This window comes from Pinus tabuliformis, chromosome X (genome assembly GCF_031772625.1).
Source record: "Pinus tabuliformis cultivar Carrire ecotype Pingquan chromosome X, CPIR1, whole genome shotgun sequence".
Taxonomy (NCBI): domain Eukaryota; kingdom Viridiplantae; phylum Streptophyta; class Pinopsida; order Pinales; family Pinaceae; genus Pinus; species Pinus tabuliformis.
The window spans coordinates 1,180,408,495-1,180,480,583 of record NC_142308.1 but is presented as its reverse complement, the minus strand read 5'-3'; the positions used below and the strand labels follow the sequence as shown (position 1 = coordinate 1,180,480,583).

At 35.9% G+C, this 72,089-nt stretch overlaps 1 protein-coding gene across 2 annotated transcripts; it reads left to right on the top strand.

The window, feature by feature from the left end:
• The first annotated feature begins 26,076 nt into the window (after positions 1–26,076).
• On the top strand, positions 26,077–56,872 carry LOC149144159 (U-box domain-containing protein 52-like). 2 transcript variants are annotated; one of them, XM_089446540.1, is made up of 10 exons: positions 26,077–26,461; positions 52,812–52,933; positions 53,039–53,160; positions 53,429–53,616; positions 54,181–54,620; positions 54,803–54,883; positions 54,961–55,014; positions 55,198–55,278; positions 55,358–55,786; positions 55,916–56,872. In XM_089446540.1, exons 1-10 carry the CDS (start codon positions 26,206–26,208, stop codon positions 56,681–56,683), a joined length of 2,541 nt encoding a protein of 846 aa, XP_089302666.1. In that variant the 5' UTR covers positions 26,077–26,205; the 3' UTR covers positions 56,684–56,872. The 2 variants fall into 2 exon arrangements, with proteins under 2 accessions (XP_089302666.1, XP_089302667.1); XM_089446541.1 differs by lacking the exon at positions 26,077–26,461 and adding an exon at positions 40,375–40,573.
• The last annotated feature ends 15,217 nt before the right edge of the window (positions 56,873–72,089 follow it).

The window sequence follows — 72,089 nt, the reverse complement described above, 5'->3', positions numbered from 1 at the left end:
CCAAAAGCGTCCAGTCCGCCACCCGACCAAGCAAAGACCAGCATCCTGCTCCGCAACTCATCAGTCAACCTGCAAATTACACTGGTTCGCCTCCAAAATACAGGTATTTACCCCGTCCCACCTCTCAAACCTGTATTTTCGGTTTTCCTCTATAAATTACACCTATAAGAGCCAAATTCAAGCTGAAGCACTCCACAGTTGCCATACCAAGACACCCAGCACTGCTCTTTTGCCCTTTTTTCCACAGAAACTGAACCTCCAATTTAAAAACATAGAAAACTAAACATGGAAGCCCCTGTGGCCCTCAGTGTAATGCCCCTCAATGCACCTCATAAAGACCAGAATCATCTACCCTTGGCCGACAGAGATTTCCAAATAAACGACCCGTCTGGTTGCCAAAATCATCTTCATACTTTCTACCTAATCAGAAATAGTCATCTAAACAACTTTGATATCTATGGAATATGGGAATCCAATCTCCCCAGGTATTACCTTCCCTCAGTCAATGTGTTCCCAGATATTATTCGCCACTGTTGTGCCAATTATGACCCTGTCAGTAAAGCAGTTATGACTCCATCACAAACTGTTCTCTTTTACATAACTGTTGAATCTATCAATGAGATGCTACACTTTCATCCAGTTCAGCCTCTTGCTCCTCTTTCCATGGGATTTTTGCTTGAACAAGGCTCTCAACTGTCCAGTGCAGAAATAACCCGGATTGCTAAGTTATTCATGAAACCAGATTGCCAGCCCCAAGGCCCACCTCCCTATTTACATGTCTGGTTCAATGAGACTGGAAGAATTATTCTTGACATGATATCAGTGATCTTGGGATTTAGGTCCAATGAATATGTGGATGAGATTGTCCTGGTTCTGTTATCCACCTTTACTCCAGGACAACCCCCTGCTATTAAGTATGACTATGCCTCTTTCATTGCTGACAAAATCCATGCTCAATTTATGAATTTGGAAAGAGAAGGAGTGTTTAAATACACAACTTTCATATACCATCTGTTGTTATATTATCACCGAGACAGTTTTTTATTTCTCATCAGGAAATTGAATTCCAAAGGAGAGAGGAGGTCTGTAATCTTTTGGACCTCAGTCTTCCACAAGGTTGGTGAATCCCCTTATACCTACTGTGAATTCATTGACGGGTTTGTACATCCAGCCTGATAGGAGCTCCTCCTCCTAGGCTCTCTGGTGACATAAAGAAGATTTTATAGCTCTCCAAAAATTACAGAATAGGTGGCTGGTACTTCTACTAGGATCACACTGAAATTAGGATATATGGCTGTGAACTGTGCCTTATAAGCTGCCCAAATATGTGCCTATGAGACTGTTTACACTGGAGTATTTCAGTCAACTTATCAATGAAGATTTAACTCACTTTTGCAATGTAAAGAAAAAGGCTCAGCTGAGAATAAGAAACCAGTTAAGCCCTTTTATCATTAACAAGAGGGAAGCATGGGAAGATGCTGATAAGATATTAGGGGAAGACCTTAAATTGAAGAAAAGCTTCTGGTGGGTGCCATATGACCCAAATAGCTTCATAAGTGACAGAAAAGTAAGAAACCAGCTATCAACTTACATACATCATAGGATCCCTGAAGTAGAACAATATGCTAATCAGGATGAGTGGGTAGAGGGTACATTAATAGAAGAACTTACTCAGCAAGAAAAGATGGAACAAGCTATGAAAGATTTAGAAAAGACCCTTGACCTGGACTCTTTTGGACAAGTATCTTTCAAGTTGCCTCGGCAAATCGGAGTGGGTACATCTTCTGCTAGAACTTCACAGCAACCTATACAAGAAATTAGCACACCAGTTTCAGGCTCTTCTAAGGGCAAGGAAGTAGCAGGCACAAAGCAGCAAGCCATGACTGATCAGCAGGGGCAAATTCCTCCAGTCCAGACCAAAGAAGCAGAGATTCCTGCACTACAGACTCCTCTAAATGAGGAAAAAGGCAAGAAAAGAGACAGAGAAGAGGCCACACCCATCAGTGGACCTGTAGAATAGCCAGGTGCAAAAAGGCAAAGACTGAATCCTCTATCTGAAGAGGAAATCATTGAAGAAACAATAGAAAGTCTAAGAGGTGAGAGGGTAACTAGCCCACACACTTCCCCAGTGATAGACACATCAACCAGCTCACACAGGCAGGAGCTAGAAAGGCAGCATAGTGTGGAAGTTTCATCCACTAGACCACCAAGTAAGCAGACCTCTGATATCAAAAAAACATTCACAGAGATAAAGGCTAGAAATGATCCATTGAGGCTGCAAATTTATAACCAATATCTTAAGATGGCCCCCACAAAACAACAAAGATTGATGTCTGCCTATGACATAAAGGAGGGAAAAATGATCATGAGTTATTTCAAGCCCAAGGTGCAGCAACCACAATCGACAGCTGATTATATCAGGACAAATCTGGAAGTCTTGGCCAAGGACATTCATCCAATAGACCAGATTGAGCTGCACAAACAGACTGGAGAGATGGTGTATTCCACGCTAGCTGATAAAGCAATGTTGGCTCATAAATTGCAAAATTCCTTAAATAATACCTCTGCTCAGTTAGACTTAGAGAAAGCTTCTTCTCTAGCAAAGGACAACAGGATAAAATCCTTGGAAGATATTATCATTGAACTGGGACATGATCCCAAAGATGCCAAAGGCATAAAAGCACTAATGAAGAAAAAGGAAGAGGGCATTGCTACCTCAGAAAACAGCTCAAAATGCCTCCTTCTATGCATCCACAAACAACAGATGTTGTACAGCAGAAGTCTGAAGAGGACATGATGGACCTGCTCATGAGGTTGAACGAGAGATTGAGTGAAACAGAGCAGGCATTGGAGAAAGCACTACAAGAAAAGTAGGGAGAGTCGACCTCCTAGCCACCTGAAGTAGCTCCAACAGTCACAACTGCCCCTTCCACAGTTATAATAGTAGTGCCTCCCACTATCCCGGCATCAACAACAGAAATCATCACAGGAGCAACATCAACAGCACCAAGCAGCAGTACAACTATGACTACAGAGCAATTAATAAAGGCCATGGAGGAATTGAAACTCCAAGTGTCAGAGCTGAAGCAAGTCAAAGAAAAACTGGCAAAAGTAAAGCAAAGCTATGATAAATCCAAGATTAATGTGGCAAAGAAAACAAGGGAGGTCAAAGCATTGGAGAACAAGGTAAGAGCCTTAGAAAATGATCTCTCTCTACATAAGCCTCTGGCAGAAATCAGAGGAATTTTATGGACCAACATCACTCAATCCCTTAGTGATGTATGGAGGTCTATTCAAACCATTTATGAACAGATTGATTTGATAAGAGTGGCCCAAGTAGAAATTCAGAAAACAAGAGCCTTATTGGGACAGATGCCTGAGCAAGCTAACAGGCTAATACATTTTTTGAATACCAAGACCAGTGAAGAACTGGAAGCACTGGATATTAGAGACAGAACAGGTACCATTCTGGACATCAAGAGAGTTCTAACCATGAGAACTCTAATGCAAAACTTGGACAGAAGATGCCAGGACATGCAGGTAGAAATTGATTCTTTCACAGACAAATTTACAGTCCTGCATCAAAAAGGTTTGCCAAGTCCTTTGGGAGATAATGATCGTTTGATGAAGCACAAGGACTATGTACATAAATTAAATACATATGCTGTCAATCAAGCTAATGCATCTTCAAGTACTTCAGGAGAAAAAGCACTTCCATCTGGCCAGTCCCTTTATGACAGCCTGGAAAATCTATTCTACATAGAGCATGAGGTGAAGCATTTGTACACAGAGACTGACGAGACTCTAAGGAAGCTGCAAAGACATAAAATACCAGGACCAGAGTGGTGGTAGAGCATGCTAGAGATCCTGTAAACTTATCTGTGGTCAAAACAAAATTGTGCACCATCTACTATAATGTGGAGAACAAAAATAAATCACAATGCTGCAGGTCAAAGCGTATCACATCAGAGTTAAGGGAAGTCCGGCCAAAGCAGAATAATCAGCACAGAGGATCAGTAGAAGGTAGCTGGGAACCGACTTGTAGCACCTACCTCCAGTACTTCTCATAAAGACAGAACAACCAGCGCAGCATGAATTTATTGCATCTATTTATGGTCTCCTTGTTTTCGAGACTGTCTGTCTCTATCTATGTAAAAGAAGCATTAATTATCACCAAATATTATTTCTATTAGATATTTTGTATAATATCTTGACATTTTTGCATAAATACCCCCAGACGAAGTATTTGGGGTTGGTTGGTGGTCGATGTTCATAGTTTTGACTGAAATACTGAACAATTTTGGAAATAAAAAGTTGTTGGAACCATTTTTGTTGAGCTCACTGGATGAAGAATTGATGCTAAAGACCATGTTACAGAATTCTTGAATCGTTTTTATGGATCAATAAGTCCCTTCTAACTTGTGTCTTACAGTTTCTGTGTTTACTATATCATATATGTTTCATGATCTTAATAATAGAGAAAAAGAATAACTCAGAATTTGCTTGGTTGCACTCTGTCTTCAGTCTTTGTTATTATTAATGTTTTCTTCAGAATTAGCATAAACATTGAATTCTTAATTGCTCCTGTTTCCCCTGATTCTTCCACCTTGAATAGTTGCTAAGGAATTCTTAACTGCTCCTTAACAGTAATCAACCATTTTCCCTTTGTCAACATGATGAAGGATTCTTAATTGCCCTTCATCCATTGACTCCGTTCTGCCTTATTTCAGCCTATGAATTGTTCCATGTTTGATTATCTTGCTCTGTGATACCTCCTCTGTTAAAGAAACCAAACCGAGGAAGCCTTCCCTCTTTGACTCCATCATGCCCAATGGACTGAAATGTTTCAGTTTTACCTCACTGTGCTATTGAGTCCCCATCCTTCCAACAAAAACTCTAAACAAAACCCTTGTACTTCATAACTAGCATAATATATCTCAAAAAAAAGCTAAATCATAAAGAGAGAGCCCTCTCTGGATGCAGATTGGCTAGAATCTGTATCTAAAAGATTGGTCTATGGTTACCTCGGCTGTATTCCCTTTCTTACAACTTTTGGGAACAACCTGAGTGATAACATAAACCATGCTGATGATATTCACCTCTGAGAGTAAAATATCCCCCTCTGCTCATTCCCAGAAGTCCACAACCTCCCAAACATTATCCACTATTGTCAGACTTGCTACATCCCCAACCAGAGAGTTGTAGTAGCCCCCAATCAACATCTGCTCTTCACTATCACTCCAGAATCCATCAATTAGATGTTACAGGTCCAGCCCAGCCCAAATTTAGCTCCTTTGTCCATTGGAGGACTTCTAGAACTGTATAATTCTATTGATGAGGGCAAATCCAAGCAAGTGTTCAAAGATTTCATAGTTGCAAAAGAACATACACCAAGTTTTACTCCTCCATACATAGCCCCCATATTTTCACAAACTGCTAGGCATATTATCACCATGGTATCTTCCATCCTTGGATATAGGACAGATGAACATGTAGATGAAGTCACTTTTGCATTCCTGTCCCTTTTTACCCCTGGTAAACCTCCTGCCATCAAGTTTGATTATGCTCAGTTCATTGCAAACAAAATGCATGAACAACTCATCAAATTTCCCACTGAAAGGGTGTTTAAGTTTTCTACAATATCGTATTATTTGTTTTTGCACTATCAAACCGATAAATTCCCAATGAAGATCATAAAATGTGATAGTAGAGGAAAAGAGAGGTTTGTGCTCTATTGGACACCTATTGTCTAGAGATATTCCACTGTCACTAATTATAAGGACTTCATAGATTCCTTTGCCCACCCAGTGATGAATATGTTGACAGGGACTGTGCAACCTAGGATTAGTCCTCAGATCAAAAAGGTACTTCAACTAGCTAAAAACAGTAAAGTAGGATACTGGTACTTGTACCAGGGTCACACAGAGATCAGAACCTATGGCTGCCATCTGGCTCCATATAAATTACCAAAGTATCTTCCCTTGAGGATTTTTGTTTGGAATATTTCAGGCAAATCATCAACTCCGATGACATTTACTTCGTGGCTACAAGGAAGAAGACCCAATTCAGAGTAAAAAGTGAACTGTGCCCCTTTATTTGCAATAACAGACAAGCTGAGCCAGAGGCAGAAAGTATGCTAGAAGATTTAAAATTTACCAAAAGCTTTATGTGGCAGTATGACCCCCATGGAGTAATAAACAAAATGAGAACCAGGGTCAAACTAGCTCCTTATGCACACTATTCAGTGCCTGAAATTGAAAGATATGCCAACGAAATTGAATGGTTGGAAAACAATTTGGTAGATAAAGATAGCACAATTATTGATGTTGAAAATTCTCTATATGACATTGAGCAACAGATTGACTTCAGTGAGTTCCTGCAGGTCCCAGATCTAGGGCAAAGGATGGATGCTCCCTTTGCATTCAAACACATTTGAATCAAGAAAAAAACCCCAAAAATAGAGAAGAGACTTCTAGTTCCCAAATGGAAATAGTGGACGAGCCAGTAGACCGAAGGAAAAGGAGAAAATTGAATCCTGTATCTAAATAGGAAGAACGGAGTGAGATAGAAGGAACAGAGTCAGAATCACGGCCAGACACAATAGGTCAGAAAGGGAAAGAGGCAGAGGAAACAAATGAACCCACCACCTCTAACACAGTTGATAGAAAGACAGAAGTCAGCAGAGGTTTCTTCCTTTGTTAGACTAGCTGACAAAGAAAAAACCATTAAGGATAGATATAAGGAGATTAAAATGAGAAATGAAAAATTGAAAGGTGAGACATATGCTCAGTATTTCAAACATTCAGCTCCTAACCAGAGTAGACTAATGTCTACATTTGATATTGAGGAGGGAAATATGCAAATGTCATATATGCATCCAACAGTGCCACAATCCAAATCTGTAGCAGATTATAAGAAGGCCACATTTGAAGTATTGGCAAAGGACATCCATCCCGTGGACCAAATAGAATTTCATAAACAAGCTGGAGAAATGATATACTCCACCTTGACTAGTAAGGCCATGGATGCATACAGATTACAGGAGTCCTTAAATAATACTATTGCACAGTTTAAACTCGAAAAGGCCTCCTCCAGTGCTAAAGACACAAGGATCAAATCCTTAGAAGACCTGATCATTGAGCTGGGCCATGACCCAAAGGACATAAAGGCTATTGAGCAGTTGATAAAAAAGAAGAATGAAGACATTGCAGCCCTGAAAAAATAGCTCAAACTGCCTCAGTAATAGCACCCTCAAACAAAACAAGTCCTAGAGAGCCAAACTGCCCAAGAGGAAATGCTTGACTTAGTGTTGCAATTGAACACCCAGCTGAAAGAAATGGACAAGTTGACCAAGTAGGCCAGCCTCCAGGAAGATGTGGCCACGGTCATCCCAACTGTCACCACAGCAGTACCATTTACATTGGTTGAGAAATTGGCTCCTACAACCCCATTAGCCACTGCATTTCCTGCAAAAACACCATCTACTTCAGCAACAGGGTCAACCGTAGCAGACTCTACAGAAGAAGAAGCCAATAGGTTGGCTAAGGAAATGGAGGAGATGTCCCTCAAAGCTGTAGAAATCAGGAAACTAGAAGAGAAAGTAAACAGTCTGGAGACAGACTATAAACTTGCTCAAATTATGAATAAGGAGGAACAACAAAAGGTTACAAGATTAACAGAGAGGATAAAGAAACTAGAGAAAGAAATAACTCTAGGAGAGCCTTTGGGACAGGCAAAAGAAAAACTGTGGGCCAATATCATTGACTTTGTCAATGATATTTGGCCATCCATTCAAGTAATTTTTGAGCAGATTGATCTGGTTAAAGAGGCCATAGAGGCAATTCAAAAGGTCAAAATAGAGCTGGAAGGGATGCCAGAAGAGGCAACCAGGATCATCGAATTTTTGAATTCCAAAAACAAATATGAACTGGAAGAATTGAATATTAGTGACAGGACAGGGACAATCCTAGAAGTAAGAAGAGTCCTTAATAAAAGGAATTTGATGCACAACTTGGAAGAAGAGTGTCAGACTATGCAGCATTCTATCGATAGATTTAAATTCAAATTTGACACTTTGATGCAGAAAGGTTTACCAAGTCCTTTGGTAATTAATGACACAAGAGGACTACAATAGAAAGCTCAGGGAAGTGGCTAAAACTCAAGTCAACAATGCAGCCATCCACAACACAACAAAACAGGGGATGCCCTCTAGTAAAGTCCTTTACCAAGCTTTGGAAAACTTGTTTTACCTCCAGCATGAGGTAAAACACCTGTTTGTAAATAAGCCCACATTTGTTAAATACACAGAGGCTGATGAGGTCTTCAGAAAGTTGAAGAACATTCAGTTACCAACTGAAAAGAGATGGGAAGAGCTCACTGACTTACTTTAATTCAAAGTAAGTCCAGCAATTAACATAGTTAGTAAAAACAGAAGGGTAAAAGTAAAATGGGTAGTTCTCCTAGTCAAAGAGTATCCGAGTAAAAGAGTATCAGTAAAAGAATATAATTCAAAGAGCATCAGATGATAGCTAAAAGATCAATCGTCTAAGATATAATAGTGCCAGAAAGTAATTAGTTAGAAAGGTGGCATTACCTTTTTAGAATTAGATATTTTTCCCTAAAATAAATCCCAAGTTAGTTTGGGATATTTTGTAAATAATTCTGTATAAATACTTCATAATTCGAAGTATGTAGGGTGGATTTTACTAGACATTTCTATAGACTTTTTGATCAGAAGACCCAGAGGGTTATTGTATCATTTGTTGAGCCAGCAAGCTGGATTGATAAATAAAGATCAGATATTTCAAAGGATTCATGTGTTGAGCGAAACTTCAGAGAAGTATTCTCATGTGTTATTGTTATTTTTCTCAAGTTATTCATAACCTTTAATGTGTTTCTAAATCTAAATGTTATAACTAGAATAATACTTTAGAATTTGTTTAATTACACTCTGTCTTAATAGTTATACATTTAAATGTCTTTTGTTGATAGCTAAGTTAAGGAATTCTTAATTTCTCCTTGGTTTAGATTGATTTGTTGAATAGCCAGGTTAAAGGATCCTTAATTGCCCTTTGATCCTGATTACCCCTTCATTCCTCATTCATTATTCGATCTGAGAACCCTTAATTGCTCTCTCACCCCTAGTGAAACCCTTTCACCCCTTTGTCTCAAAAATCTGGAAAACGCTCTGCTATCTTGCCCTTTGAACATTCCCTTTAGTGAGTTAATCCAGTTTTGCTTCCTTATTGTTTGACTCCATAGCCCAATGGTCTAAAAGACATCATTTTATCCATCTGTCTAAGTAATCCCACCACCCAATCTCAAATACAAATCAAAATCCCAAGAACAATCATAACTAGCCTAAAATCAAAACAAACAAAGTTAAATCATACAGAGAGAGCCCTCTCTGAGTCTAGGTTGGCTAGAACCTATGCTCCAAAGTTGGTTAGTGGTTACCTTGGAAATTTCTTTCTTTTGAACAACTTCTAGAGAAAATTACTGAGTGATAACAGGACATTCGTGGCTTTGTTGATGCAGATTGAGCTGGAGATCTGGATTAGATAATATCTACAAGTGGGTATGTGTTTAGTCTATTTGGAGGTGCAGTCAGTTGGATGAGTAAGAGATAGTCTGTAGTGGCACTTTCAACTATAGAGGCAGAATACATGGCAGCCACTCATGCAAGCAATGAAGCAATTTGGTTTCAGAGATTGTGTTCAAGTATGGGGTTAGTACAATGAGCTATAAGGATAGACGTTGACAACTAAACTGCAATTTTCTTGACAAAGAACCCTGCCTATCATTTAAAAACAAAGCACATTAATGTTCAGTATCAATTGTAAGGGATATCATTGGGGACAAAAAGGTGTTGCTGGTAAAGGTGGACACTTTGAAGAATATTGTAGATGCATTGACAAAGTCTATGAGAACTGGGAAGCTCTCTTTGTGTACAGAAACAATGGGCGTTGCAGGGTTGGATCAAAGACTAAGCACTCCTGTGGAAAGAAAACAACAAGTAAGAGAATGTTGGGTGTGTGTTATATTCTTTCCATGACTAGCCCCACGGGCCCCCACTATTCATTGCACTGGGCACAACAAGTGGGCGACATCCCCCATGTTCGTTGTGTCGAGCGCAACAGGGGGGTCAAAGGGCAGGCGATATCCCCCCCTGTTTGTTGCACCGTGCGTAGCAGGGGGGTTTGAGGGGGGCGGTAGCCCCCTCTACGGAGTCTAGCGTAGTGCTACGAGGAATTATTTTTTGGACCCTATATTAGGTGGGTAGACCTACCTATGGTTTTGTGTGTGGTTTTCGCACATGTTTTTGGGCATGATGGTTTTCTGCCGATGGTATTTTGTAGATCCGGTCAAGGGAACTATGGTTATTTTCTAATCCAGGGTTAATGGATTGGGTTTTATGGATGCTTTGGCATGTATATATATGTATTGTAACATTGAAAGGAATATGAGGAAAAATCAATCTGGTAGTCCCAATTTTGGGATCCAGGGGGAAATCTTTGTGTATATCTGTTTTATTTTTTATGCTCTCGCCATTGTTTATTTTATGTTTTTAGAATTCGTATGCAAGTAATTTCTGTACAGGGTTAAAACCTACACTTCCACTAATTGGTTTTTTCACTTTCCTTTTGATTACCTTCATTGGTACTCCCGACCTAGTCCCTTCAAGTGTCTTCACTTCCTCAACTCTAGTTTCAAACACAACTGTTGTTCCAATAGTTTCTTCCCCCAACACTTCCTTTGCAATCGGGCACCCACCTCGGCTTTCCTCTAATGAGTCACTAGACACCACCATAGGTTCTTCTATCTATGTCTCCTTTCCTCATGAGGATGAACTAGGGGTCATTCTAATGGAACTCCGCCTCTTAGGGTTTTGACTAGTCATAGGAGGTGTATCAACCCTACTCCACTTAGAGCCTGTGGTTGTCTTTCTCTTGGAAAATGTAGCAGTTTCAGCAACATGTTTTGTTTCAGTGTTGGGTGCTACTTCAGTACTTGGTGGTATTTCAACACTAGGGACTACTTCAACTCTGGGTGCTGCTTCAACACTCTCTTCATGCTCCTCATTCGCACCAACACAAGGTCTCACTATCAAAGCATGCCACGAGATCCCTTGTCTCTATAATGAATGCGTTATGATTAATTTAATGAGAGCATGGTTAGTGATGCAAGTTTCTAGATCTTTTTCCCCTTTCATAGCCTCTTCCATGTGTTGTAACGACTTTAGCAAGTAGTATGGTAAATTAATCAACCACCCTATCCTCAGGTGTGCCAGTAATTGAAAATAATCCCAAAACAACCCTCAAAGGGAATGAATATTTGGATGAAGAGGGCTACATCTTCCCTAGGGTGAGGAAGAGATGTTCTATCAAAACCATTGTTATTGGGCATTAATTATTCTCCCTCCTATAAGAATATGGCCTTAGCTTCAAGATTGGCCACTTTCCTTGAGAATCATTGTTCTCCTGTCCTAGGCAATCCTGTCACTTTTGCCATAACTTCTTACGTAACAACATTTCTAAAGCCCCTGACCAGAGGGTGTTGTTCAACTAAGGCTTGGGAAACTTCTAAAGCGACCAATTCATTGAAACCCTATAATTTTTCAAAATAACTCAACCATCCAGCCCTTCGAAAAATTTCCAATGCTTCCAGATGTTGTAACAACACATTAATAGAATCAAGTTCGTGTCTGACCGCTACTCCACCCATAGCTACTCACAAGCACACTACCCAACAATGCTAGGAACTATTATAGAGCTACTTTTGTAGAAAGTTCCCACTGTAGATCACCAGATAATGCAATATACTAAAGAAAAATACTTGATCTACTTCTACAAACAAACTTGCGGAAGCTTAATCAATTTTGAGCAAGATCAAATAGAACACATATAATAGAGAATGAGAAATCAATCACACATGAACACATAAGAATACTTTGGGGAAGCCTCAGCTAAAAACCCCGATCTCCGTATTATCATACAAGTGGAAATATCTCTGGATTACACAAAGCTGTAGCTCACAAGCTATCCAGCTCTCAATACAATCCCTCAATGCTGCTCATAGACAGAATATACAACACATATGCCTTCCTTCAGTCCTCCAAGCCTCCCATTTCCTTGCGCAGTTTCTCCTCGGTCCTCCAGCTGCAACCTGTGTGATTCTCACCTCACACACAACACTGACCTCTGAAATAACTGCACAATCCTAAAGGAGATAATTCCTTCTACATGGATGAGTTTCCTTTATAGGAAAATTCCTCCAACTGATAGTACAATGTCCTTGTCTTTAATCTCAACTGTGTCTTTGTCTGAACTGACATGCATGAGTTATTTATGAGAGAATATTCAGTTATATGAAGTACACTAGTTTCATAAATGCATGCATTAACTGACTGAACTCACAATTAGTTCCTCAAACTGTTTGGAACTAATTTAACTGGACTTAACTCAGTTAACTGAGCTAACTAATTACAACTCAAATACAACTCATCCTTATCTCCTTAATTAAGGGATAACTTCCTCAATCAAAGGGATAACTGTTGCATGTCCTCACATAGACTTCATGTTTGATTTTCTCCAACTAATTAACTCAAGATGATTTAATTAATTATTTTTCAAATAGCTAGTGAGACTGAATTCGAATTTTAATTCAGGGACTAATTAAAATTGGAATCTATCCCGAAATGATATTTATAGAAATGCTATCTTTAGCATTTCTATTTTTTGCTATTTCCAACAGAGTTGGAGTATATCCTGAAATGTTATTTATAGCAATGCTTATTTTAGCATTTCTTGTTGCTATTTTCAACACTCCCTCTCAACAAGAAAGGCATTCAACTCGAACCTGATCCTGAACCTTTGGAATGTTTTGCATGCAACACTTCTCTCAAGTGTTGTTGCTCCAGCAACTCTAAAACAAAACATATCCAACCTGAATCAGAATGATGCCTCTGTCATCAAAGTCTCTGATTGTTATTGCCTCTGTCGACTGAAAACTCTACACCCCTATCTCTTCAGTATCTGACTGCTCTAGCCTTGGTCACTTTGATCTCTGACTGCATCAATCACATTGATTCCTCCTGCTGCATCTGTGTTGCTACTGGTCCTATCTCCCAGCACTACATCCTCACTGCACCTCCTCTCATCATGTTGCATCGTGCTGCCCATTACTGCACTACAACTCAGTTACTGAGAAGTAAGTAACTGATCTCCCAACTGACCTCCCTGTTGGGCTAGAAACATCCTCTGATGCTGAAGCTTCCTTTGTCACTCCATCTGAATCTGTCTCTACCCACTTAGCTAGTCCTGCTACTCCTCGTCAAGGCTCCCGTAGCAAGGTCTAATCAAAGAGGTTGGGTACCTCAAGGATCCTACTCTTATTTAGCCTTCTTGGGACTATCACTTCACATCGCCCCACCTCACACCTGGAGGTATGGCTACATGTGATCCCTCTACCCAATTGGATCGAAATTACCCCCTACTAGAGGTCTCTGCATGAGTGGGTGCCTCCACTCGGTCTCCTCTCAGCATCTCCAATTATGGTTGCTCCATAACTTCCTGAAGCTGCTTCACCAATTATGGCTCCTCCACAATTGTCTGAGCCTTCTTCTAGTGTTGCATGTTGAGAGGTAATGTACTCTCCTTCTCAACCACCAAGTCTCCAACATTTGCCTTGCTTCTCAAGGCCTTGCATGCATCTTGTACCTCAAGTGCATACAGGTTCTTGACTTGTGAACCATTCTACTTAACTTGCCTCGTGGTGATGTGTCTAAGGAAAACCTTTCCCTTACTGAAGACTACATCATAGCCTTTATCCTCCAGCATCGCGATCGATACCAAGTTCTTCTTTAGTCTTGGCACATACTTCACATTTGTCAAGGTAATGCGAGCTCCATGCTCCCTCTGAAAAGAAACCGTGTCGACACCTGAAACACTATACTTTTCATCATTACCAATCTCTATGAGTATCTTGAGGTCTTTCTCCTCCAAGGTATTGAATAGACTCTTATCAACAGTCATGTGGAATGAGGCTCCATTGTCAAGAAACCAACCACAACCCATCATCGATGAAACCATGCATGCGATGAGGGTAAAATCCAATTCGAACTGAGACGCCAATGCCTCACCTTTAGATCTTTCCTTGGATCCCTTCTTGGATTTCTTCAATGGACAATTAGTTGCATAATGGCCCACCTCATGACAATTAAAGCATCTCACTTTAGATTTGTCAATCTTCTTCCCTCCATGAGAAGAACTCGATTTGGGATGAGAATCCTTCTCCTTCCCTTTCTTTGCCTTACTCGCTAAGGCGCAATTTTCTTCATCCTCCTTGGATGAAGAACCATCTCTGGTGCTTCTCCTGATCTCCTCTTGCATTAGATCTGACCACGGTTGTTCCCAATCTGGCAGTTTCTCTCTTCCATTCACTGAGTCCTGGTAGCTATGCCAGCTCTTAGGAAGATCGAGGAGAGAAATATTCACCATGTCATCATCGGGTGTCATGATTCCTACACTTCCAAGCTCATCCCTGCAGGTGGTGAGCTCGTTCAGATATGTAGAGATCGTGTCGTCCTTTTCACACTTGATTTTCTAAAGCTTGTCTTTCAGCGTCAACTTCCTCTGATCACTGTTGTTCTGATATAGATCCTTCAATGTTTTCCACATTGAAAACGGTGTCTCCTTCCCATGGAGACTCGAAACAATGTGGTCTCAAACTCCCTCCAAAAGAATCCTCCTCGCTCTAGCCACACATTTCTTCCATTCCGCCAATTCTTTGGCATTAGCTACTGTTGGCTTGGGGACTTCTTGATCAATGAAGTCCTTCAAACCGTTGTCCTCTAATACTACTTCCATACGATCCTTCCAGGCTATATAATTCGAGCTGCCATCTAGGGCATACTCGAGTCTCAAACCGTTGAACGCCATTTGTGAAATTTGAGATGTGATAAGAATTCGATTTCTATAATCAGGAACTTCAAACTTCGAACTTATCCCTTCTTTGTATACTATTCTTCGCTTTGATCACCTTTGCTCGGATACCATGTATAAATTTCTCTATGGATCAGCTAGCTCTGATACCATGTAGAAATTTCCCATCACCAGATAATGCAATATACTAAAGCAAAATAGTTGATCTACTTCTACAAACAAACTTGCGGAAGCTTAATCGATTTTGAGCAAGATCAAATAGAACACATATAACAGAGAATGAGAAATCAATCACACATGAACACAGAAGAATACTTTGGGGAAAGCCTCAGCTAAAAACCTCGATCTCTGTATTATCATACAAGTGGAAATTGCTCTGGATTACACAAAGCTTTAGCTCACAAGCTATCCAACTCTCAATACAATCCCTCAATGCTGCTCATAGTCAGAATAGAAAACACATATACCTTCCTTCAGTCTTCCAAGCCTCCTATTTCCTTGTGCAGTTTCTCTTGGGTCCTCCAGCTGCAACTTGTGTGATTCTCACCTCACACACAACACTGACCTCTGAAATAACTGCCCAATCCTGAAGGAGATAATTCCTTCTGCATGGATGAGTTTCCTTTATAGGAAAATTCCTCCAACTGATAGTACAATGTCCTTATCTTTAATCTCAACTAGGTCTTTGTATAAACTGACATGCATGAGTTATTTATGAGAGAATATTCAGTTATCTGGAGTACACTAGTTTCATGCATGCATGAATTAACTAACTGAACTCTCAATTAGTTCCTCCAACTGTTTGGAACTAATTTAACTGGACTTAACTCAGTTAACTGAGCTAACTAATTTCAACTCAAATACAACTCATCCTTATCTCCTTAATTAAGGGATAACTTCCTCAATCAAAGGGATAACTATTGCATGTCCTCACATAGACTTCATGTTTGATTTTCTCCAACTAATTAACTCAAGATGAATTAATTAATTATTTTTCAAACAACTAGTGAGACTAAATTCGAATTTTAATTCAGGGACTAATTAAAATTGGAATCTATCTCGAAATGCTATTTATATCAATTTTATTTTTAGCATTCCTATTTTTTTCTATTTCCAATAGAGTTGGAGTATATCCTGAAATTCTATTTATAGCAATGTTATTTATAGCATTTCTTGTTGCTATTTTCAACAACTTCAGCACACACAGATGCTTTCTCAAGGGATAATGTCAAGGTGTTGGAATTATAGGTGATTACTCCTCCTTATTACCAATTCAGAACTTTTAAATCAAAAGGAGTTTTTGAATGATTGCACTAATCTCCGGATGTAACAACACGAGTAATTAAGAAAAAAAATAATAATGATGGAGTATTGTTACTAATGGGAGCAGTTACATTAGTTTAATTGTAAAATGTAACGGTGTCAGAACATTCTAATCATGCAATATTATGGCAGGGTGAGGTATGTATTAATTGGACGAATAATTGGATTTCCTAGATCTGGTTTGATTAGGAAAGGTAACGCATGCTTAAGAAATTGTCTATGTAACAACAATAACTCCTGGAACCTTAATTAATCCAAATCAATAAACGAACTGAAATGTAATCCTGTAATAACAAGCTTCGAGAGACCATCCAAACCTGAAACAACCTGGTTGTTAACCATTAAACTACCTAACCCGTAAGCACCAAATCCCTTAGCTCTTGACCGTTAATCCCTTAAACCCTAAATGTTAATCCCTTAACCCTTAATCCATGTACGTTAAGTCCCTAAATGCCATAATCCTCAAGGCCCCTATCCACTTAACCCTCAACACCTCAATTAATTAACTATTTAGGCACATCTGACGCTAATTCTAGGGCTAAAATGGGAGCTAACGAAGGCGGTAATGTAGGTACAAAAAAAGGAGCTAAATCCAATGTTATCACTGACACTATTTCTTGGAAAATTGATGGTGCCATTTCTGGCACTATTTACGATGCTACTTCCAACGCTAATTTTCGACGCCATTTACACTGTTATTTACGATGCTATTATTTCCTACATTAGGGCCTAAATGTATTAGCCGATGAAAGAAACACCAAAAATTGTGCCATCCCAATAAATAGTGCTGACTTTTTTAAAAAAATGGAGAAATTTACACTAAAATAGTCCTTGGAAGAAAAAAAGGGAGCTAATCATAGAGATTTGTTGTAGTGAGAGATTATCATTATTAGCTAGTGTGGCTAATAGTTTTTAGTTTCCTATTCTTGTGACTAGATGAGATCGCATCTCTAACTAGATCTATTATTCTATTTTGGTTGTCACTTTCTAGGAGATTGTTGAGTAATTATTTCCTAATTTGTTGAGGTAGTTCTCACCAATGTAAAGTTATATAAGCATCTGTTTAGTTTAATAAAAAATAGTGAGTTTGTATCATTTCATTGTGTGTACATGAACTTAGCTCTCTTTTGAGGGGAAATCCCACATCATTGGTATCATAACAACTTTCAATCAATGATGGATTTAGGCAAGTGTTCTTTGTTTATTGAATTTAGTCCTTCGATTTAGTAGGTTTGGTTTGTGTTTCAATATACCCATGCTTATTTCTTAGTTCCTTCTACATACTTAGCTTCCACCTTTTTTTATGTGATCTTCATCGCTCTTGTTTCCTCATTCCCTATCATTACTAGTCTTCAGGGATTTCTTTATATGCAATTTTGGAAGCTCAATCATAGGTCATCTAGTCTTAATTCTCTTTACAAAACATTTAGGTTTTCAATGCACGCTTCAAAACTCTCATTTTAGTGTAATCATATTATTTGAATACTTAGGGTAAATTATGCAAATAAACAACCCTTTTAATTATGATGGCAACAATGGTGGCTTTTGTTATGTGTGTCCTTCAATATGTGGTAAAGAATTTGTGACTATTATATTGTTTGATAGTTGTTTCAACTATTAGATTGTATATCAATTGAGAGATTTGTGGAAAGTTACATTTTAAACATTCATAGGTGGAAGGAAATGAAATCAAGTCTAAAGAAAATTGGACAATGGACAACCACTCATGGAATTATTTGGTTTTAATTGGGCCGCAGTTGAATTATTGTTATTATTCACTCTTCTACCACATCAATTGATGTTGGAGGCAATGAGAGGAGGCTCATCATTGTTCTTAAATAGCCTTTATCATAATTTTTTTTGGACCAAATATTTTACATTTGAATCCCAAGAGATTTCTATGATAGTTAGATATTGTGTCCACTGTGCCAATGCTGCTAGAATTAACACCCTCAACCAACGAGTTTTTAGCATTGTAATGGTAAGAAGAAACCATGGTTGTGCCTTGATTTCTCGAATTGATTATCAATGATAATGTTGAAAATGATGCCTCTAAATCATGTTATCATGGATTAAAGCACAATTCCTTAGTAGTCTAACTAAATATCGTTTGAGGAAAAATTAAATCTCTTAATGTTAGGATGAAAATCCTTGATGTTTGTGGTCACTATTATTTTTCATAAGTTATGTTCAATACCAACTTGTTAACCTTTTGGGCTTCTTTGTAGCACGACCTTGCGTAGTGATTTTTTCCACTCCTTTATGCATTTATTTTATAAAAATGCTCTTGTATCCATGACTATGGGAGTTTACATGCCTCTTTTAAGAAGTTGCTCAAGGATTCAAAATCCCCATGCCACATTTTTTGGATTATATTTTGGAGACTTGCCATTACTCTCTTCTACTTCAATAACTTTGTCATTTGAATCACACCACTATGTATGATGTTATAGCTTTTAACAACTTGTTTGATGGGAGAGTTTTAGTTTGTCTTAAACATTCCTTTTATTGATTCATAAAATCCTGTGGATATTCCACTAGACAGTTCGTCACAATAGATCTAATAAATTATACTTAAAAATCAAAGTTATACACTATGAGGGTTTATTTCTCTTTAGATTTCTAAATCTACAAATAATTTTTTATTGGATATGCAAGAAAATTATAATTATGCAGAAAATAGAGAACAATGAAATACAAAATCTTAAACCACAATTTGACACAAGATATAACCTGGGAAACCATTTCAAGAAAAAACCTAGTTGGAAGGTGAGGTTGCCCTCCTCTCTTTCTTTGAATAGAAAATGATTGTGAGTACAAAGAAGTAAGGTCTGTGGCTCGTGGGCTACTAAAATGCAAAAGTCCTCTCTATGTTCTCTCTTCCTATCCCTCTTAGCTAGTCTATTAGTCTATGGAACAAAATTCACTTGAAAAGAATGGAACACCTATTCCTTCTAGTGGCCTAGTTATAACACATGATGATAACTTATTAATGGTTAGGTTTAACTCCTTCAACTCTTAATTAGAGTTACAACATTGACTCTTCTAGAGTCCTTTTCATCATGATCATGTGTTTAACCCCTTTTCCGTGAGTAATGGGGTTAGCATGGGATCCTCTCAAATTTTGGTGGACAAAATAGAAAGGTCAAATTTCAAGTAGCATAAATTTTGCATATGGATTTTGATCGAGCTGATTCTTGCATTGTTGGAAAGGTATCTATGTGTGGAATAGGAAAAATGGTGTGGTACTAAAGTGACAAAGTTTTACCCACAAAAAATACCATTAGATGCCTCAAAATTCTCTCAAAAGGTTTCAAACTCTAATTTGCCATATTGGGTACCACCAGTAAAAATGGTCCTATGAGATGATTCCTTTGCTTTTTCCACTATAAAAGCAACGAGATGGATGAAAATAAATATAATGATCCAATCCAAATCATTTATCCTATATGGATTTGGGTTCCAATGATCTACATCACATAGATAGAGTTCAATTTCTGAAAATTCAATTACAAGTCTTTTTCTCACTAGTTTCATCAACCATATACCACTTGTTACATTATTGCTCACCAAATTTAGCCTTTACATTATTCCCATTTTGCATCGATGACAAAAACACTTCTGCTTCCTCTAGAAAGCATTGGAGGCCAATGCTTCTTTGGTTGGGAGGACTAATAGGGATTCTAATCCCTACAATTTCTATATGTAATTATTATCTCCAACCATTATTTGTATTAGGACATTATCATTATTGGTTTGATTTGATGAACAATTCTTAGTTTCTCATTCTTGTGACTATTTGAGATCATATCTCTAACTAGATCTATTATTTTATTTTAGTTGCTAGTTTTGAGGAGTTTTTTGAGTCATTTTCTCTTACTGAGGTAGTTCTCAGGAATGTAAAGTTATATAAGCATGTGCTTGGTGTAATAAAATTAGTCTAATTTTGTATAATTTCATTGTGTGTGTGTTAACTCAGTGTCTTTAGTGGGATTTCCCACTTCATGGGGAAATCCCACATCAAATTGGAAGATGAATTTTTTCCTTATATTCATTATATATATATGAATGAGTTGTAAGAGGCTACAACTTTATTGTTGTATATTTGTGACCTTCTACATATAATAAATTTAATACACAAACCATGAGTGTCACCTATACATGTGTGATTGTGGACTCTTTATGATTGTTGGATGTTATCACTCTTTGCTTTGCTTGTGTTGGCTAAGCGTTGAAATAATGGTTAATTGTTAAAGTATTGTTGGGATGTTTTAAAGGTTGTGGTTGGATGTTTTCCCTCTATTGAATGAACTTGACTGAGTAGGACTTAATTATGTTTGACATATTATAGATTAAGATGAATTTATGGGAAAAGCTTAAGTGAGGAGGTGTAGTTTGGTTGTAGTAGGCACAAGTTAGCCAAGCCCTTGTAGCCCAGGAAAGGAAGTGCAACAACATCTTAGATGCCAAAATAGACTTGGAAAAACTCAATTTTGCAAAGAAAAAATTAGGTAGACTATAGATTCATGACACTAACTCTCTCAAACAATCCCTCTACTCTATTATAGTTCTCTCATATATATATATATATATATATATATATAACTTGAGAAATTATAGAAGATTTCATAATACAGTAGGGAACTTGTCAATTATAACTTATTCATGCAAATGAGTACAAAAGAGGCAATGTCTCTAGAGACATGTGTAGATGATTGGGGCAAGGTGGGTGCAAAGAATGTATAACTTATTAGATTCCACATACTCAAGTTTCTATGAAATTGCATACTTAGTTTCTATGGTTTCTTGGCTTATGTAGATTCATCTTTTGTTGAACTCTACTTTGCACCAACATTCAACAAAAATTGGGTCAGAAGCACAAGGGCTTCACCTTGTTGAGCAATACCTTACCATATTCATTCATAAAGGGGGATTAAAAATTGTGAATAAGAAATTCAATATATTATAGGTATTTGGTGCAAAGAGGGGGAGGGGGGGGGGGGGGGGTGGTGGTGGGGTGGTGGTGGTGAAGGGTATTGAGGGGTCTAAAAGGGGTATCTAGTAAAAATAAGGTTTCTTATTAGCTTCCACATACTCACGATTCTATAAAATTGCATAATTAGTTTTCTAAAGTTTCTTGGCTTATGTATATCCATCTTTTGTTGAACTCTATTTTGCACTAGCACTTAGTCAAAATTGGGCCACAACCACTGGGGCTTTACCTTGTTGAGCAATAACTTAATGGGGGTTACAAATTGTGAATAGTAAACTTAATACATTGTAAGTATTTGGTAGGTAGGTGGGGATGAAGGATACAAGAGGGTCTAAAAGGGGCATATAGTAAAAATAGAGTTTTTCTTATTAGCTTCTGAAGACTCAAGCTTCTATAAAAGTGCATACTTAGTTTTCTATAGTTTCTTGGCTTATGTAGATTCATCTTTTGTTGGGCTCTACGTTACACCAACACTTAGTCCAAATTGTGCCACTATCATAGGGATTTCACCTTGCTGTGCAATATCTTATCACATTCATTCATAAAGGGGGATTAAAAATTATGAATACTAAAGTCAACATATTGTATGTATTTGGTGGGGGGTGGGGATGAAGTGTATTTTGGGGTCTAAAAGGGTATCTAATAATAATATAGTTTTTTTATTGGAAAGATGTATTTGGGGTGTGGGCGGGCCAACAAAAAGATTCTAGAAGGTATTTATCAATATCTTTTGAAATTTGAGGTATGTTTTACTATGAACGAAGACTTTGTGGCCATAACAAATATCATATAGAATACAACAAGTTGAGAAAACTTAGAAGACATGACAAGAATGTCATTAACACTGTTACTATCATTATGTTATCTGTCTCTCTCTCTTTGTCTATATATATATATATGAAATTGCAAATAAAATTAGAATGAGAAAGAATGCAAATGCATCTTCGCAAAATTATTATTATCAGATTGGAAAAAAAACAAATGTTAAACATCATGCAAAAGCCTCACTTTTAATGATAGATATTTTATCTAGCTATAATTTTTAAAATTATGTATTTTAAGACAAAAAAAAAACAAAGCTATTGAGATATCATAATTTCAACTACCCTAATGTGTGCCTAATGTCTTATTTTATACTAATTTATATATGATGAATAATGTCTACAATGAGAGAATACCAACCTACAAAACTTAAAAAATTACACACAAAATGTTAACTTTTAATAAAATATGCAGAAGTAAGTTAAAATCATAACTAAAAAGATGCCATTGTGTCTTATTAATAATGTCTTCTAGAGATTTTGTCCAAACATCTTAAAGTGATAGAGATTTTGTCCAAAACCTTATAAGCCATGATTCCAAAATCCTTAAATTGTATGGTAAATAATATTCTTCACAAAGATATTGACATGTAACTTAAGAAATTGCACCTAAAAGCCAAAACTTGTGAATCTCACGGCTGTTTGAATAAGATAGAATATTTTTAATTTTTAATTTTTTAATCTCAAATATGTTTAAATAAGATAGGTTTTTTGAATTAAAAAAATTTTAAATTTCAAAGGATAGACATTTTTATTCTAAAAGTTTTTGAGACATGTTTTCTACCATAATCACATCAAAATTCATTTGTTCACACGTACCAACGTGGTTCATATTGTCTTGACGATGAACCACAAGAACCACACTGGTTCTTGTGGTGATGATGAACCACACTGGTTGGTTCAAAAGGCGTCCACAAATGAATTTTGATGTGATTATGGTGTGGTTCATATTGTCCTAACGATGAACCACAAGAACCACACTGGTTCTTGTCATGATGATGAACCACACTCGTTGGTTCAAAAGGTATCCACAAATGAATGGTTCTTGTTGTGACAATGAACCACACTGGTTAAATTTTTATGTGATTATCGCAGAAAACATGTCTAAAAAATTTGATATAGATCACAAAAGCCTAAATTCAATAACGTAAAAACCATTTAAATAGAATAAAACAAAAAAAATAACATAACTTAAACATGCTAGATTTTGATTTTTTAATTAATTTTATTTAAAATAAATTTATATTAATTATGGTTTTAGATATATACATTTTGAAATAATTTTTTAAAAATAGATATGACTTTTAAAATATAATACTAATAAATTGTGATATTATAATAAACTTTATTTACAAATTAAAAAAATTAATAATATTTTATATATATTTATTTTAAATAACAATAATAATTTAAAATAAAATTTTATAATTTTAAAAACATAATATAATATATATATATATATATAATATTTATTAACATTATTTAATTTACATGATTATGCTAATGGTTAAAATTACAATTTCCAATGTGCAATATCCAATAGGAAGTTCCTATTTCCACTTCTATTAGTTCATTAATGCGCCGTGACATGCCCTCTCGATAGCCAGATATAACACATGCGCGGTGATGACTAGAGAAAAAAAAATAACGACGTGTTATATCGGGCTATCGAATAATAGACTAATAGAGATGGAAGTAGAAACTTCCCAATACCCAATACCCATTTTTGAGAGCGCATCCTTTCTTGCATTCAAAAATACAAATCTAGCACCAAAAAATCACAATAAATTTGGTTTAAAGAGTCTAAAACAATGTGAAAGGGTGGTTAAATACTCTTGAAAATTTTACAAATTGCAGAAGGCTCATGTGTCCCCCGTGAGACGATGTGACGCCCGTATTAACTTTGCAATCAGAAAATAACATTACAGTACCGGCCCATATTTCAACGGTAATAAACAGCCGGTTGACCCGTCAAAGTCCTACGACAATAACTGCCTGCTACTTCTGCCAACTCTCCCACCGTCACCAGACGAACGAAAAGTACACGCAGACACGGAAAAGGGATGACGGAACTAAATGCTCTGCAAGGAAACGACAGACGCAGTTACCCTGCTAGTGCTAAACAGTAGAGGCCAATTTGGGAACGTCGTCTACTTTCCGGACTGTTAATTAATACTTGTGTTGGCACTTTGGAATGATTCCAATTTGTGTGCACCATTGCTAGTTGGCTACTCAGTGAGAATTTGATAGGTTAGGTTGGGTTGGTTGCTATAAATATCAAGCATCATTTAGTGAATTTATATTTTGTTTATTAAATATTATTTTAATTTTATTTAACTAGTGAATAGGATAAAAGTAGTGAAATTAAAATGGGTTTAGAGTATATTAAAATTGGTTTTGTTTGGCTAAAAGCTTTGTTTTTTTTGGGATATAAGGAAATAGAGAAATGATATCCCAAGGTATTTCTCCGAAGTGAAAATTTTCTCCCTTATAGATCATAAACAAGATAATTCCAGGAGTGGTTTTCTTTGAATAATAAAGATGAGTCTTTTGAATAATAAAGATAAGTCAACCTACATTTGCGAAAAGCAGCTACTGATTAGTCTCTATTGGTGATTTGTCTCTATTACTGATTTGACAACTAAGATAGAGTTTCCCACTATTTTGACAAAAATAGTAAACTAAATATAGTGAAATTAAAATTGGTCTAGAGTATGTTAAAATTGGCTCTGTTTGGCTAAAATCTTTGTTTTTTTTGGATATAAGGAAACAGATTAATGACACCCCAAGGTATTTCCCCTGAGTGAAAATTTTCTCCCTTCTGGATCATAAACAAGATAATTCGAGACGTGGTTTTCTTTGAATAGTAAAAATGAGTTCTTTGAATAATAAAGATAAGTCAACCTACATTGGCGAATAGCAGCCACTAATCTGTCTCTATTGCTGATTTGACTACTAAGATAAAAATTTCACACTGCTTAAACAAAAATAGTAAACTAAATATTATTTTATTTTTATATAAAATCAACCCACACAATTTTTATTGTTATAATAAATATAATGAATTAATTATTAAAAATTTTGTGGTAATAAAAGTAACGAATTAGTTATTAAGTTATTGCATAGTGGTTAATATTTATAGATTCATGTATCACAATTTGTTTTTCAACTTAATTATTTACAATTTTAGTTAATATTCAGCCACTATTTTAAAATATTGGTTTATGAACTCGAGTTTACCGAGTGTTGACTTGAGCTTTCATTAAATTACTAGGATTCAGTGATTGTTAAGCTATTCGTTAGAATCTATTAAGGAATAACAATCACAGCAAATCTTTCGGTCAAATCTTTCCCTATTAAAATTGCATGGTCAATTTTTAAAACGGTGGCGTGCATGGAAAAAACACACATTTATCTTTAACTCTTAAAGTTGAAGGTAAAAATCTTTCCCTATTAAAATTGCATGGTAAATTTTTGCATGGTAAATTTTTAAAACGGTGGACATGCATGGAAAAAACAACACACATTTATCTTAAAGATTAAGTACTGTGTGAGGAATTTTTTTACCTAAAACATTGCACTGTAACATTATGTACGCAAAATCTTACAAGAATCCAGAGTTCTAGAATCGAATATACCACTTCAATTTTCTCGTCAAAATTAAATTTGTAGGAAGTGCATAAGACGTAGTCTTTAACGCGAGAAAGCCTTTCTGGCGAAAAATCCGTGATTTATTGGAATCCACTAAACAATTTTCACGAATCCGAATAAGTTAAATTTTAACTGCAACAAATCATGATTTCAGATTCCGTCAGGAATGTCGCATTATAGACAACGTGCATAATATTCTCCGAAATTACCGAGAAAAAGACAACGATTTAAAGATTTAGTTTCTTACACGTAAGGTCAATCAGACTCCAGTTGGGCGGCTGTACGAATTATTGGTAGCGACGCTATCGCGGGGTCTGACTCCCAACTTCTGCTTTAAGGAGATTATTTAGCCTCCGGAGTTGTAGAAATTAACTTGTGATTTGAGCTAAGTGCAGTGGTCTCCTCGTGGCATTATTAGAGCCTGTTGGTCGGAGTAAAAATGAATTAATTCGGGTTCTCTGCTATAGAGGACTCCATGAAAGTTTACAGAGACTCTATGAAAGTTTACAGGGGAATGGGTGGCTTAACAGAGATGAAGATGGTGCAGGAGATTGAACAAAATGATGCTGCTGCTGCGGCTGCTTCTTCTTCTGTTGTTGTTGCTGTGGGTAGTTGCAGGCATAAGAACAGCAGGCATGCAGTTAAATGGGCCCTGGATAGGTTGCTTTTGAAGGGAGATCGATTGACGCTCATACATGTGAGACCTCGTATTATCGCTGTTCCAACTCCCAGTATGTTCTGCTAAATCCTTAACGTCTTGTGTTTTAGTTATTCAAATTATAAATTATTGTTCTGGGATTTGCCACACCATTGTTGCATGGAGAGGCAAGGTGCAAGAGGAGATCACTAATGGAAAGATTTGGTTGTCTGTCTTAATGTGTGCATTGTGTGTTTCAATATTAGAAAGTTTCATGTGTAAAGCTTAGAATTTATTTTGGTTTTTTAGCATCAAGGTGAGTTGAGTTTTGAGTTGAAAGGAGTTTCATCTAGTCCCACCCAATGGCTTTTTTGAGTTTTATAAAATTGAGTACTTTGAAGTTGTAATCCTAAGAACATATGAAACTAGGGTTTTAGATGCATCTGAATCAATATAATACAGCTAATATATTGATAAATGGATCATCTTGAACTTTGAACTTTTCACAGGATATATTATAATCTTCTAAGCAAGTCCAAAAAACTAAAATCACCTCTGCAAAGAGTGGACCATACCATACTCAGAGGTGTTTACTCAGAGGTGTTCAAATAATGAAGTTTTGCTTTTTCCCCCTTCTGAAAGTTTCTTTATTTTCCCTTTTTGAAAGTTTCTTTATTGATTTATGCAAATCAATTTCACGAATACGGACATGTGGATTGTGCAAGATTTGGTAATGAGTGAGAAAATTCCGATTTCAGATAAAATTATTGATTTAAGTTCGGTCATTTTATCAGAAATCTTTATAACAGTATGAACAACTGCTTAAACCTGTAAGCTCTTATTTCAAACCTCCATGGAAGTACCTGTTTCAGGATTCTCATCAATTCTAGGTTCTAGCTATTGAGACCCAAGAATAAGGATTTATTTTGGAAGTACCTGTTTCAGGATTCTCATCAATTCTAGGTTCTAGCTATTGAGACCCAAGAATAAGGATTTATTTTGGAAATGTGATGGACAAGAGCCAAATCAAAATTTGGATGCCCTCTATTGAGAGCCAAGTTGGGTAAACATATGGCGTGCTTTTAGTTCAAGAAACTCTAAATCTATACTCGGTTTGTAATAAAGACATATTAGACATGCAAAACCTCCCCATCACAATCACATATAGGTGGCATACATAAATGGCATTCGTATGTAGCATTAGTCGTCCTGCAAGATAAGGGAAAACAGAATCCATTCCCATTATGTTCTTGTTCATATAAATTTTAAGCGGGCGATTTTGGACATGGTTTGCAATGTAATGCTTTTATGGTTATCAATATTTCTGTGTTTACAGTGAAAAGGATAAATTTTTGTTGGAATCTTTGTAGCTGGATGAACATTTGGGAATAAATGGCAGGTCTGCTGGCTTATGAGTTCTACCTGTGAATCATAGACAACTAATAGCTAGACTTACTGGACTTTCCACCACAGAGACATAAAGTACCAATCTTTCAGAACTTCACCCATAGGATTTCATTACGTGCTTCCTCAAACAAGTAGAGATCATTGCTATGTTTCTTATAAAAATAAACGAAGGGAGAAAGTTCATAATATACTTATCAGTTTGTCAAGAGCTGCTACGCCAATGTTGTATTCTTTGAGAAAGTGGACAGACTATATAAATAAGCTGGTTATATGATTATTAAAATATATATATATATATCGATTAATTGGAAAGTGGTGGGACTTTAAGTTCTTGTAAGACAGGAACCTTCCCCCTGTGTTTACAATCAATTTAAACTAGTAAAATGAAGGCATATCAGTTCCAAAAGTAACTACCTAGTACCACCTGCTATACATATCATTTCTCTAATTTTACTTGTATGAATACAGACATCATTGGTATGGAATGGGCTTATAATATTGGGCGTCTCTCAATCTTCAATCGTCAATTTTGCAATTATAGTGACTTACAGGGTTTGTTGGTTTCATTCATTTTACCATTAGTTGCCTCTTGTTCGTCTAGCGCCACATAATTGGTTTTTCAACAAGGCCCCAAATTGACATTTGATTTTGGTTGCTTATTCATATTTGTACTGATCTCAAGATGGAATCCATAATTTGTGTAATTGTGATTGCTTAATGCATAAAGTTCCATGGAAGTCTTGCTGAAGAGATTCAAAATTTCATCTGGCACGGTTCATTTGTTCAGTACTCCCAAGTCTTGCTGAAGAGATTCAAAATTTCATCTGGCACGGTTCATTTGTTCAGTACTCCCAAGTGCAATGCTGTAGAGAATGGAACATGATCCCTGTTTTCCCTCTAGGACAGCTTCAGTATTAGTCTTTATACTAGTTTCGTTTGATAACAGGTACAAGTAGAACCAAGATTGGGCCCATTTTGATTATGGCCATCATGATGCAAGTTTTATATGGGAATTCTTGCTGTGAGATTTGTCCCGGTGGTTCTTTCATTAAACTCTTCCAAAACTACCACTTCAGTGTATTATTATTATGGGCCAGACTTGAACCTTGATACTATTCCTTCCTTGTCTTTTAGCTTCTTGGCCATTTGGTTAATTATTATATGCCAGACTTGGAACCTTGACACTATTCCTTCCTCGTCTTTTAGAGTCTCCCATTCTTCTGTGAATCATCTCTCTGTATTTATTCAGTCCTATGGGACCGACCTCTGTTTGTTTGTTCTACTTAGCATAGAGATTGCACTGGAATGAGTTTGTTTTGGTTATAACCTTATCTCCATAGTAGAATTTGATACTTATTTTTCTGTCTTTAATTTTGGGTGTGTCATGGATCCACATGTTTATAATAATTTTGGTAGGATGTGTGCCTTCTATTGAATGAATTAATTTTGGGTGTGTCATGAATCCACATGTTTATAATAATTTTGGTTGGATGTGTGCCTTCTATTGAATGAATTAATTTTGGGTGTGTCATGAATCCACATGTTTATAATAATTTTGGTTGGGTGTGTCTTCTATTGAATGAACAAACTTGTTTGAGTAGGACTTAATTGTGTTTAACATATTATAGAATAAAACTGAGTTATGGACAAAGCTTAAGTGAGAAGGTGTAGTTTGGTTGTAGTAGGTGCAGGGTAGCCAAGCCCCTGTAGCCCAAGAAAGGCAATATAGGATCATCTTAAGTGTCAAAATAAACTTGGGAAAACTCAAGTTTGAAGAGAAAAAAATAGGTAAACTATAGGTCCATGAGATTAGCTCTCAAAAATCTATATGCTTTCTCAAAAACCTATATGCTTTATTATAATTCTCATATATGTAGGCAACTTGAGTAATTATATAGGATTTCATAATATAGTAGGGAATTTGTCAATTATAACTTATTCTGTAAATGAGTACAAAAGAGGCCATGTTTATAGAGAAGTGTACACAATTGGGAAAGTGGATGCCAAGAATGTATAACTTATTAGCTTCCACATATTCAAGTTTCTATGAAATTGTATATTTAGTTTTTTATGGTTTTTTGGCTTATGTAGAGTCATCTTTTGTTGAACTCTATTTGGCGGAAACTGAGCCACAATGATAGGGGCTTCACTTTGTTGATCAATATCTTGTCACATTCGATCATAAAGAAAAATTAAAAATTGTGAATAAGAAAATCAATCTATTGTAGATATTTCGCCAGAGATAAAAAGTATTTGAGATAAAAAAATATATATCTATATTTAATTTTTTTTTTTTATAATAATTTTGATAATATATATGTATTTATAAATATTTTGAGGATATTTATTAAAAAGTACAAATCCAATACCAAAAAAAACAACAATAAAAATTGATTGGTTTAAACTGTCAGAAAGAATGTGCATGGGCGTCTAAATACTCCTGAAAAATTTACAAATTGCAGAAGGCTCATATGGCCCCCGTGGGACGATGTGAATTTTGTATAACTTTGCAATCAGAAAATTACATTACCCGTGAGACGATGTGACACCCGTATTAATTTTGCAATCAGAAAATAACATTACAGTAGCGGCCCACATTTCGACGGTCATAAGCAACCGGTTGACGCTTCAAGTCCTATGACAATAACTCCCTGCCGCTTCTGCGAACTCTCCCCCCGTCGCCACATGAACAAAAAGTACACACAGACACGGAAAAAGGATGAGGATGAGGGAACTAAATGCTCTGGCAAGAATACGACAGACGGAGTTACCCTGCTGACGCTAAAACAAAGGAAAAGGGAGGGGCCAGCGTCACCTACTTGACTGTTACTAAATGCTTGTGTTGGCAGTTTGGAATGATTCCATTTTCTTTCCAGCGTTGCTAGTTGGCTACTCAGTGAGAATTTGATATGTTAGGTTGGATTGAGGGGTAAATATTAGGTGTTATTTATTGTATTTATATCTGGTTTATTGAATTTTTTTTGGAGACAAGGAAATATTATAACGGCCTAAAATCAGAGGTATCTAGTACAAGTGAAAACTCATTAGTTAGTGGGTAATTTTAGTGGTCCAGGTTTGTTGGAATAAAAGTGACGAGTTAACCTGTATTCACGGATAACAGCTAATGATGTTGGTTTGAAAACTGAGTTAGAATAAATTTTACCATTGTTCACAAAAAGATGAACTAACAAAATATCCTTGAATAAAAATGATGAGTAAACCTGTATTCAAAGATAATGATTTTGATTTGACAATAACTTGATGTTGATCTGAAAATAAAATTATGATAAATTTTTCCGCTATCTAAAAAAATCAAAATCGACTAACTAGATATACCTGTAATACACTAATTATTAAATTACTTAATATTTGCAATGTAAAACAACTATTTTAAAGTATTATTGGTTTATGAACTCAGGTTTATACGGTATGAGCTTTCATTAAATTACTCAGATCGAGTGAGCGTTAAGCTCTTCGGTGTGATAGTTAGGATCTATTAAAGAAATAGATTCAATGCAAATCTCTTGGAAAAATCTTTCCAAATTAAAGTTGCATAGACAATTTTTAAAACGGTGGACATGCATTGAAAAAACACAAATTTATCTCGACACTTCCGTACTCTGAGGAAAACTCTTACCTAAAACATTGCACGATTACTTCTCTACCCAAAATCTTACCAGTATCCTACTCTGAGGAAAACTCTTACCTAAAACATTGCACGATTACTCCTCTACGCAAAATCTTACCAGTATCCAGAGTTCTAGAATAGAACATACCACTTCAATTTTCTCGTCAAAATAAAGATTTAGCTTCTTACACCTAAGGTTAATCAGACTCCAGTTGGGCGGCTATACGAATTGTTGGCAGCGGCGCCATCGCTGGCTCTGCATTCCAACTTCTGCTTTTAAGGAGATTATTTAGCCTCCGGAGTCGTAGAAATTATTTTGTGATTTTCGCTAAGTGCAGTGATCTCATCGTGGCATTTGTTCGAATCTGTTGGTTGGAGTAAAAATGAATTAATTTGGGTTCTCTGCTATAGAGGACTCCATGAAAGTTTACAGAGACTCTATGAAAGTTTACAGGGGAATGGGTGGCTTAACAAAGAGGAAGATGGTGCCGGAGATTGAACAAAATGATGCTGCTGTTGCTGCTTCTGATATTGTTGCTGTGGTAGTTGCAGGCATAAGAACAGCAGGCATGCAGTTAAATGGGCCCTGGATAGGTTGGTTTCGAAGGGAGATCGATTGACACTCGTACATGTGAGACCTCCTATTATCACTGTTCCAACTCCCAGTATGTTCTGCTAAATCCTTAACGTCTTGTGTTTTAGTTGTTCAAATTATAAATTATTGCTCTGGGATTTGCCTCAGAAGCAGACACCATTGTTGCATGCAGAGGCAAGGTGTAAGAGGAAAATCTACAGCTGGGGGAAAATTTTGTCTGTTTGTCATAGCGTGTGCATTGTGTTTAAAGTTTGAAAAGTTTCACGTGTAAAGTTTAGAATTTATTTTGGGTTTTCGGGCATCAAGGTGAGTTGATTTTGAGTTGAAAGGAGTTTCATGTAGTCGTACCCAATGGCTTTTTTTTGGAATTATGATGCATGTGTTGCAGTTGATGGCAATCAACTGGTAGAAGATCAACTCACTTATATATATCTAGATGAATCTGTGGAAAAGATATCACATGTGACAGAACACATAGGATGCAAGACAGCTCAAAAGAATCAGATGATAATTCTCAGTATGACAAATCTCAGATGATAAATTATAGTGCAACAAAGTTCACGCACTTTCATGAAGATAAAAGTTTCTTTCATGTAGAGAAAAGTTCACGCACTTTCATGAAGATAAAAGTTTCTTTCATGTAGAGAAAATTTCACGCACTTTCATGCAGAGAAAAGTTTCTTTCATATAGAGAAAAGTTCACGCACTTTCATGCAGAGAAAAGTTCCCTCCATGCAAGAGAAAAATTCACGCACTTTCATGGTTGGTTCATAGTATTAGTCCGACAGTTTTTGATCCTATGGTTTTGGTCCGTAGTATTGTATCCAAAAGTGTTGATCCCAAGTATTGGGTCCGTGGTATTGTGTTATTTTGGTTTTGGACCGTGGTATTGTGAAAGGCCTAAGACTATAAAAGAGGAAGGAGATCATTCGACAAAGCATCATCGGAATTATTGAATATCTGATAAAGTGTTGGATCTGGAATACTGTGATTGGGTTATGGTGATCTGAGCCAAAGAGCGATCTCACCGGGTGATAGAGAACAAGATCTAAGGATAGATCGAGATCAAATGGTTTGAAATGAACTATCTCTATATAGTTGATTATGCTTATTCTAGATCTGTATACTGACGCTTGTAATGATCTGAACTGGGTATAACTTAAGTTTGAAATCGCTGCAAGTCATGATTGAATATTTATAGATCTGTACGCGGGTTGGCTTTGGTGAAAGCGCGTATGTACGCAGGTTTGGTTCATTGTAGTAGCGTATACCATTTGAGCTATGATGTTTAAAGTTACAAGTGATTCAGGTTGTTGATGTGTTCTGATGACTGTTTAATGGTATCAGAATTCTACATATTCAGTTTGATTGATTGTGTTTAGCCTCAGTGTTGATGGATGAGATCTAATAATGGATCAGGATAATAATGACTCATATTTATGTGATCTAATGGACTAGATCGGTTTGCTAACACACATATTATCCTTGTACAAGTAATAATCTGGATATGACTGAAGTTAGGAAGTGCATCAAGTTATAAGTAAGTAATTGGTGAAGTTGCGTATGCACGCAGGTTCAGCACTTCCAAGTAGCGTATGCACTCTGATGCATATTTTTGATGATACAGTTGGATCTGGTTATTATTGCAGAGTTCTGTTGTCTGTTATGTGACTGTGTTGATTAACAGTGTTACAGTATTGGATAAATCAGAGATTGATGATGCAAGTGTAGTTGATGGGTTTTGCAATAGTGATTGTTCTTGTGCTTCAATGTTGTTGTTGGGTCCAGTATGAAAATTGGATGAAACGTGGCCTTTCAGATTATGATGTTGTGCTTCAGTGTATCCAGTCTGAAAATTGATGAAATGTGGTACCTGAAGGAAGAAAGAGAAGGTTGTATCCTTCGGTAGGTCGGCACCTACGTACTAGTATATCAGCTAGTACAAGAGCAAAGGGGGTTGTAGCTCCCTTCCAGAAGAGTCTGAAGAACGAGAGAAGGTTGTAGCCTTCTGCAGGTAGAACCCTGTGTACTGGTATAAGTCTGCACCAGTACAGAACTATTGTAAAAAATATTTCTTATTAAAGAAGAATGAGACGACTTGCAGCAGGTGGTTTTCACCCACATTGGGTTTCCACCTTATATCATGGTGTTCATGTGTGCTTTTTGTGTGTGATGATCTGTTCTATTTTACTGCTCCGGTTTACTACTCATATGGTTAATAATGTTCTGATGCACTCATTAGAGATCAACTAATTGAATCATATGTTTACTGGATATATACTTGTTGCATCACATATGAATCTTAATATGGAAAGTGAAAAGTTATATTAATCTGATAACACTGATTCACCCCCTCTCAGTATTATTTCCAACATTTTTTAGTTTCACAAAATTGAGTACATTGAAGTAGTAATGCTAACAGCATATGAAACTAGGGTTTTAGATGAATCTGAATCAATATAACATACTTAAGATATTGATAAGTGGATCATCTTCACCTTTTCAGAGGAGATATTATAATCTTACAAGCGTGTCCAACACGTTAAAATCACCTCTGCAAAGAGTAGACCATACTCAGAGTTGTTCAAATAACCCTGTTTTTGCTTTTCTCCCCTTTTGAAAGTTTCTTTATTCATCTATGCAAGTCAATTTCACGAATGCGGACATGTGGGCTGTGCAAGATTGGGCAATGAATGAGAAAAATCTGATTTCAGATAAAATTCTTGATTTAAATTCGGTCTTTTTATCAAAAATCTTTATTAGAGTATGAGCAACTGTTTAAACCTGTGATCTCTTATTTCAAACCCCCATGGAATTACGTGCTTCAGGATTCTCATCAATTCTAGGCTTTGGTTAATAAAGATATATTGGACATGCGAAACCTCCCCATCACAATCACAATCACATATAGGTGGCATAAATGGCATTTTTATCTAGCACTAGGTGTCCTGCAAGCTAAGGGAAATGGGAATCCATTCCCACCATGTTGTTATTCCTACAGATTTTAAGCGGGCCATTTTTGGATTGCGAGATAATGCTTATATAGTTATCAATAGTTCTGTGTTTTCAGTGAAATGGATAATTTTTGTTGGAATTTTTATAGCCAGATGAACTTTTGGGAATAAAGGGCAAGCCTGCCGGCCCAGGAGAAGTTAAGACAATAGATTCCAGTTCTTTCTGTGAATCATGGACATCTAATAGCTCGACTTACAGGACTTTCCACCAGCAGCGACATGAAAGTACCAATCTTTCAGAACTTCACCCATAAGATTTCATCACGTGCTTCACCAAACCGGTAGAGATCATTGTTATGTTTCTTAAACGAGAAAATTGATAATATACTTATCAGCTTGTCAAGAGCTGTTTTACCACTGTTGCATTCTTTGAGGAAGTGGACAGACTATATAAATAAGCTGGTCATATGATTGGAAGGTGGTGGGACTTTAAGTTCATCCAAGACAGGAACCTTCCCTCTGTATTTACAATCAATTAAAACTCAAAGTAAAATGAAGGCTTACCAGTTCCAAAAGTAACTACCTAGTATCACCTGCTATAAATATCAGTGCTCTAATTTTATTCGTATGATACAGACATCATTGGTATGGAATGGGCTCATAATTTCTCAATTTTTAATCATCAATTTTGCAGTTATGGTAACTTTTTGGGTTGTTGGATCCCGAGAAAATGGTTAGTAATTTGACAGAGTCTGGTTTACTTGAACCATCCTAACATTTCAATCATCAATTTTGCCATTATAGTAATTTTGCTGGTTTCATTCATTTCACTGTTAGTGGCCACTCTAGTTGGTCTAGTGACACACAATTGGTTTTTCAACAATGCCCAAATTGACATTTGGTTTGGGTTGTTTACTCATATAATTGGTTTTTCAACGATGGCCCAAATTGACATTTGGTTTTGGTTGTTTACTCATATATGTACTGATCTCAATACGAAATCCATAATTTGTGGAATTCTGGTTGCTTAATGCAGTGATTATCTCCAGGCGAATACCATATTTGGGCCAATATCAATCTCTATCATAATTTAGTATATATTGTGATATAGCGTTAGTCCCATGAAGCTTTTCTGTTTTCTTGTTTTGCTGTCAAAGAAATTCAAAATTTGAATTGCCAGGATGATAATTCTATCTTCTTGGAGATTCGAGCCATCCCCAAATTTGTGTGGGTCAAAGGCTTGAGTTAAATAGTAATACCTTTAGGCTTTATTGCTCGGTTATCCCAAGTTCCATGGAAGTCTTAGTGAAGAGATTCAAAATTTCAGTTGGCACGGTTTATTTGCTCAGTAGTCCCATGGGCAATGCTGTCTCAAATACTTCCATTGAGCTATCATTAGGTCTTTTTTACGTGAGATATGTAGAGAATGGAACTTGATCCCTGTTTTCCCCTTAGGACAGCTTCAGTATTGGTCTTTATAGTTTGTTTTGTTTTGATAACAGTTACAAGTAGAAACAAGATTGGGCCCATCTTGATGATGGTCATCATGATCCACGTTTAATATGGGAATTCTTGCTGTTAGATTTTTCCTGGTGGTTCTTTCATTAAACTCTTCCAAATTACCACTTCAGTGTATTATTATTATGTTCCAGACTTGAACATTGACGCTATTCCCTCCTCGTCTTTTAGCTTCTTGACCATTTGGATAATTATTGTGTTCCAGACTTGGAAACCTGACATCCTTCCCTCCTATCTTTTAGCTTCTTGGCCATCTGTATCTTTTCTTTTAGAGTCTCCCATTCTTCTGTGAATCATCTCTGTATTTATTCAGTCCTATAGGACCCACCTCTGTTTGTTTGGTCTACTTAGCATAGAGGTTGCACTGGAATGAGTTTGTTTTGGTTATAATCCTATCTCCATAGCAGAATTCATTTTTTTTGGTCATTAGTCTTGGGTGTATGATGAATCTACATGTTTATAATAATTTTGGTGGGATGTGTAATACTAATTTTTATTGAATGAATTTGGTTAAGTAGGACTTAATTGTGTTTGACATATTATAGACTAAGAAGAAGTTATGGGCAAAGGTTAAGTAAAGAGGTGTAGTTTGGTTCTAGCAGGTGCAGGGTAGCCAAGCCCCTGTAGCCCAGGAAAGGTAGTGTAGCATTCTCTTAGGTGTCAAAATAAACTTGGGAAAACTCAAGTTTGCAAAGAGAAATTGGAAGTGGTCTACAGAGGTCGAGGAATTACTCGGATGGCCAAAAGTGCCCTGAATCCGGGGAAAAAAATTTCAACAAATCTTGAATCATGTTTTTGATGGTGGAAATAGATTCAGCGCCATCAAAAACTTCTGGACACCCAAAATCTTGAAGTGTAACAACCGTAACTTAAATTTACAAAAATCCATGCCGGATTTTATCAAAATATTGCCAGAATTTCCATGATTTTCAGGGCAAAAAAGCAGTCTGGTTAGAGTAAGGCTAGAAATTTAGGTAGACGATAAGTCCATGAGACTAACTCTCTCAAAAACTTCTCTACTTTATTCGAATTCTCATATATTTAGACAACTTGAATAATTATAGAAGATTCCATAATATAGTAGGGAATTTGTCAATTATAACTTATTCATATAAATGAGTACAAAAGAGGCAATGTCTCTAGAAACATGTATAGATGACTGGGGAAAGTGGGTGTATATATTTAGACAACTTGAATAATTATAGAAGATTCCATAATATAGTAGGGAATTTGTCAATTATAACTTATTCATATAAATGAGTACAAAAGAGGCAATGTCTCTAGAAACATGTATAGATAACTTATTCATATAAATGAGTACAAAAGAGGCAATGTCTCTAGAAACATGTATAGATGACTGGGGAAAGTGGGTGTAAAGAACGTATAACTTATTAGGTTCCACATACTCAAGCTTCTATGAAATTGTATATTTAGTGTTCTATTGTTACTTGGTTTATGTAGAATCTTTTGTTAACTCTACTTTGTACCAGCACGCAGTAAAAATTGTGTCACAATCATACAAATTTCACTTTGTTGAAGAATATCTTATCACATTCATCCATAAAAAAATTAAAAATTTTCATCCATAAAAAGGTTAAAAATTGTAAATATGAAAATCAATATATGATAGATCTAAGAAAAAAATAAAAAATATTCCAAATAAAATTATAATTTAATTTTTTATTTCGATAATATATAAACGTATGAATAAATATTTGGATGATATTTATCAACTTTTAGATTGTACTAATTATTAAAATTGTATGAATCCATTTTTTTCCTAAATAAAAAATACAAATCCAATATCGAAAAACAACCATACAAATTGATTGGTTTAAACTGTTAGAAAGAATGTGCAAGACTGCTTAAAAAACTCTTGAAAAGTTCACAAATTACAGAAGGCTCATATGGCCCCCGTGAGACGATGTGACGCGCGTATTAACTTTGAAATTAGAAAATTACATTACCCGTGAGACGATGTGACGCCCGTATTAACTTTGCAATCAGAAAATTACATTACAGTCCCGGGCCATATTTCAACGGTCATAAACAGACGGTTGACACTTCCAACTCCTATGACAATAACGAAAGGTACACAGACTCTCCCTGCCGTCACCACATGAACGAAAGGTACACGCAGACACGGAAAAAGGATGAGGGAACTAAATGCTCTGGAAGGAATACGACAGACGCAGTTACCCTGGTGATGCTACTGGGGCGATTCCTATTTCCGCCACAGTTTTTTAATTAATGCCCCCGACATGCGGAGGCATTAAGGAAATATAATGCGAGGAAAAAAACTGGAAGAGAAAAAAAACATTTTCGCGTTATATTTCCCTAATACCCCGCATGTCAGGGGGCATTAATTAAAAAACTGTGGCGGAAATAGGAATCGCCTACTACTGGAAGGAATGCGACAGACGCAGTTACCCTGGTGATGCTAAGATCAGGGAAATTTGGGTAACGTAATCTACTTTCCGGACTGTTAATAAATGCTTGCGTTGGCAGTTTGGAATGATTCCAATTTCTTTCCAGCGTTGCTAGTTGGCTACTCATTGAGAATTTGATATGTTAGGTAGGCTTGATGGGTAAATATAAAGTATCATCTAGTGTATTTATTTATAATTTGTTTTTGGCATATTTTTTAACTTAATTTATCACTATCAGTGAGTAATTTTAGAGGCGTCTGGTAATATGTTAATGGTTTTAAGACCCAAAGGTATCTGATAGGAGTAAGGAGTGAAAACTTGTCCCTTGCAGAGCATACCCAAAGGTATCTGGTAAGAGTAAGGAGTGAAAACTTACCCTTTACAGACCATTGAGTGAGTAGTTCCAGTGGCGTCTGATTTTTCTTGAACAAAAGTGATAGAATTAGCCTATATTCTAGGATAACAATGCACGATATTGTCCTTACTACTAGTTTGACAATTAAATTATGATAAATTTTCCACATTTCACAGATAACAACAAATGATATTATTCTTACTACTAGTTTGATAATTAAATTATGATAAATTTTCCTATTATTGAAAAAAAAACTAACATGCAATCAACTAATTATTAACCAACAACTTTGTTTTTCAACCCTTTGTTTTTCAACTTTGCAAGTTTTTAAACTTTGTTTTCAACCTTTTGTTTTTCAACTTTGCAAGTTTTCAACTATTTTAAAGTATTGGTTTATGAACTAATGTTTGTCCGGTGTTGGTTTTTCAACTTTGCAAGTTTTCAACTATTTTAAAGTAGTGGTTTATGAACTAAGGTTTGTCCGGTGTTGACTTCAGCTTTCATTAAATTACTCAGATTGAGTGAGTGTTAACCTATTCCTTGTGATAGTTAGAATCTATTAAAGAATTAGATTCACTGCAAATTAAAATTGCATGGTCAATTTTTAAAACGGTGGACATGCGTGGAAAAAACACAAATTTATTTGAAACTTAAATACTCCGAGGAAAATTCTTACCTAAAACATTGCACTAATACATTCTCTACGCAAAATCTTTCAAGTATCCAGAGTTCTAGAATAGAATATACCATTTCAATTTTCTCGTCAAAATTAAATTTGTAGGGTGTGCATAATATTCTCCGAAATTAACGAGAAAAAGATAACGATGTATAGATTTAGTTTCTTACACGTAAGGTTAATCAGACTCCAGCTGGGCGGCTGTACGAATTGTTGGCAACGTCTCTATCGCTGGCTGTGCCTCCTATCTTGTGCTTTCATGGAGATTATTTAGCCTCCAGAGTTGTAGAAATTATCTTGTGACTTTCGGTAAGTGCAGTGATCTCATCGTGGCATTATTAGAGTCTGTTGGTTGGAGTATAAATGAATTAATTCGGGTTCTCTAACATAGAGGACTCAATGAAAGTTTACAGACTCCATGAAAGTTTACAGGGGAATGGGTGACTTAACAGAAAGGAAGATGATGCAGGAGATTGAACAAAATGATGCTGCTGCTGCTGCTTCTGTTGTTGTTGCTGTGGGTAGTTGCAGGCATAAGAACAGCAGGCATGCAGTTAAATGGGCCCTGGATAGGTTGATTTTGAAGGGAGATCGATTGACGCTCATAAATGTGAGACCTCCTATTATCGCTGTTCCAACTCCCAGTATGTTCTGCTAAATCTATAACGCCTTGTGTTTTAGTTATTCAAATTATAAATTATTGTTCTGGGATTTGCCACACCGTTGTTGCATGGAGAGGCAAGGTGTAAGAGGAAGTCACCAGGGGAAAAATTTATCTGTTTGTCTTGGTGGGTGCATTGTGGGTTTAAATTTTAAAAAGTTTCATGTGTAAAGCTTAGAATTTTTTTAAAAAATAAATTTTTAATGCATCAAGGTGAGGATATTTTGAGTGGAAAGGAGTTCTCTAGTTTTTTAAAATTGATTACTTTGAAGTTGTAATCCTAACAGCATACGAAACTAGGCTTTTCGATGCATCTGAATCAATATAATACAAGTAATATATTGATAAATGGATCATCTTCACCATACTAAAATCACCTCTGCAAGATTTGGTAATGAGTGAGAAAAATGTGATTAGAGATAAAAGTTTGGATTTAAATTCGGTCATTTTATCAACAATCTTTATAAGAGTACGAGGAACTGGTTAAACCTGTAATCTCTTATTTCAAACCTCCATGGCAGTACACGCCTCAGGATTCCCATCAATTCTTGGCTCTAGTTATTAAGATATGCAAATTTTAGAATATTGTGAAAATGGGATAGAGAGACAGACAGGAGTGAAGTTAATCAACTTCACTTTTATATATTAGGTTTTTGAATATTAGGTTTCTGAAATATTTTAGAATGGAGTTAATCAACTTCACTTTTATTTATTAGGTTTTTGAATATTAGATTTCTGAAATATTTTAGAATCCGTAATCAAAATAAACAAGTTAGACTATTTGGAAAATTTGATAGATAAAAGTGAAGTCAATTAACTTCACTTTTGTCGATGAAATTGCTGAAATATTCCAGAATCCTCAATCAAATAAAGATATCCTGTGAGCGCTAAATTGAGTAAACCTGCTACGCAGATTTAGTTCACCCAACTCTAAATCTACACAGTTTTATCCCAAAGACATATTGGACATGCAAAACCTCCCCATTACAATCACATACAGGTGGCATAAATGGCGTTCGTATCTAGCATTAGTCATCCTGTAAGCTAAGGGAAATGAGAATCAATTCCGACCATGTTGTTGTTCCCACAGATTTTAAGCGGGCGATTTTGGACTTGGGTTGCAAGGTAATTCTTATTTACCTATTTGTGCTTTCAGTGAGATGAATAAACTTTTGTAGGAATCTTTGTAGCCGGATGAACTTTTGGGAATAAAGGACAGGCATGTGAGAAGTTAAGACAATAGATTCCAGCTTTCCCTCTGAAACATAGACACCTAATAGCTCGACTTAGGACTTTCCACACCAGCGACATGACATGAAGTGTTAAGAACTTCACCCATGGTCGTCCTGGTGGTCTTTTCGTCAAACTCTTATAAAACCACCCTTTCAGTGGATAATTTTTTATGCGCCAGTCTTGAAACCTTGACACCATTCCTTTCTCGTCTTTTACTTCTCGGCCATTGGGACCCTTTTTTTCCCAGAGTCTCCTATTGTTTAGTAAATGTAAGATCTCAAACATCAAAATTTTTAATACATCTGGCATGGCATATTTGAATGTTCTAATCAAAATGTTTATATTTGATTGTTCTAATTAAAATGTTTACCGTAAAAAAAACAACAAACAATGAATATTAAAGTATCTGAAAATGTAGTTTTACTTATATTAATAACTGAAAACAAGATATATGCTCATACAAATATATTGAAGCTCTTACCAGTTATATGTATAGCTACTCAACAATGACTAATCTAAGACACTGAAGCTTACTTGTGAATGCTGAATAGGTCCACCATACAATGTCACACAATAATTTATAAGATAGACAAACTCAAGATAGTTCCATTGTCAAACTCCTATCCCCTTTTATAAACTTAATAAACTCTCTAAAAACTTTATGTTCTTGTTTTCCCTCGAAAAATGAAAACAAATACTATAAATCAATACCATAAAAAATACCATAAACAGATTTCATTCACTTTAACCCTGTAAAAAAAATATTACAATAAATCATCTCTGTATTTATTCATTTCTATAAAGAATAAATACATTTCTATAAAGCCATCCTCTGCTTGTTTGATACACTTAGAGTAAATGTTGCGGTGGAATGCGTTTGTCTTGGTTATAACCCTATCTCCATAGCAGATATACATTGTAAGTATTTTCTTGTTCTTGATTTTTTAGATTTATATTTCTAATGGAAGCTTATTATCACAAATGTACATATTGAGAAGTTTAGAATCCATTTTCTACTGAATTAACGACGTAACATATGCCAGGGTCGAAAAAATGGGGTAACGCTGAAACATTAGTCTTTCATGATAATGGAAGACTTGATGGGTTTTTTTGTTCAGGGTGTGTCATGATTACTATTACAATAAGCAAGATAGTGGGATGAACATAAAACATTTATCATGAAGACTTGATGGTTTTTTTTTGTTCAGGGTGTGTCATGATTACTATTACAATAAGCAAGATAGTGGGATGAATATAAAACATTTAAAAAAAATAAAAATTATTTGGTAAATGTATTTCATTATTAGCGTGGTATTTGGAGTAATTGTAAATATTTATTTTGGGTTTACGTTTATAGATTGGAAATAAAATTAGTTAAAGTTTTGGAAGTTTTTCTGATTTATTTTTCAGTTTAATTTGTTTAAATTTTGGTACGCATTTGTTGGAATCACGAGTTTGAGTTTGAACTCTCCATAATCCAAATGTCCAATTTTTTTTTTCTATAATGCTAAATTTATATATGTAGTAAAAACCCTAATTTAAACAACAAGAGATTAATTTTTTTCACCAAATTTCAACTAAAATCTCCGCCGTACATTTCCTTATCAAATTAAGACGCAATACACCTAATAAATTTATATATATTCATTAAATAAAACAAAGACCATGACAATGTCTTATAACGATGATGAATCAAATAACAGGTGAACAAAAAGATATTCACTTATTTGGTATTTGAATGGAAAAAGGGAAAAACCATGCACCACAACCGAACCCCACCGCTCCAACCCGACCATAGAGTTTGCCTCCAAACTCGCCACCATGTCTAGCTTCACGACACAAATACAAGCTAACCTTTCTAGGACAATTCACAGATAAACCATGCCAAAAACACTAGGCTAAAATGCCAAACATGAGGGAGCTCCCTCGTTCGGTGGTCTATAGATCGTGGCCTGCAAATGTATGTTATGAAAATTGTTGCTTAGTCAACAGTTTCGACTATTGGTGCCTTCTTACTACTGCATAGTCTAATTCGCAAAAAAACAATTTCTTACTATTATGGATACTAATATTATGGTAATTTCATTTTTTTTAGGGATAACATTTTCTAGGGATAATTATATATAGAGTAGTCGCTGTCACTATAACACTAAAAATATTTAGATTATTATAACATCAATAGCACGTAACCAAGAGTATTTAGATTATTATAACACTAAAAACTATAGTTAAAGATGTTACCCCATAAAACTTGAAAGTAATAAATAAAATAACATCTTATTATATTAACGTTTAGTCCTCCCATAAAAAAAAAGGCAACTGCTTAAAAATATTACACATCCCATACAAAACTAATTACACATCCAATTTATAAATAAAATTACAATTATAAAATTCCCTAAAAACATATGATCAACTATGAGAAAATATTTCTCAAATTAAACAAATATGAAATAAATAAATATATTTATAATCCCTTATAAGCGTAATAAGAAAATGGCCATATAATTCACTAGAAATATATAATCAACTATAAGAAAATATTTCTCAAATTAAAAAAATATGAAATAAATAAATATATTTATAATCCCTTATAAGCCTAATAAGAAAATGGTCATTAAAAGAGTTGATGTTTAACCCAAAAGGTACTGAAATCAAGGCATATAAGCAAATGGTCAAAATAAAATGGTCATTAAAAGATTTGAGGTTTTAACCCAAAGGTACTGAAATCTATTGAGATTACCTAAGTAATATTATGATAATTAAAAATAAACTTAATATTAAAATTTTTGAACTAAGTAATATTTTTCTTAAATTCGACTAGCAAATAACTTAGTGCATAATTAACTATTTATAAGTGAATTTGACCTGGCCCGCTAACTTAGTGCATAATTAACTATTTTTAAGCGAATTTGACCTGGCCCGCTTTATAGAGAGAAGGCAAAGAAGAGCTCCCTGCTGTTATGATATGAAATTTGCTCTTATTATTGGATGCCGCCTCTTCTTATTTCATCTGGCAACGATAAAAGCCTTCATAATTTTATACTGAGAGACATGGCGTTTAGAGGTGCTTAAATCCATCGAGAGACCTCGCGTTTAGAGGTGCTTAAATCCATCGAGATTATCCACAAAGGTGATATTATGAATTATGATAATTAAAAATAAATTTAGTATGAGGTTTATTTATTTAATTAACCGATGTTTTAAATTAAAAATTTATATAGAAATATTATAATAATTAAAAACAAATTTAGTGTTAAAATTTTTCATTAATGTAGTATTATGAATTAATAAGATAAATAAAAGTGTTTTTAATAATAAAAATAAACTTGATAAAGAAAAGCCAAATTTTAAAAATATATATAATTTTATAGTTTTTATTTCTAAACATTTATTTAATTTTTATTTTTATTTTTATAGTTTTTATTATTAAATAAATGTTTAAAATGAAAAAATTTAATTTGATTACTATATAAGGATTTTGATGATATTGATTAGAAATCAATAATTATATAATGATTTTGATGATATTGATTAGAAATCGATAATGGTTATCATATAAGCAAAATGAAAAGAAGGTTAAAATGAAAAGAATTGTTCACTAAACTACTCAAGCTAAGATCTTTTGATGTCATATTTGAATTTTTAGATGAGCGATATTTGTTTCTTTTAATGTAAAAATGGATTCAACACCCTCAAATAACCCTTATTGCAATTAGATAGTACAATGTTAACATCTTATATTTCTAAACCATCAATCCAAAATGGTTTTTGCTTGATTTTAGGGAAAAATACCAATTTTTTTTCTCATTATTTTGAACTGCTAAAACCAATTTGTGACTTGTTTAAACTATGACAAAAAATAGTAATGATATACATAATAATACAAATAAAAATGTAATATTTTAAAACTCTACCCTTAATTGCAATCATACTCATATGTATAACCATTATTATATTATCTTCTCCTCCAACTCATTGATAAATTAGTATGAAACAATCAAGTAACAAGCCAAAATTCTAGTTTTATATTTTTGTATTTTTTCACAATAGTGTAGGAAATTGTCTGCCATGTACTAGAAGCAACATTATGAATTTTGAAGTAATTCAATACTATCTAAATCAAGATGATCCATCTAAATTATTTTAATGAATAAGTATTATTTAACTAGTTTTACAAATGATAATTGCTTATTTTAATTGAATTGTAATACTATTTTAATGAATAAGTATTATTTAGTTAGCTTTACAAATGATAATTGTGTATTTAATTGCATATTAGATTAGAATAGACATATTTTAATTATAGAAATTAAAAATAGTTCAAAATTGATTTATGTTAATAAGTATTATTTAGTTTTACAAATTACAATTGCATATTATATTAAAATAAATTTATTTTTAACTAGAGGAATTAAAAATAGCTCAAAGTTGATTTATGTTACTTTATTTTTAGTCATTGTTTAGTTATAATAACTAAAATAAATCACATGATGGTTTTGTTTTTCTCTTATGATGATTAAGATAAATCAACATTACAGAATTGGATATCTCTCCCTTCACCCTAGATGTAATTCAGGTGTAACAACTAGTTAAATGGGTTTGGGTTAGGGTTTATTTAATGTACCAAATGCATGGTTTAGGTTCATGCATAACTATGCATTGGGTGCATACATATAAAAGAGTATCTCTTTAGAATGGACATTGTTTCTTTTAATACACGTAGTGTTTGTATAGATTTCACTCAATCCACTGTCACCTGTGGGAAGAGTTGATGGATCACCCCACTTTGCCTAGGTGGAAGCACACAAGGAAGAGTTGATGGATCACCCACACCTCCACCTTGGCTTTCTTTTGTTCAAGAACACATGGGAAGAACATTGATGGATCATCGCAATACCTAGCCCACATCTACAAGCACACATAAAAAGAGAGTCAAGAAATCACTCCCACACCCACTCGAATTGTAGAATTTGACCAACTTCTCCCTCTATAAAAGTAGAGATTTCAATTGATGAAATTTATATATGGAGAAGCAAAGTACTATACGGTCTAGAGTTGGAGAAATGTGTATGTGTTTACATATCTTTCTCCAAGTTGTAGGAAATGCTTAATTTGACCATAAACCTATACTCAAAATGCTTGGCAACATTGAAATGGGTACAAAATGCATGAAAACATCAAAATGGGTATAAACACCTTGGAAAAGTCATCAACCATACCATACAATATTTCCAAATATAGAAATTTTGCATGCTCTTCAATTCTCAATCCCTTATCTTAGTTTTGTTTTAAATGGTTGTTGGCATGGACAAGTTGATATTTTCCTATAAGTCCCACACCCCTATTGAGCACTTAGGTTGGCCTATAAAATTCCAAAAATCTGCGTGAAGCATAGTTGGAGATAGCTAAAACATTGTTGGTCATACTATACAACATTTCCAAAGGTGACAAACCTCTTAAAGCTCAATCCCCTATCTTTCTTTTGTCTTTAAAGGGTTGTTGGCATAAACAGGGTGATATTTTCCTATGGATTAGACACCCCTTCTAGGCACTTAGGTTGCTTGGATACTTTCGAAATTTCCCACAAAGTGACTATAAATGGTCAAATCACTTTGGAAATGTCATTGGCCATATTTTATGGTGTTTCTAGGATTTGGAAATATCGTTAAAAACAACTGACAATGTTTCCAAGGCATTTCAGCCATGTCTAGTGACGTTTGGTGCTTTTTATTCGAAGTTTCCAGGTCAACTTAAGTGCTGGATAGGGGCATGGGATTCATAAGATAATATTGCATTGTTTGTGCCAAAGATTTTTTAAGATTTGGAAAAGTTGTAATGATTAATAATGTTTCCAAGGCATTTCAACCATTTCTAGTGATGTTTTGGGCATTTTTATTGGAAGTTTTCAAGGTAACCTAAGTTCTTGAGAGGGGTGTGAGACCTATAATAAAAAATTAAACTGCCCATGTCAATGACTTTTTAAGACAAAATAAAAATAGGGGATTGAATTTTGAGGAATTGGTCACCTTTATAATCAATGGTAATATTAAATTCTTCAAGTAAAATTATTAGAAATACGATATGATAAGGCTAATGGCATTTTGTTCGTTTTGAGAGGCAATTTATGCTGCTTTTTTTTTTTTTTTGAAGTTTCCCTGCCAAGCTAAGTTCCCATTGAATAGCATTGTCTTGTTCATGCCAACAACCCTCTACGACTGAGCAAAGATAGGAATTGAGTTTTGAGAATCGCCTGGTTAACGAATAGTAATATTAAAGTTTTAAAATAAAATGATAGAAAATGTAACATAAAAAATTGTAGCTTTTCTATTGAATTCTAACATTACTGAAGGCTCAATGCCACTAAATTATGAGATTTTGTATCATATAATTATTTATAAAAATCAAAACGTAGTTATCCTAAAATTTTATTTACTTGTATCCATCTTATTTTTTGACAAGATAATATGTTATTAAAAAAATCTATAATATTTATATTTTTGTATTTTTAATAGATCCAATTTCTCCCTGTATCCATTTTGGAAAGTCATATTTTCAGATATTCTCGTCTCAAAAATTTAGTCATATTTTCAGATATTCTCATCTCAAAAATTTATACATATTTTTATGTTTTATGCGACTTAAATTTCCCAATTTCAATCACTTTTGACCATCCAGGCAATTCCAGCGCCTCCCTACTCCTAAATTAATTAGCAAGCCCGTTTTTTAACATCATTGCAAATTTACACCTAAAATTCCCGCTCTTCACTGATTAGTAGATCCCAGATCCCAGTTTGAAATTCTTGTAAATCCAAGGTTAAAATTCACTGATTAGTAGATCCCAGATCCCAGTTTAAAATTCTTGTAAATCCAAGGTTAAAATTCATGTATGATAGTTTAACAGTTTTTTGTTTTTCATAAGAAAGCTTCCTCTTGATCTCTGTCTCTTAATGTAACGCTTATTGAGCTGTGTGGGATGCGTGAGATTTGAGATTGCTTTAGAACAATGCTTCACTGAGCTGTCTGAAAGAGTTCAATACCCTCTAATAGGCAATTTGTTCCTCGATAATTTTAGAGAATAATGTTCTCAATGAAATCATAATCCCTTCAGCTAAAACCATCATGCCTAGCTATTGTCTGGTTTTGGTTCCATTTAAATTCTTACTCGACGAACTTAATGAGTTCAGGCTTACTTGACGGACATGCAAACTTCCACAGAAGCATAAATGGCCCTACACATCTAATATCAGCCGTCCTGCAAACTGACGAAATGGGGATCCATTCAAATTTCAGACCATGGTCTTGTGTATGCCAATCTTAGAGATGGAAGGCAGGCAAGGCGACTTTTGACTTAAACTTGTTAATGCTTATATAGAGCCAATTACTTTTCTGGGACAAGCAAGTTATGAATTTTTATGGGGTGAAGTTGTTTTTCACATCATTGCCAAATGTAACTAGCACCTCTTATACATATCATTGCACTAATTTTATCTATTATGATACAGATGTCAGACGTCATTGCTACAGAGCAGGATCAGAATTCTGTACATTTCAGCTTTTGCAAGTATAGTGACTTATCTGGCCTTCTTTTTACAATTTAATCACAGTATCTAAGTGGTTCTCCGACCATAATCCAATTGAAATGTGAATTCGGATGTCTTTTTATCCTCTATCGATCTCTTGATCTGGAAAGGATGCCCATATTTCGAATTTATTTGAAGTTAACATTGATTACAAAAGAACTATAAAAGACTCAAGGCGATTTCCATCTGCATGGACCTTTTGGCTAATATCAGTGACCATTATGTATCATAGAAATATGTTTGTCACCCGTTGAATCTCAGTTCTCATGATGCTTTTCTGATGCTGTTTTCAAGAAGCTTGAATTTCATGATAATAGATCTATCTATTTAGTGATTGAAGATATCTCCTAATTTTTGGGTCAAATGTTTCAGTTTAGTGGAATAACTTTTTTTTTAATATTTTCATAATGCTGGGTTATACTAAGGTTCACAATTCTCACACCCAAGTTCAGCTGGCATGGTTTTATTTTCCTAGCAGTCCAACGACAATACTGCATCAAATAGTTCCGCTGAGCCATTAGGTCACTGATATGTCTCCTTTCTATTTTACCTATGTCTCCTTTGGCACAGTTTCATACTAGGATTTGTTTCGAATAGAACCAAGATTAGGTACATCTTGATAATAATTATCATGATCAAAAGTGGTATAATAGCTTGTTACAAGTGGATGCTCTTAAATGCCAGTCCTGGAGTAGGAAGTGACCGGTACCAATGGCTAACTGGCCGGTTGTTCAGAACTTTTTAGTGTAACTTTATCCATAAGTGGAACTGCGGAATCTACCCCATTTGGTAATGCATGACCTTCATGCTCGGTTTGCCAACATGGTTGCACTAGTGTATTTACAGTCTAGAATGGTAAAGACATTGTCATAGGCGTAAAACTTGCATCGTAATATATTGGTTAAAAGAATTAGTATTTATAATAGCCAAATATAAAATTTCTCTCAAATATATATATATATGAGAGAAATTTGATAGGTATGTTTAATATAAAAAGCTATTGTATATTGAGATAAAAAAAGAAAATACCAAAAAATTATTATACATAGATAAAAAAAGATACCATATTTTATATAAACAAAAATATTATAGATATGATGTTTATATAGAAATATTGTTACAATGCAAATATGTTAATAATAATCAAAATTGTATTTTTATATTACAAATAAGTAGTGAATTTTGATATTTATAGGCTCGAGCGCAAGTACAACCAGCCTAGATTCATTTAATAAAACTTATACATAAAGAGATTTAATATTTTCTTAGAACTTGATAGATTTAGAGTTAAAATAGATTTATGTTGTTTAATGAATGCAATCAAGTAACATACTAAGCCCTTTATAAAAAATCATTTGTTTATTTGTTTTATCATTTGTTTATTTGTTTTATATTTCAATTAATTCAATATATATCACACATTTGAGCTTATTAACATAACAAGACAATCTTATCCCATCGTATAAATGTGTTCTGAGTTGGCCTTTTTCCATTGACTCAAAATAAGAACGGAAATTGGTAATTAAAACCAGCAAAAATCAAAATCATTTTGGATTGAATGGATTGCAACTATCAGATATTAACATTACACAATCTAGTTGAAATAGAGATATTTGAAAATGTTAATACTTTTCCATGGTTAAAAATAAGCATAAGATTTTCTGATTATAACATTGCACAATCCAGTTGAAATGGGGATATTTGAAAGTGTTAATCCTTTTCCATGCTTAAAAATAGCAATAAGATTTTCTGACTAGATTCTGGTGATGACAAATTGGAAAAGGTTGAAATAGATAGAATGTTTAGCCTTCTTTAATCTTACCCATTAAAAAAAACATCAATTCCTTTTATGAAAAAAAAAAAAAAAAAATCTTCTGTAAAACAGAGGTGTCAACCATTGTCTTTCGTCGTTAGTTTTAAACATGGTCTAGGTTGTCAACTTAATTTGGTTAAGGTTAGTAAGTCACAAACCTGTATAGAATCTGATCACATTCGTGCATTATGGTCAGCTTGGGAAAGTTAGTACAGATGGCTTCATTTCAGTGTTGAACCCTCTACCAGTTGTAACAGGTACTTCATAGTCAATAGCTATCCTGCTTCAATAACTTGACGTATGTTTCTGGTCTTGACAGTGTCTTGTAGAATATAGTAATCGCTGTAGCAGTATCTTGGAACGGTTCACAACTTTGGTTGAATGGCCCCTTTAAAAGCCTTATCATTTAGATACGTCTGACATGATTCATGAGTAAGCAATACACATCTGAGCTTTATATATCAAGGAAGATTACAGATAAGAGCATGTTTCAATTTATCCGTTTGAATGTTTAGTTCATTGCAACTTAACGTACTAGCACAATTCATCTTATCTTGGATGTATATATGCCTAGAGGTATTAAAACTCCTGGAGGTGCCAATCTGGATGCTTTTACCAGCACAATTCACATAACAGATCTGGAATTAAGATGAAACTGTGTTAGTACTAACAAAATGGAAGGACTCGAAACATGAAGCATTAAGTTTGGGATAATTTTATTTTATTATAAGAATTAGCTATGCCAACGGAGTCAATTGAATGATTTTGCATAATAATAACTGCAAATTGATGTAATTGGCTTTGGTTAAGAATTTTCAGCTTGTTCACGTACCTGTGATTTCAAGGCTTAAAACAATTTCCTCATAAGATTTATTAATGTCCTCTAAATTGAGTTTATGTATGGCTTATTATTAATACAAATCTATCTTAACCCTACATATATTATGATATATTATGCATTAAAGAAAACTTAAAATAAACACCTAGATACAGGGTAAAAATGAATCTATGCTAATACGACACACATAAATTAGCAGACATCTCCCCCACCCAACTATAAAGGACCTTACTTATATCAACACAATTATCAGGTCAGTCGTGGGAAGGTATATAAAAAAATTCGCACATACATATACCCTGGTGCTACACACCAAAACTATGAGTGTTAAGTGATCCCTGGCCCTACCTAGGCTGTGGATGTGCCAGTCAGTGCAATTATCTATTGGTATATGCCAGTTGGTCCTGTTTCACTTATTTGAATTCTGAGACAAAGCTCAATTTTAAGGGATCTATTGCATTCTGTGAGATAAATACCCCTTGAGTTGGCTGCCTCTGTTGCATGCTTCACTTGATCTCGTTGTGAAGTCAGGTGATGTCGTTGTGAAGTCAGGTGCAGTAATTAGTGCCAAAGGGTTTGCAGTGGGTACTATCCATGAATGCAGTAAAATTTCAGAGTGTTAGGGAGTTTTCCAAAGTTTCCCTTGAGTTCTGCACCTTCTTTTAAGCATTTACAGTATTTTACTTCTAGAGCTTTTGAGTTTTGTATGATTGCAATCCTGTTTATGTAACTTCAATATGTTTCTGGTTTGCAGTGGGAAATCAGATGCCAATTGCACAGGTATGCGGTGATGTTGTGGCTGCTTATGTGCAAGAAGTTGAATCACGAACTCTAAACATGTTAAGGCCGTTTCAGCAGATGTGTAACAGCAAACAGGTCATCTTAAAACTTTATTCCTCTTGGAATATTTTGATTATGAGGCAGTTGGTTTGCCAGATCTGACTGGAGCAGTTGTATTTATTTATTGTCATTGGAAATCAGGTGCGAGCAGAAATCATTGTGCTAGAAGATGATAATGTACCAAAGGCAATTCTGAAATATATCTCAAACTACAGAATCAGTAAACTTGTTATGGGATCATCTTCTCGTAATATAATAGCAAGGTAAATAACTGCCAAAGCTGAGTAATTTAAGGATATACTAATTAAACAACGTCTCAACCCTTCATTGGTGAACAAATCTCCCAGAGTTTGGTAGCACTTCTATAGTTCATTTCAAATGTTATCTAATTTGATTTATTTTCTGTTTATCCCAACAAATTTTTGATTCCACCGAGTACTCATATAAGCACATTTACTGTTATTAAAGTTAAGATTTTTCTATATCAAGTATTGATTCCATGCCATGTCCATGCTATGAATCCCTTTGTAGAAAGCTCAAAGGCCATGATTTGCCAGCAAATATTGCGATGAAAGCCCCAAAGTTTTGTTCTGTATATGTTATATCGAAAGGCAGACTTGCTTCAGTGCATGCAAGCACCACTTCCGCACAAGATAGCAGCTGTGGTGATACCAGGAATCATTCTACCTGTAGTTCTGAAGATACGGTACTCTCAAGAGGTATTGCGACATTACTTTTCAAAGACAGTTTCTCTATGGTGTCATGAATTGTTTTGTGAATGTACTCATTTTTGGCATATCTCTTGCCAGCAATTATGTTTTGGATAGTTTCAAGTGAGCTGTATGTTATGCCAATGGTGCTTAAAATACTTTTCATTTCACTTTACATTTCACAATAAAATCCAAGTAAAATAGGCAATTGGGTTTATCTAAGTAGTTGAGAGGAAGAATTGTCATCTTCCTACCCAAATTCAATTCTCACAACTTGACATGTTGATTCAATTCCCACAAAATTACAAATTGACCTATTGAACTCATGACTTTGAGCCCTTGTTTGCTGTATAGCCTTGAGCTCTATAGAACATCTTACCTTGCCTTGACATGTTGAGCTCGTGACTTTGTGCCCTTATTTGTTAAGCTATGGAACATCTTACCTTGCCTATGGGCTGGATGTTGGGGTGCTTTCTTAACAGATTAAAAAGAACAAAAATGTAAGTAAAATAAATTTTAAATCTGTCTGCTTTCGTTTTGCTGAGCTTACTAATATTGTTTCTGAAATGGCAGGGGAGGGTGTTCCAGAAACCAGTAAAACTACTCCATTTCAGTCTCAACATCTACCTGCTCACAGAAATGCCTGCCTTATAAGGCAGAGTAAATCAGATTCAATGAATATAGTTGTGGATCTTGATAAAGAAATACCCAGGTCGCATTCTTGTGGAGTGGATGCGCGGAACAGCCCAGCCTATTCTATAGGTCAAACAATCGATGTTCTTGAAGCAGTGGAGATTTCTGAATGTTCTACTTCTACTTTTGCCAGAAGCTCAGATGCCATTGTTGAAGAACTTCGTTCTTTCAGCGTCCCTGATTCAGAAGTACAAGTTGTGGAAGGTGGGTGGAACACAGAGACTACGACGACTGATGGTAGTGGCAAGCTCAGCTTTGATAACAACAGAAGGAAACTGCAAGGGAGTGGCCATGATTTGGAAGAGCTATTTGTGTCAATGGTGAGCATAACTAGCTCCTTTTGGGGAAGGCTGGTGAGAAATGAATCAGCCAGTCACACAATAAGACTAATTAATTGTTTATGTTTTTTGGACATGATTCCTTTTGGCTATGCAGTCATAGGATGAAATGTAGCAAGGCATTCTGTTCTGCAACTGAATGAAAAACTGTTTCCTGTATGCAGCCTGATATTGAGAGTGCAATTCAGCGTATTAGGGAGATGTACAGGGGAGCATTTGAAGAAGCAATTTCTGCGGAGTGCAAAGTGAGCATCTTTTCTATCTGATAAATAAATTGATTTTTAAGCTGTGTACTTAAAAGAAGTTTCACTGCTCGTGGCAGGCGGAAGAACGAAATGTCCAGCTGGTTGAAGAGTTATGCAAACTGGAGGCAAAGGTGAGAGAAGAATTGGCAAGCTCAGTGGCTTTAGGATATAAAGCGAACTGTGAAAGTGCTGGGATTAACTAGTTATGTTTATGCTTTTTGGACATGATCCCTTTTAACTATGCAATCATAGGATGAAATGTAGCAAGGCATTTCTGTTCTGCAACTGAATGGTAAACTTTTTCCTGCATGCAGCCTGATATTAAGAGTGAAATTCAGCGTAATAGGGAGACGTACAAGGGAGCATTTGAAGAGGCAATTTCTGCAGGGTGCAAGGTAAGCATCTTTTACTAAAAAAATAAATAAATTGATTTTTAAGTTGTGTCCTTAAAAGAAGTTACACTACTCGTGGCAGGCAGAAGATCGAAATGCCCAGCTGATTGACAATTTATGCAAATTAGAGGAGGCAAAGGTGAAAGAAGAATTGGCAAGTTCACTGGCTCTGCAGTTTAAAGCGAACTGTGAAGGTGCGATGAAAGACGCCAAAGCAAGATGGAAAGCTACTCTAAGGGAGCTAAAACAGAGAAGAGATGCAGGATTGAGAGCCATCCGGGAATCATATGAAAGTAACAAAGCAAAGGATGCTCTCGAATCAGCTGATCAAAGATGTAGAAGATATTCAATAGAACAAATTGAATCTGCTACAGATTTCTTTTCTGAATCACTTAAAATAGGCGAGGGAGGATATGGTCCAGTTTACAAGGGCAGTTTGGATTATACCACTGTGGCTATCAAGGTTCTCCAAACAGAAACAGCTAAAGGAAGGCATGAATTCCAACAAGAGGTATGAAAAGGTTTTGGGTGATTTACTAACGCTTTAATTTCCACTTTTATCTCGAGTGAAGATCATGGGAGTCTAAAGGAATAGAATCTAAAGAAACTTTTGGATAACATTCCTAGCTCCTTTTTGCAGGTTGAGGTTCTAAGCCGCATACATCACCCCCACGTGGTGTTGCTGCTTGGCAATTGCCCTGAACGTGGATGTCTAGTTTATGAATACATGGAAAATGGCAGTTTAGAGGATCAGTTGTTCCGCAAGGGTGCAAGACCTTCTCTTCCTTGGTTTATTCGCTTTCGAATTGCTTCAGAGATCGCCTCTGCGCTTCATTTTCTTCACACCACCAAGCCAATGCCAATCGTTCATCGCGATCTAAAGCCCGCCAACATATTGTTAGATCGCAATTTTGTGAGTAAAATCGGCGATGTAGGACTAGCTAAGCTCATTCTCCCAACAGTATCTTGCACAATTACTGAATATAAGAACACACTCCTTGCTGGTACCTTCTGTTACATGGATCCAGAGTACCTACGGACCGGAATATTCCGCCCTAAGTCTGATTTATATGCCCTAGGAATTATTCTCCTGCAATTGCTGACAGCCAAACACCCAATGGCCCTTACAGAAAAGGTTGAAGCAGCCCTCGAGGAGGGCTCATTCAATGGAATTCTGGACAAAACTGCAGGGGGTTGGCCTCTTGAGGAAACTATAGAGTTCGCTAAGCTTGCTCTCAAATGCACAGAATTCCGGCGCAGAGACAGACCAGATATGGGGACAGTTGTTCTGCCAGAATTAGAGAGATTCAGAGATCTTGCTGATGCTCATGCTGAGCACTGCACTTCCTGGCTACTTACATTGTCCAATTCTTCAGGGGGGTTCACCCTTACGCAAAATTGTAATTAAGAAATGGCCCAGAAGCAGAAATTATTCAGGTGGGTTCCTTCTACAAATTTCAAACGCCCAGGCAGAGACTGAAGCGGGAATGTGATTTTGTTTGACCTGTATAATAGTATTCCCTGTAGAGAGTTTGTATACTATCCTTTCAAAGTGCTCTTATAAAATCTAAATAAGTTCCGCTTTTGCCAATTTGAAGTCCTTATTATGTGTCCACTGTTATATCTTTGATTCAAATGGAACAGGTTCCTCTGTAAAAATATAGCGTGCAATTCAAGTACTCCGTAAAAAAGCATTCATTCTATTGCCTGATATGCAAGCCAGGTTTTAAGACTATCCAGCATATATTCCTTTTAAGAATATCCAGCATATATTCCAACTGCGTGTATAGTTTTTAATAATAAGATACGTAAAATAATAATAAAATAAGATACGTGTTGAGTTTTTAATAATAAAAATAAATTTAATATTTCTTAAAAGAGTTATTTTTATACCTTTTTATTACTATTTACTACCATTAGTAATGTTTAAAACGAAAAAATCTAACATCATTAATATATAATGAATTTGGTGATATTAAACAGAAATCAATAATGGTGACCATTTAATATAAAATAAGGTGATATTGACCAGAAATTAATAAAGGTAACCATATAATATAAAATAAAAAGAGGGTTAAGCATTTTATGTTTTCAAACTTTTTTAGTTTTTTCATCCATGCATGCAATCTTTGCTATATTCCTAATTTGAGGGTTAAGCATTTTATGTTTTCAAACTTTTTTAGTTTTTTATCTATCCATGCATGCAATCTTTGCTATATTTCTAATTTTTTAATCTAAATGAAAAGAATTGTTCACAAAACTACTTGAGTTAACATCTTTTGAAGTCATATTTGAATTTTTAGATAAGTGATATTTGTTGTTTTTAATGCAAAAATAGATTTAACACCTTCAAATAAACCTTATTACAATTCAATAGGGCAACGTTAACATGTTATATTTCCAAACCATCAATCCAAAATGGTTCTTGCTTGATTTTAGGCAAAAATAAGAATTTTCTTTCTCATCATTTTGAATAGTTGAAACCAATTTATAACTTGTTTAAACTACAACCAAAAATAATAATGATGTCCATAATAATACAAATAAAAATGGAATATTATAAAGAACTACCCCTAATTGCAGTCATACCAACATGTATAACCATTGTTATATTATCTTCTCCTCAGTTGATAAATTAGTATGAAACAATAAAGTAACAAGCCAAATTGCTAGTTTTGTATTTTTGTATTTTTTCACAATAGTGTAGGAAAATGTTGGCCATGTACTAAAAATAGTATTATGAATTGTGAACTAATCCAAGGACCAAAACCATCTAAATGAGAAATCATCCATGTAAAATCAAAATGATCCATTTGAATCATAAGACTATTTCAAAATGCTAGTTTTGTATTTTTGTATTTTTTCACAATAGCGTAGGAAAATGTCGGCCATGTACTAAAAATAGTATTATGAATTGTGAACCAATCCAAGGACCAAAACCATCTAAATGAGAAATTATCCGTGTAAAATCAAAATGATCCATTTGAATCATAAGACTATTTCAAAATGCTAGTTTTGTATTTTTGTATTTGTTCACAATAGAGTAGGAAAATGCGAGCCATGTACTAAAAATAGTATTATGAATTGTGAACTAATCCAAGGACCAAAACCATCTAAATGAGAAATCATCCATGTAAAATCAAAATGATCCATTTGAATCATAAGACTGTTTTAATGAATAAATATTATCATTCATTAGTTTTACAAATGATGATATTAATGAATAAGCATTATTTAGTTAGTTTTAAAAACGATAATTGCATATTAGATTAGAATAGATTTATTTTTAACCAGAGGAATTAAAAATAGTTCAAAATTGATTTATGTGAATAAGTATTATTTAGTTTTACAAATTACAATTGCATATTAAATTAGAATAAACTTATTTTTAACCAGAGGAATTAAAAATAGTTTAAAATTGATTTATGTTAGTTTATTTTTAGTCATTGTTTAGTTATAATAACTAAGATAAATTATATGATGGTTTTGTTTTTCTCTCACAATGATTAAGAGAAATCAACATTACAAATGGATATCTCCCCCTTCACCCTAGATGTAAAGAGTGTCGGTACTTTAGTACAACAACTAGTTAAATGGGTTTGGGTTAGGGTTTATTTAATGAAACAAATGCATAGCCTAGATTCATGCATAAATATGAATTGGGTGCAGACATATAAAAGTGTATCTCTTTAGAATGACCATTGTTTCTTTCAATAAAACTAGTGTTTGTATTGATTTCACTCAATCTACCGTCACCTTTGGGAAGAGTTGATGGATCACCCAACTTCGCCTAGGTGGAAGCACATAAGGAAGAGTTGATGGATCACCCACACCTCCATGTTGGCTTTCTTGGGTTCAAGAACACATGGCAAGAACATTGATGGATCATTGCAATACCTAGCCCACATTTGCAAGCACACATAAGAAGAGAGTCAAGGAATCACTCCCACACACACTCAAATTGTAGAATTTGACCAACTACTCCATTTGTAAAAGTAGATGCATTTCAATTGATGACATTTATATATAGAGAAGCAAAGTACTATACAATCTAGGGTTGGAGAAATGCCTCTATGTTTACATATTTTTCTCCAACTTGTAGGAAATGCTTAGTTTGGCGGCACCCCAATACTCAAAATGCTTGGAAACACTGAAATGGGTACAAAATGCATGAAAACATCAAAGTGGATATAAACACCTTGGAAAAGTCATCAACCATACCATCCAATGTTTCTAAATATGGAAACTTTGCAAGCTCTTCAATGCTCAATTCCTTATCTTAGTTTTGTTTAAAATGGTTGTTGGCATGGGCAAGGTGATATTTTCTTATAAATCCCACACCCCTATTGGGCACTTAGGTTGGCCTAGAAAATTCCAAAAAAATGTTTGAAGCATCACTTGATCCAGGTGGATATTGGTGGCCACCTGCCAAGTCCACTTGGACCCCCACCATTGTTTCTTTCAGCTTTTTAGTTTTCTTAATTGTAGCACAATTTACTATTTTTAGCAGTTTTTCGGGTCCTGAACTTCCGGAGCCGTTTTGAGGCCCAAAACGACATTTTTTTAGGAAAGCTAGAAGTAATATGGGTCATGTTACTCTTCCCAAAGTTGTATTTCTCGGATAGATCTTTCTAACAAGATATTGTGCGCATCAAATGGAGATCCTATGCCAAAGTTACGACCCTGGGAAGTTGATGTACCAATTTACCCAAACGGGGCCCACAGTTTGGCGTTTCATCTTTTAGGGTTAGGTTTTTGGATGTTTAGGGTTTTCCATTGTTTCTCAACAATAAATAGGCCTTCGAGCCTCATTGTAACCTAGTTCAGAGGCATGTAGCCGCCACATTTCTTCTCAGAGATAAGCTACCATCACCCTAGCTAGGATATTTCCATTTCTGTTTGTAAGCATATTTCAGTGTTTTACAGTAATGAAATGAAGTATTATTTCTGCTACATCTCTATATGTATGGTTATATCTGTAATTTGTTGCGTTCCTATTTAAATCTGGATCAGTGGTATTAGAGCGGTCTGCTCTTTCTCTATCTTTCTTTGCATGTCCCCAATGAGGTTAGGATATAAGGAGTTAGGGCTTGAACTGGTCGAACTTTTGCAAGACCAGCCTTGCAAATCTTGACGGCCTCCCATGGCAGATGAAAAGAAAAATGACTGGGCAGGAGATCCTATCAAAATCTTGCTCAAAGAGGCCCTCGAGCGACAAAGGAATGCGATGATGGACAACTTTGCCCAGATCCTTCAGTGGCTACCCAGGGGCGACACATCTACTTCTAGCAGCTACTCTGGAAGCGCCACACCCTTTAAGGTACAAGTTAACTTTAACATTCCCATATTTGAGGGTCAGATAGATGCAGACGCCGTAGATAAATGGTTAAATTTGCTAGAAGGGTATTTTTCTGTTCATGATTTTTCCGGCCAGGAAAATATTACTTTTGCTCTTCTCAAAGCTGCCCCCACATCAAGGACTGGTGGGAAACCTACTACGAGCAAAAGGATGAAAGTACTACCTCACTGTTTTCAGCCGCACCCACTTGGAATTCATTCTGGATTGCCATCAAAGAACAGTACTACCTTGTCGGAAGCTATGAGGATCAATACATAAAGTGGACCACGCTATGGTAGGGCAGGGACCAAGACGTGTCAGAGTTTACCAATATTTTCCATACCCTTTTCACAAAGTTGGGTATCAAGGATTCAGAGCAGCATTTGGTACTCAAATACCGCGGCTGCCTACACAAGTACATCCAAGAAGAAATAGAATTCCTGAACATCTCCTCGCTCGGCACGACATACCGATATGTCGTCAAGATCAAGCAAAAGTTTAAACAGAAGAAGCGAGACTTTGGATCTGTGAATCCGAAGGAAGGGAAAGGTGCCCCCAAACTGCAAAACAAAGGACAAAGCCAAGGCGGGGTGGCCCAAGACAACCCACCAAAGCTGTAAGCAAAGAACAATGTCGCGAAGTTGAAAAAGGACACGGGAAAGTGGTGTGAGCTCCATAAGAGCTCCACTTACAACACAAGTGAGTGTCGGTCCAAGCAATCACTAGTGGCCGAGCTAAAGGTTTCAGAATCAGATGCATGTTCTTACTCTCAGTCAAAACCCGACAAGGGGAATGAAAAAGGGAAGAAGATTATCGATTCAGAGCCCAACACCATTGTTGCCACCACGAAGATCCAGAACGAGGAACCCAAAGATCCAGAGGAGGAGGAGCGTCTCTTCCACTCCCAGATGTGGGTAAAAGGATCCCCGCTATAGTTCATTGTCGACAGTGGGAGCCAAAAGAACCTCATTTCAGTAGAGGTCGTGAAGCGGCTGGTCTTACCGACCACAATACATCCACAACCCTACACCATCGGGTGGCTTCACCAAGGATGGGATCTTCACGTGAGCCAACAATGTCGCGTTCCATACAACATCAAGCCCTTCACGGATGAGGTATTGTGTGACGTTGCTCCCCTTGATGTTTGTGATGTATTATTAGGACAACAATACTTGTGGAAGCGACATGTTGTGTATGAATCAAGGCCCTGTGTTGTTATTGTTTTTTTGGGAAATAAGTTGTACAAGATAGAGGAGGTAGCACCGCCTACTGCCATCTCTTTTGTTACTGCAAAACAATGCAGTAAGCTCATTTCCAAAACTGGAAATTTGTTTTCATGATGATACACCCTCAAGGAAAGAAGAAGACGGTGGCCATGACCTCCAAACAGGGTCCCTCCGCACGACAACTACAGATGGAAAAGGTCATGGAGGATTGCGAGGACATCTTCACCACCCCCGCAGGGGTTCCTCTGCACTGTCAGGTCAAGCACTCCATCGATTTGACCCCAGGTGCGTCACTTCCCAATGGACCAATCTATCGACACTCTATTCTGGAGAACGATGAAATCAAGATGTAGATTCAGGAGCTGTTGCAGAAAGGTCACATCCGTCTGAGTTCATTGCCTTGTGGGAGCCCGATCGTGTTGGTACAGAAGAAGGATGGGATGTGGAGACTCTATATTGACTATCGGGCGTTGAACAAGATCACTGTCCGTAATAGGTACCCGATCCCACAAATTGATTACCTTCTGGACCAACTGAAGGGGGAAAAATATTTTAGCAAGATCGATTTGAAGTCAGGATATCACCAAGTACCAATTGAACCCTACGATGTGTGGAAGACTGCCTTCAAAGCCAAGGGGGGCCTTTTCAAATGGTTGGTTATGCCTTTCGGATTGACGAATGCTCCTGCAACCTTCATGAGGCTAATGATGACATCTTGCGGGCATTCACAAACTCATTTGTAGTGGTATACTTGGATGACATCCTGATCTTTAGTCAGAGTTGGGAACAACACCTCCACCACATCCGACAAGTTCTCCAAACACTGCGGCAACACAAGTTATGTGCCAATTTGGAGAAATGCACTTTTGGCATGACCCAGGTTTAGTATCTGGACTACATTATTGATGAACTGGGGGTGTATGTGGATCCAACTAAGATCCAAGTCATTCGGGATTGGCCATCTCCAACCACTCTGATAGAGCTCTGCAACTTTCTAGGTTTTTCCAACTTCTATTGTAGGTTTGTGTTGGGATTTTCTCATATCACTTGGCCCTAGTCAAGTCACCAAGGGAGGAGCAAAAGCAAAATTCTATTGGTCTGAATCTCAACAAAAGGCATTCACAGAGTTGAAAGATCGCCACTGCTCAGCAACAGTGCTCACATTACCAGACTTGCAACAACCATTTGAGGTTGAGACAGATGCCTCTGACTATGCTATTGGGGTAGTCCTTACTCAACACGGGCATCCAGTGGCATATCACAATGAGACACTTTCAGACACAGTCCGGAAGTATCCCACTTATGACAAAGAGATGTATTCCATTGTGCAGGCCTGCCAACAATGGAAGCATTACATTTTGGGGAAGGAAACGGTCATCCACACAGACCACCAACCCTACAGTTCATACAAACCCAAGGGAAATTGCAGAATGATTTCCATCAGAAGTGGTCCACATACCTGCAACAGTTCCATTTAAATATCAAGTATAAGAAGGGCAACACTAATAATGTTGCAAATTGCCTTATTCGACCACCGATCATGGTGTTAACCAACGTGCTCAACTCTTGTGGGCATGAGACTTCTGATTGACCACTTCTCTACAAAAGCGACCAAAAATTCGGCCACACATACCAGACACTCTTGGAGGGTCAGCATGTTCCAGATTTTCACCTCCAGGATGCCCTATTATGCCACTTGGGTCACCTTTGTGTTCCTTCAAGCGAGCGTGCCGAGATGAATTGGGAAGCACACTACAGTCGGGTTGCTGGGCATTTCGGGGTTGAGAAAATGGTGGCAGTACTACAGAAGTATTTCTATTGGCCAAATCTTCGACAAGATGTCGGGAAGTACATCAGATCCTACACTCCTTGCGCCATTTCCAAACCGACCATCAAGAAACAAGGCCTCTATACCCCGTTGCCTACCCCTAGTCGACCTTGGGAATCCATCCCCATGGATTACATGTCGGGTCTTCCTTCTATTAAGCATGGAAACGATTGCGTTTTTATGGTCGTCAACATGTTCTCAAAGATGGCCATTATGATGACCTGCAAGAAGAATATCACAACAGAAGCCATTGCTAAACTCTTCTTTAAATGAGTGTGGGTACACTTTGGGATCCCACAGTTTATCATCTTAGATTGAGACAGCAGGTTCCTCAGTACATTTTGGTCCAGTATCTGGTTGATGCTGGACACCAAACTCACTAAGTCCACAACCTTCCATCCTCAAACTAATGGCTAGACAGAGGTTGTCAACAGGATGATCGTACACATTCTGCGCATGTACAACTCAAAGCATCCATGCACATGGGATGAGAGCCTCCCCTATGTTCAACACAGCTACAATCGGGCTCTCCACAGCTCAACTGGCCACAACCCTTTTCAGGTGGGCTTGGGATTCCAGCCATTATGTCCCATTGATGTGGCCATGCCATTTGCAGCTACTTAAGCAGATTCAGCTCATGTCCAGTCCGAAACAGATAGGCAAACAACTTCATTGAGCACGTCCAACATATTCTCCATCAGGTCCACGATATTCTAGAGAAATCAAATGCCAAGTACAAGCAATGACATGATCAACATCGGGTGCCACACAAGTTTCAGGTGGGCGACAAAGTCTGGTTGCATTTGCAAAAGGAACGCCTTACCGGAGCCTATCAGAAACTCAGACCACTCCGATATGGTCCTTACACCATTACCAAGGTTGTGGGAGACAATGCATTTGAGCTCAGCATTCCCCCATTCCTTGGCTTGCACCCAGTATTCAATGTGGACCACCTTCGGCCATACTTTCCACCATTATTAGGCACATCCGATATTGCAAAACAACTCACACCCATAGAGTTAAATCCAGATCGCATGGAACAAGCTGTAATTGATTGGTTCATGGACACACAGATCAAGCACACTCGCCAGCAGAATATCCCACTATATCAAGTTGTCAAAGTAGGCCAACTCCTTCACCAGGGCAAGTGGCTCACCAAGGACCAAGTTCAACAGAAGTTTCCTCATCTCATGGAGGAACTCAATGCAATGGGGACCATTGCTTCCTAAGGGGGGAGGAATGATCTAGGTGGATATTGGTGGCCACTTGACAAGTCCATTTGGACCCCCACCATTGTTTCTTTTAGCTTTTCAGTTTCCTTAATTGTAGCACAGTTTACTATTTTTAGTAGTTTTTCCGGGTCCTAAACTTCCGGAGTTGTTTTGAGGCCCTAAATGACGTTTTTTGGGAAAACTAGAAGCAACATAGGTCCATGGACATATGTTTCTCTTCCCAAAGTTGTAGTTCTTGGATAGATCTTTCTAAAGAGATATTGTGCACGTCAAACAGAGATCGTATGCCAAAGTTATGACCCCGGGAAGTTGATGTACCAATTTACCCACACGGGGCCCACAGTTTGGCGTTTCATCTTCTAGGGTTAGTTTTTTGGATGTTTAGGGTTTTCCATTGTTTCTAAACAATAAATAGGCCTTCGAGCCTCATTGTAACCTAGTTCAGAGGCATGTAGCCGCCACATCTCTTCTTAGAGATAAGCTACCATCGCCCTAGCTAGTTTATTTCCATTTCTGTTTGTAAGCATATTTAAGTATTTTACAGTAATGAAATGAAGTATTATTTCTGCTGCATCTTTATATGTATGGTTATATTTGTAATTTGTTGCATCCCTGTTTAAATCCGGATCATCATTGGAAATGGCTGAAACATTGTTGGTCATACTATATGAAATTTCCAAAGGTGACAAACCCATCAAAGCTCAATCCCCTGTCTTTCTTTTTTATTTAAAGGGTTGTTGGCACAAACTAGGTGATATTTTCCTATGGATCAGACACCCCTTCTAGGCACTTAGGTTGCATGGATACTTTCGAAATCACCTAGAAAGTGACTATAAATGGTCAAATCACCTTGGAAATATCATTGGCCATATTTTATGGTGTTTCTAGGATTTGGAAACATCATTCAATACAACTAACAATGTTTCCAAGGAATTTTACTGTTTAGTCATGTCTAGTGACGTTTCATGTTTTTTATCTGAAGTTTCTAGGCCAACCTAAGTGCTTGATAGGGGCATGGGATTCACAAGAAAATATTGCATTATTTGTGCCAAAAACCTTTTAAGATTTGGAAACACTGTAATAGTCGATAATGTTTCCAAGGCATTTCAACCATTTCTAGTGATGTTTCGGGCATTTTTATTGGAAGTTTCCAAGTCAACCTAAGTTCTTAAGAGGGATGTGAGACCCATAATAAAATATTAAATTGCCCATGTCAATGACGCTTTAAGACAAAATAAATATAGGGGATTGAATTTTGAGGATTTTGTGACCTTTGTAATTAATGGTAATATTAAATTCTTAAAGTAAAATGATTTGAAATTCCATATGATGAGGCCAATGACATTTTGGTCATTTTGAGTGGTCACAATTTATGTTTTTTTTGGAAGTTTCCATGCCAACCTAAGTGCTTGTGAATGAGATCCATTGAATAGCATTGCCTTGTTCATGCCAACAACCCTCTAAGACTAAACAAAGAGAGGGGATTGAGTTTTGAGATTCACCTTGTTATCTAATGGTAATATTAAAGTTTTTACTTTCAAAACAAAGATAGGGGATTGAGTTTTGAGAATCACCTTGTTATCAAATGGTAATATCAAAGTTTTTAATTTTAAAGTAAAAAGATAGAAAATGTAACATAAAGTATTGTAGCTTTTCCTATGGATTCTAGCATTAGTCAAGACCACCAAGTTATGAGATTTTGCATCATATAATCTTCTATGAAAATCAAAACATAGTTATCCTAGAATGCCATTTACTTGTATCATTCTTATTCTTATTTTCTTGCAAGTTAATATGTTATTAAAAATGCCTTTAATATTTATATTTTTGTATTTTTTATATATCCAATTTCTCCCTATATCTAGTTTATAAAGTCACATTTTGCAGATATTCTCTTTTCAAAAAATTATACATATTTCCATGTTTAATGCAACTTAAATTTCCCTTCATTCCATTTTTTTTATTTATTAACAAAAACAACTATAAACTAATTAGCAAGCTGCCTTTTAACATCCATCACAAATTTGTGCCTACAATTCCCGCTCTTTACTAATTATTAGATCCCAGTTTAAAATTCTTGTAAATCCAAGGTTAAAATTCATCTATGATAGTTTTAACAATTTTTTGTGTTTCCTAAGGAATCTTCCTCTTGATCTCTATCTTTTAATGTAACGCTTATTGAGTTGTGGGATCGTGAGATTTGAGATTGCTTTAGAAAAATGTTTCATTGAACTGTGTGGAAGAGTTCAATACCCTCTAATAGGCAATTTGTTCCTCATGACTTTTAGAGAATAATGCCTCAATGAAATCATAATCCCTTTAGCTCAAATTGTCATGCCTAGTTATTGTCTGGTTTTTGTTCCATTTAAATTCTTACTCAACGAACTTAATGAGTTTAGGCTTACTTGACATACATGCAAACTTCCCCAGACTCAGCATAAATGCCCCTACACATATAATATCAGTCATCTTGCAAACTAACGAAGGCAATGGGGATCCATTCAAATTTCAGACCATGGTCTTGTGTATGCAAATCTTAGAGATGCAAGGCAAGGCAGTGTGACTTAACTTGTTAATGCTTATATAGATCCAATTTCTTTTTTGGTTTCAACAGACAAGTTATGAATTTTTATGGGGTGAATTTATTTTTCACATCAATGAAAAATGTAACTACCACCTGCTATACATATCATTGCACTAATTTTATCTATTATGATACAGATGTCAAATGTCATTGCTACAGAGAAGGATCGAAATTATGTACATTTCAGGTTTTTCAAGTATAGTGATTTATCTCGCCATCCTTTCTACAATTTAGTGATAGTATCTAAGTGGTTCTTGAACCATAATCCAATTGAAATGTGAATTTGGATGTTTCTTTTATCCTCTATTGTTCTCTTGATCTAGAAAGGATGCCCATATTTCGAATTTATTTGAAGTTAACATTTCTTACAAAATAACTATAAAAGACTTAAGGTTATTTCCATCTGCATGGACCTTTTGGCCAACATTAGTGACCATTATGTATCTCTTGATCTAGAAAGGATGCCCATATTTCGAATTTATTTGAAGTTAACATTTCTTACAAAATAACTATAAAATACTTAAGGTTATTTCCATCTGCATGGACCTTTTGGCCAACATCAGTGACCATTATGTATCATAGAAGTAGGTAGTGTTATGCTTGCTTGATGTGCATGGTCACCAGTTGAATCTCAGATCTCATGATGCTTTTCTGATTTTGTTTTCTAGAATTTTGAATTTCAATTGCCATGATAATAGGTCTATCTACTTATTAATTCAAGATATCTCCTAATTTTTGTGTCAAATGTTTCAGTTTAGTGGAAAGGCCCTTTTTAGTACTTTCATAATGCTTGGTTATACTAAGGTTCACAATTCTCACACCCAAGTTCAACTGTCATGGTTTTATTTTCTTAGTACTCCAAGGACAATACTACATCATATAGTTATGTTGAGCCATTAGGTCTCTCATATGTGAAGAAGGTAGAACCTATGCCTTTCTATTTTACCTTTGAGCTATTAGGTCTCCCATATGTGAAGAAGGTAGAACACATGCCTTTCTATTTTACAAGATGTCAGTGATGGAAAGTGTAGAAATTAAAAAGAAAATTCAAGAGTTGTTGGATAAAGGGATCATCAGGCCAAGTTCTTCACCATGTGGTTCACCTATTGTTTTGGTGCTAAAGAAGGATGGAACATGGCGCATGTGTGTGGAATTCTGTGCATTAAACAAGATTACGGTAAAGAACTATTACCCACTGCCTGTAATAGATGATTTACTTGATCAATTGAAAGATGAAAAGTATTTTACTAAGTTGGAGTTAAGGAGTGGATACCATCAAATTAGAACTGCTGAAGGAGACATTTTAAAGGCAACATTCAAAACAAAACAAGGTTTGTTTGAATGGCTAGTTATGCCTCTTGGTTTATGTAATGCTCCTGCTACCTTCATGCTTGTGATGAATGATGTGTTGATGCCATTTCTTGATGAGTTTTTTATAGTCTACTTAGATGACATCTTAATTTCCAGTAAATCTCGTGATGAACATGTCATGCATGTGAGAAAAGTACTTGATGTCTTAAAAAGAACAATTGTATCTAAAGATGTCAAAGTGTGAGTTTGAAAAATCTTTAGTTTACTTGGGTCATATAGTTGGAGGAGGTGAGTTGAAAATAGATCCCTCCAAGGTTGATGTAATTTTGAATTGGCCAAGGCCTGAGACAGTTACTGAGGTAAGAATTTTTTTGGGAGCAACCCAAAATTGGAGGAAATTCATAGCTAACTTTTCTTCTATAGCATCTCCTTTGCATGCATTGACTAGTGTGAAAAGGGTGTTTCAGTGGGGAGGCAAACAACAAAAGTCCTTTGATGCATTGAAGGAAAAGATCAGTTCTCCTCCAGTACTTTCACTTCCAGACTTGAGGCAGTCATTTGAGATCCAGACTGATGCTAGTGACTATGCCATGGGCGCAGTCCTCATGGAACATGGTAATCCTATTTGTTTTCATTCGTAAACTTTCAATGGTGCAATGATTAATTATCCTACATATGACAAGGAATTATATGCATTGGTGCAAAGTGTGAAAAAGTGGAAACACTACCTGATGGGCAAGGAAAAAATCATTCACACTGATCATCAGCCATTGCAATACTTTCAATCTCAATCAAAGTTGCGGCAATCAAGGCACTTCCGATGGATGGGTTTTATTCAACAATTCCACTTAGTAATAAGGTATAAGAAATGTATCAACAATAAAGTTGTTGATATGCTTTCTAGGCCTATTATTAGTGAAACTACTTTACTCAAGCATAATTATGTTTTACACGAAAGTTATATTGAGCAATATGCATTAGACAATAACTTTCAGGATGTTTATGCAAGCTTAAGTCAATGTAACCAAATACTGGAATTGAATTATCATTTGCATGATAACATGTTGTACCATCTTGGGAAGCTTTGTATTCCACAGGAAGAAAGAGTCAACATCATAAAAGAGGCACATACTTCTCTTATTGCTGATCATTTTGGTGTAAGTAAGACGACGACACATCTACAAAGGCATTGTTATTGGCCTCATATGCTTGAAAGTGTGCCACGTTTTATCAAAGTATGTTCATTATGTGTAGTTAGTAAGCCTAGCAATAGGAAGTTAGTAATTTACACACAACTTCCGGTTCCTTCACGACCGTGTATGAGTGTTTTTATGGATTTTGTAGGAGGTCTTCCATTGTCAAAAAGAAGCCATGATTATTTGTATGTAGTTGTGGATAGGTTCAACAAAATGTGTATTTTTATGCCATGTAAAAAGAAAATTACAGTTGAACAAAATGCTCAGTTATTCTTTTGGAATGTATGGGTGCATTTTGAATTTCCTACATCCATTATTAGTGATCGAGATTCTTGCTTTGTTGGGAACTTTTGGTCAAGCTTGTGGGGATTCATGGGCACCAAACTGATAAAGAGTACATCATTTCATCCTCAAATAGATGGTAAAACAGAGGTGGTGAACATGACAATGATAAATATTCTTCGTGGGTATTGCAGCAAGCATCCTAAGTTGTGGGATGAACATTTGAACTATATCCAGCATGCTTACAACTGGGCCAAACACTCTTCAATTCAAACATTGCCATTTGAGGCATGTTTGGGATACTTGCCTAAGTATCCTTTGGATTTCATTTTTGGAAAAGATTTTGCTATTGATGGTCATAGTGACATAGACAAAGCAAGAAGGTTCATTGAACAAGTCCAACTGGTACACCAAAGAGTTCAAGAACAACTTGAAAAGAGCCAAGGCAAGTACAAAGCATGTTGGAAATAATACTGAGAGGGGGGGTGAATCAGTATTATCAAATCAATAAAACTTTTTCATTTCCATACTTAGATACATATACGTTACTTCAATTAAGGGAACCCGCGTGTATACGCAACTGTGTCTAATGCAACTAGCGTATATCCAGAATACTTATGATTCAGTTAATCCATTAAATGTTGATCTTTAGTTAGTGCATTAGAACTTCATTAACCATATGTAAAATAAGTAGGTGAAGTAAAACAGAACAGATCATCACACACATGAACACCATGATATAAGGTGGAAACCCAATGTGGGTGAAACCACCTGTTGCAAGTCATCTCTATCTTCTTTTAATAAGAAACTTCATTTTACAATAGTTCTGTACTGGTGCAGTCTTATACTAGTACGCAGGCTTCTACCTGTAGAGGGCTACAACCCTCTCTCGTTTTCCAGACTCTCCTGGATGGGAGCTACAACCCCCTTAGCTCTTGTACTAGCTGATCCATTTACTAGTACGTAGGTGCCTGCCTACTGAAAGCTCCAATCCTTACTCGTTCTCTAGCTGCTACTGAAAGGAGCTACCACCCCCTTTGCTCTTGTACTAGTTGATGTACTAGTACGTAGGCGCTGACCTACAATCTCCTTTCATCCTCCAGGGACCACATTTCATACATTTTCAGACTGGATACTCCTGAAGCACAACACTATAATCTGAAGGCCACGTTTCATCCAATTTTCATACTGGACCCATCAATATCATTGAAGCACAAAACAATCAATACTAGCATCATCAATTTCTGAATCACTGAAACACTGAAACCCTGTCAACAACACAGTCGCCATAACACAGAGCAGACAACAGAACTTTGCAATAACAATCAGACCAAACTGCAACTTCAAATATCATACTTCATAATGTATACACTACTATGATGAACCAAACCCGCGTACATACGCGCTTTCACCAAAGCCAACCCGTGTACAGATCTATAAATATTCAATCATGACTTGCAGCTATTTCAAACTTAAGTTATACCTAGTTCAGAACATTACATGCGTCAATATACAGATCTAGAATAAGCATAATCAACCATATAGAGATAGTTCATTTCAAACCATTTGATCCTGATCTATCCTTAGATCTTGTTCTCCATCAACCAGTGAGATTCCTCCTTAGCTCAGATCAAGCAATGCATCATAAACCCATAACCTACATACTGGATCTCATACTTCATCAGATATTCAAGACTTTTTCCATGCCCTTGCCTAATGATCTTCTTCTCCTTTTATAGTCTTAGGCCTTACTCAATACCATGGTCCAAAACCATTGAGAACCAATACTAGGGACGCAATACCTCGGTTCAACACTT

Coding starts and splice junctions, on each gene's coding strand:
- LOC149144159 (XM_089446540.1), top strand. CDS start 26,206: ATGAAAGTTTACAGAGACTCTATGAAAGTTTACAGGGGAATGGGTGGC. Junction 26,462..52,811: donor TATCGCTGTTCCAACTCCCA/GTATGTTCTGCT, acceptor TCTGGTTTGCAG/TGGGAAATCAGATGCCAATT. Junction 55,787..55,915: donor GGCATGAATTCCAACAAGAG/GTATGAAAAGGT, acceptor TCCTTTTTGCAG/GTTGAGGTTCTAAGCCGCAT.